Source organism: Camelus dromedarius, chromosome 14 (assembly GCF_036321535.1).
Source record: "Camelus dromedarius isolate mCamDro1 chromosome 14, mCamDro1.pat, whole genome shotgun sequence".
Classification (NCBI taxonomy): Eukaryota; Metazoa; Chordata; class Mammalia; order Artiodactyla; family Camelidae; genus Camelus; species Camelus dromedarius.
In genome coordinates this window covers 48,491,560-48,552,507 of record NC_087449.1, presented here as the reverse complement: position 1 = coordinate 48,552,507, position 60,948 = coordinate 48,491,560, and the positions used below count along the sequence as shown (strand labels likewise).

Genomic DNA, 60,948 nt, shown 5'->3' with positions numbered 1-60,948 from the left:
CGGTGTGGGGGCGTGGCCCGGGGGCTCTTGCCAGGGAGACCGGGCAGCAGTCACCCCCAGAGGCACGACGGGCGGGGAGGAGGCGGCCGCCTGGGGTCAGACGCAGAGGGGCGAGGCCCGGGATCACTCTTGGCCGACTTAGAGGGACGGGGAGAGGAATTGGAGGCCTCTGTTGGGGCCCTCCCAAGAATCTGGGCTTCTCCTCCCCTCTGAGCTGCTAGACCTGGGCTCTTCATCCCGCCGGCGCCCTCCCCCAGGTCCCCTCACCAGGACAGTAGAAAATTCACCACGAAGTGGACAGTTTCAGTGAATAGCATGGTGTCCAGTAGGCCTGGCCCGGCTTCGACCTCTTTAATAACTGCCCGGGCGTGGAGGGGGAGGCCTGAAAGCCCATAGTCCCCTCGGGCCCCGCTTTTTTTAGCAGGAGGAGTCAGCTGGCAGAGGGGTGGGGGTGGGGCAGCGCCAGACCCTTGGGCGAGGTCTAGTTCGTGGTCGGTCTTCACCAGCCGCTTCAGTGGGAAGGCGCTGGTCACCAGTGTTTTGAGGATCCCGAGACCTTACCGTACTTCCCCCAGGATCAAGAACAGAAGGCAGAACACAAGCAGAGGCAGCAAGTGGGGGCCCCAGGCAGGAAGGTCAGCTGAGGGTAGAATAAACCCTTCCTTATTCCACCCAGGGGCCTCCAGTCTCTGCTCACAACCCTAATGGTGTGCTCGCCAAGAGCCCACACTTCCAAAGGCCTTGCTGCTCCTGGGCTTAGGACCCCTACTCCCCTGCCTACCACATCCCTTACAAGCGCCTTTCCCTTGCTCCAGGGCACGCTTAAATATCAGAGGCAGAAGGGCTCCTCAGCCAACTCTAGTTCAGTGTTCCTATCCAGAGACCAGGGGTAAGTTTATTGGGGCTCCTGGACACCCTAAACTGTCTACACAGTTCCAAACACACATACACTTCTGAAAATGTTGCAGAAAAATGTGTTACAGTTCAGTTATGACAGCCAACTGTAACTGGGTGACAGATCAAGAAGCACTCGTAGTTGGAGAACTCTGGTTTTTTATGCTGACGAGCTTAGGAAAGTTAACGCTCCAAGCTCTGGACCCTGTCTGTAGGTTTACACAGGCCTTTATAGGCTGCCAGTTTTACACTTTGCAACATCATATGCAAATAAACTATAACAGAGGTTGACCAACTAGGAATAAGCTTTGTAGAAATAGACCAATCAGGAGTGAGAGAAGTAACCAATCAGGAGTGAGCTCCATGCAAATGAAGTACTACAAATGGACCAATCAAAAGTTAGGAAAGTGGACCAATCAGAAGTGAGAGTAATAACCAATTGGGAGTGAAGGAAATAACCAATCAGAAGTGAGCTCAGGGAACCAATAGCATTTTAGGGGGTAAGTAAGGCGTTTCAGAGGCAAAAAGTGAGATAGAGCTTCTGGGTCAGGGAACCGGATGGTGCTGGCAGGAGAGTAGCGGCCCTGCTTGGGGGTCCTGCCGGTCTTTTTATGGGGCTTCCTGCCTCAGAAACAATCTAAAAGGGGTCCCAGACATGTATGACATTCTCCCCACCCCCACCAAAAAAAAAAAAAAAAAGCCACACCTTGCAGAAAGGGAAAATGAGGTTCCAAGATACGCAAAGAAGAGCCAAAAGTAAACCCCAGGCTTCCTATTACTCTGCCTGCCCCTACGAAGAGTGAGACAACCTCTCTGTGCCCTTGTCTTGCTCAGAGCATGGGGTTCAGGGCTCAGAGCCCAGGCTGGGCCCTGCTCCCCCACCCCCCTGGGGATCCTGAGGAATATGCTGGCCTCACTCCCTTTCCCACACAGCCAGTGTGGGCTATTCCCCCCACCCCAATGACTCACACTGGCTGCTAGGGAGAGTGGGCAGCTGTTCTGAGCCCCCAGAGCCTGGTACAGGCTCTGACTTGCCCCGCCACCAAAGTGTGTGGCCATATTTGGGGATTTAACCTCCTCTTTTCCCTCCTTGGGGAATCTTCCTCCTTTCACCCTTCCTCCTTTCCCTATCTCCAACCTCTCCATCCCTGATGGCTCCTTCCCAGCAGCAAACAGCCTCTAGTCTTTCCTATCTTTGAAAAAGAAGAAAGCCTTCCTTCGACTCCAGCTCCTTCTCCAGCTCCCCCTTCACAGCCAACATTCTTGAAAGAGTTGTGTACACACGCTGTTTCCACTTCCTCCCTCAACCCCTGCAGATGGCTTCCTCCCCCACCACCATTCCACAGGATCAGCTTGTCAGGGTCACCACTGACCTCCTTGTTGCTAAATCTAGGGATGCTTGAGTTTTTATCTGACTTGACCCCTTAGCAGTGGCTGACTTTGACACAAATGCTCCTTCCTATTTGAAATATTCTTGTGCCCTTGTTTTTCTGGACACTGCACTCTTGACTTTTTTTTTTGTTACTGTTGTTTTGCTATCTTACTGGTTGCTGCCACGTGGAAAGTTTCTCATCCTTTGTTCACTGCCTAATCATGGGTGTTCTTGGGCAGGCTACAGTTTTTCCCAGGAAATCTCACTGGTTCCCACACCTTCGATGTCCACCTGTGTTAGACTCACTTCTCCGTTTCAGCCCAGACCTCTTTTCCCTGTCGACACTTGTTTCCTGGACCCCTCCCCCTGGATGCCTCACCTCACAGCAAACGTGCCTCACACCTGCCCTTCCTCCCATGTTCTGCAGCTTGGCCATATTCTCGGTTGCCTGAACTGGAAATCTGGGCTTGGTTCTAGACTCTTCCCTGTCTCTCCTTTTTTATATTCAAGCAGCTACAAAACCTCACCCTCTCTAGCATGTGTCTGAAATCCAATTGCCTCTCCATCTCCACTGCTAACACCTGGTCCAAGGCCCCATAATCTTTCACCTGGGAGGCTGCAGCAGCCTCCTGAATGATCTTCCTGCTGTTACCCTTGATCTCTTATGTGATCTGTTCTCACAGAGCAACTAGGGTGGTCTTTCCAAGACATGAACATGGCCCTCTTCACAGTGTCTTCAGCATCACCTTCACCTGTGGCACATAGCCCAGGGCTAGGGCTATATCCTGCCTCCATGTCCTTGTCTGGGTAACTGCTTCTGGTTTCAGTTCCAGTGTTGGTTCCTTAGGGATGCCATTCCAACCCCCACCCCACCCCCACCCCAGCCCCCCACTGGGTCTGCTGTTCCTTCTCCTCACAGCACTCAGCCTCTCCTTTGTGGACTGATCGAGCAGTCATTCACCAGCTAGTCTAATCTGCAGACATTCTACAAATTCCTAAGCCCTTCCATTCTAGGCCCCAGGGATGTCATGATGAATATGACACAACCTCTGCCCTCAATGAGTCCACAGTTTAATGAGGTAGATGGGCATTCAGCAGGGATCAAGGAAGAGATAAGTACACAGTGGGACAAGCAGGTGCTATGGGAGGGGAAGGACAGGTGGGTAGGGGAGACTTTTTTGAGGAGTGACAATTGGTGGAGATCTGAGGGGTAAGTGGGATGGGAGGGGGCTATTCCAGGCAGAAGGAACAGTATGCTGAAAGGTGGGGAGAACTCAGTGGTGTCTACATGGTTGGACAAATGATGTAAAGAAGCCGTTGATGAGATTTAAATAGGAGAATGACATGGCTAGCTTTGTGGTCTTTATAAAATAATTCTGGGCTGGAGGAATCAAGCAGGGAAGGAAGCACAAGACTGGTTAGAGGGCTGCTGGAGTCACTCAAATTAGTAGTGATAGGGGCCTGATTCAGGGTGGTGGCAGTGGAACTGGAGCAGAATAGATTGTGGTGACGTGGACTGAGGGTTGGGGAAGAGAGAGCGGATGAGAACGATTCCAGTGTTCTTACTCCAAGGGCAAGTGGGGAGAGGCCAGTGGGAGCTGGGACCCCCATATCCCCTTGGGGTCCAACCTACTGATCTACCTGGTGTCAGGTTGCCTGATGTCTTTCCCATGGCCCTCATCCATCCTTTTTCCTGGAGAAGCAGATGGAGTCCCAAGAGGCAGAAGCGCTACTAAAGAAGGCCTAGGAGGAGGCAGGGGGGGAGAAAGAGAAAGTTGGGTCAGAGTCCGGATGTGATGGCATCTGGGGTTTCCTTGGACTCTGGAAATTCCACTCTATGGCTTTCATCTTCAGACCCCCAAATTCTGAGATGCTCAAACTCAGGGCCCAGTTCTTTGGAGTCCTGGGGGCCTTCTATGGGCTGTGAGTCTATATCTGAAAAGCCACAATGCCCTGACAGGTCCCCAGGATTCTAGAGAGTCACTAACATAGGTGTGCACTTCCCGTGAGCTGGCTCAATGCCTGTTACATGCATGATTCCCTGCAATCTTCACATTAACCCTCAGAGGCATGTAGCTCACTATCCCCATTGTACATACTAGATTTCCAGGGTTAAGGGACTTGCTCAAATTCAAACATCTAAGATGATGTAGAAAGAGGATTTGAACCAAGGTTTGACTGACATCAGAGTCTGTGCTTTTAACTCCTGTGCTATATTAAGCCTGTCGACCCCTTGGTTGATTGGCTCAGTAAAGGGAGGAGGCTTTGTGGAGGATTTGCTTATGGTTGGGGTGGCTGCCCCCTCTCATATCAAGCGATGGGAAAGGGTAGTGCTGACGTCAGTTGTTGTCATGGTGATATAGCAATCCTTTCCCTACCATCTCCATGGTAACCTGGGGGGGTCCATCTGTACCTCGCCCCCTCCTTCTAAAAGAGGGTCTTTAAGGGAGGCTGGCTAATAAGGTGTCTGAGAGAGAAGTCAGGAAAGGCAGTGAATTGAGTATGCTCCCTTCCCTGGGTCTCTCCCCATTCCTCAGGCCCAGGGAATGAGGCTGGGATGTGGGGGTCCTGCTTTGGGGTCTGGGGACAGCTTTACCCTCTAGGGTGAGGGAGGCAACTCTGCCTTTCCCATTTGGGATTCCCCTGAAAATGTCCACCCCCCACCAAGTTCCTCATCTCCTGAGCAGAATTGCTAGGAAGTTGGCAGAGGGAAGCAAGAGAGATTCCCCAACCCTCTCCAAGGCTGGGCATCACCCAGCCCCTGGGGACATCGCTGGCTAGCTCTCTGCTGCCCCTTGAAGCCAACCAAAGGTAGGAGCAGCAGCAATCTCTGTGCCCAAGATTCCCGCCAGTGCTATACCTGCATGACTTTACTGAAAGCTTCCATTAGGTGTCATTAGCCCCATTTTACAGATTTGGAAATAGAGACTCAGAGAGGCTAAGTAACTAGCCCAAAGTTGCACAGCTAGTAAATGGCAGTCAGGACTCAAATCCTGGACTGGAGTTTAGGCCAGTGACTTTTCCAAGGGGAAAGAGGAAGAAGCAACAGAGAACAGGATAAATAGAGTGAAGTGACCCAGGTTAGTTCCTGTCATGCTCCCGTTCACCTACAGAACAAAGTTCAAATTCAAGGCCTCCATGATCCAACTTCTTTTCTATTAACTCATCCCTGGCTCCCTTGAATTCTGAGCTCTGTCAGATAACGCATCCAGCAAGGCCCAGGGAGGTGTTGGTGAATGTTGATTGAACTGAATTAATTGAATTTGTTCACTTTTCTGCCTCTAGTCCTTTGCTCACAGTGTTCCCTCCACCTGGAATGACCTTTCCCCTTGCGCATGATATTTTAGAGCTATCTAGCCCCAGGGTCTGGCCCACTGGCAGGGTGTTTGTCTGGAATCTTTGTATCCCTCGTTAACCTAGCATCTGGGAGATGGCGTTAAATCTTTTTGTTAAAGGAAAGGAGGGTTTGAAAGACTGGAGAAAGGAAGTGAGGGAGATGAGAAGAGAGAAAGGAAGAACAGGAAGGCTTTAGACTTTGGGGCCTGGCAAGGTCCATGGAGATCAGCTGGTGCTTTTTTTTTTTTTTTTTTTTTTTCCCGAACTAGTGAGGAAATGGGCCCAGAGGGAAGGGATCTGCCTAAGTGAAGCCTCATTGCTAGGCCATGTGAGATCCATGAGGGTCAAGGCCCTTGTCTGTCAGGTTCACTGCTGAATCCCCAGTGTCCTGCACAAGACTGGCCAGCAGATCTTATTGACTGAGACAGGGACAAAGCCTGAACTAGAACTCAGTGGCCTGACTCTTGGTCAGACTGTCCAAGGCTCCTCATTGCTGTGAAATAGAGTTGTCACACTGGCCCCTTCCACTCTCTACCCCTCCCTTTTTTTTTTCAAGCTTCTTTTCCTCCCAGGCATACGCAATCTTTGCCTAAGCTGCCCCTGCTCCTAGAATGTTTTTTTCTCCATTTTTACCCATTATTTTCTTGTGATGCTGTCAATCACTTGGCTGTGCTGGCACCTCAAGGGTAGGCTTACGGCTCAGCCTGATCAATTAGTCTCCCATCTCCCCGATAGTGGTAATTGGCCCAAGGAATGTGGATGTGGTCTAAAAAGGGTCAATCACTGCTCTTCCCAGAGATAGGTACACTGAGACTGGGAGAAAGCAACTCTCCCTTCCTGGGATTTCTAAGCAGCTGCAGCCATGTTCCCTGCCCAGAGGAGCTAATAGGGAATGAGAGAGGAACAGAGCAACAGTCTCAGTGAGGTTGAATCCTTAATTCCACCCCAGTGGCTGCCCTGGTTCCTATAGTTCTTTCTTTAATCACTAGCTTATATCCTTTCCAGCCACTTGAAACAGTCAATTCCTTTTTTGCTTGAACTAACATCAATCACTTGCAATAGAGAGACTTTATCAATACAGAGGCCAAAAGTTTTTTCTTGCTAAAATAACAAGGGCCTCCGAAGGAGGGTAAGGAGTATTTACAGAGAGGGAGGCCCTTTTTCGGCAGAGTGGCAGAATGGGCTGTTAGGCAGAGTAGGGCCTGCATGGAGTTTGATGGGGAAGGAAACAGCAGGAACACTTCACTTAATGGAGAGAAGAACAGAGTCCTGGGGTAGAGGTGGGATGGGGTGGGTCTCCAGGAGGTAAGGGTGAAGGGGGAGAGGAGTGAAGGAGAGAGAAGCCAGCACTATGACCTGAAGCCAAGGATTATTCCGGTGAAGGGGAAAGATAGGCATGGAGGGGCTTTCAAGAGCTAGAATGTTAAAAGAGCAGCGCACTGAAAGGTCAAGTCTAAAGTCCAAGTAGACCCTTTCAAATAAGTATCTCCTCTTTCAATAAGCCTCCCATATTTGGGGCTGCCTGGGAGAGAGTTTTGTGTGGAAGTTGAGAAGGGTGTCCCTTTCAGGTGACCATGAGATCTGAAGCGCTCTGGGGGGCTGGGGCTTCTACTCCATGTGTATTAGGGGAGGGGTGTTGAGTCAACCATACTTAAATCTCAGGGGACACGAGACTAAACCTGACCTTTGGGTTACATTTTTTCCCAATATTAAAATAAAATTTTAATAAATTAAAATAAAATTTATTAAAGCAAAATTGCAAAATAGGAAATACTCATTCAGCTTAAATACTACACTTTCAGGCAGCCTTCCTGTAGTGGGCCCCTCCCACAGTCGGATTTTGTGACATCAAGTCTGAGGATGCTGAGGAGTTTGCTAGCGTCGCCTGTCATCTGGGGACGCCTGGCAAGTTGCTTAAGACTCAGTTCCCTCACCTGTAAAATAGAAATATGAAATCAAAGTTTTTCAAACTCCTTCTTCCCCAGTCTTTTTCTGGCCCCAACAGTCAAGAGAAACCAAGGCTCAAGATGTACAGGGCAGCCGGTAACCCCTCCAACAAAGCCAGAGGTGCCCAGGGTCACAAAACAGCAAGCAGCAAAACCAAACTCCATCTTGGGAGAATTAAATGGGCCTGGGCCCGGTGTGGGTGGCCATTCTCTTTATTCTAAGTTGTCTATCCACTCCCTCCAGTCACATGATTCTCTGAACCCTGGGTCCCGCATAGTAATGCGAATTTTACTGGATAACCAAGGAGAGCGATGGGGAGAAGGATGAGGGGAGGGCCCTAGCAGAGGGACCCTGGGGAGGGGTCACGACTAGCAAGAAATGGGGGGACAGGCTGGTGCCCTACAAGAAGAAAGCAGACTGGAAAGGGCGGGCCCCTAGGGCTGGGTCCAAGGGAGGAGGCAGCAGAAGGGAAGGTGTTGGAGGCGGAGCAGCTGGCGGCCCAATCCGACGGGACAGACATACACGGCCAGCCCAGAGTAGAAAGAACAGTTTATGCTGTGCTTTATTAAAATGTGCATCATTCTTTTATTTTAAAATGTGCATCATTGTCTCGTGCTCGGCGCGCGCGACCTCAGCGTGGTGGCCCGCGGCGGGCCTCGTCCCCTCCCGGCTCCAGCGGTGCCGCCGTGCGCAGGCGCACTCAGGTGGCGCGGGCCCGGGGGCTCCCGCCCATGGCCAGGTAGACGTCGATGGGCACGTGCAGCAGCGTCAGGCAGTGGCAGCCCGGGCAGCGTCGAAGCGGCCTGGGGAAAGCGGGGCGCGACAGTGGGCGCTGAAGGCGGGGGCGGCCCATTCTGTTGGGGACGTATCAAGGAGTGCACTTGGGGTCCTCCAAGTTCGGGCGCGCATGTGGGACCTTACGTGGGGCGGGGGCGGGGGGGCTCTGGGGAGGAAAAGTGGGCCGGGCCGGGGCGGGGCGGCGGGGAGGGGCGCCGGCCTCACCTGACCGGGTTGTGCTCCGTAGCTACCGGCTCCGGGCTGTCCTGGGACTCGGGGGCGGCGGCAAGGCCAGGGGAGTCTCCGGCCTCAATTGGGAATCTCCGACCCTGCGGGGGCTCCTGAGCACTCATGTCCAGGCCCCTGGGCGCTCTGCGCAGGGAGTGGCGGTCAGGCCGCTCCAGGGCAGCCTGGCGCCGCCTCCCCGCGCCCACCCCCTGGGCTGTTGCTCACCTGCCGGAGGCCGAGGCCGGTCCCAGGCTGGAAGCAGCTGCCCGAGCCCTGGCCGCGGGAGGACGCTCCGGTCCAGGCGGAGCCGGGCAGGTGTCTGCGGCGCGTCCGGGCCCGGGTGCCGAGGGGGAGGGCTGCATTGTGACCCGGGCCGCGACGCGCTGACCTCACAGAACCCGTTCCTCCCGCCAGGGAACCTCGCGCCGCCCAGACACTTAGCGCGGCGGCGAGCGGGGAGTTGGAGGGCTCGCGCTATGGGTCGCGCAGACCCCCAGCTGCCCGATGGGGGCGCAGGAGGCGGCTCCCATGAAAAGGAGTCTGGCATCCTGGGCTCCGCGCAGAAACCCGGAGCGCCCCCGACAGGCGGGGCTGCGACTCACCGCCAGGTGCAGGCCAGGCGCGGGGTGCAGCGATGACTTAACCCGTGCTGGGTTTGGTGGTGGCTGCGCGGGCAAGTAGGGGCATTGCCCATTTCGGCCAAGGGTCACACAGCATTTACATCACAATTGGGCCAGAGTTTTAAAATGTCTGGCCCTCTCCCTCCCCACTACCCGCGGCTGCTGTGTCCAGACGGAGAATGTTCTAGCGCTGGGGGCGGCTGTGGATGAAGTCCTTGGGGGGAAAAGGAGCGGGCCAAGGGCGATGGTGGAGTAGAGCTGCCTCGCAGAGGCAGCATGAGCTGAGAGGGTGATAGGAAGGAGGTGCTAGACAGCATGGAGGACTTTCTGCTCTCCAATGGGTACCAGCTGGGCAAGACCATTGGGGAAGGGACCTACTCAAAAGTAAAAGAAGCAGTTTCCAAAAAACACCAAAGAAAAGTGGCAATTAAAATTATAGACAAGATGGGAGGGCCAGAAGGTGAGCTGGGGCCCCTTTGGAGAAAGGGAGGGCTGGCTGAGGTGGGTGGGTGCTTCCTCCAGTCAGAAGGATCATTCCCTCCTCCCCTTTAGTCTGGAACCAAGGAGAGCAGGAGACTGTGGCTCTGGAGCAGGTCAGTGGGGAACAGAGGGATGCTGGGAGTGAGGAAAATCACATCCTCCAAAGTCCAAATTAAAGTGGCAGGAGGTGAAGGATCCCCAGAAGCAGACCCCAAGCTCACCAGGCCTTTCCTATTCCAGGAGGGGAAGAGAGATGGGCTAGGCCATGGCCAGAGCTAGCAGAGGGCAGGACCTGGTGCTAAGGCAGGTAGAGATGGGAAAAAGATAGGGCTCTTGGAAAGAACTGTGGGTCAGAGGCAGAGGTGAGAGGAGCTGGCTCACTGTGTTGTGGGCAAATCAGGCCTCATAACTGGAATTCAATAGCTTTGTCTAAAACTCCCCAAAGCACTTTGATATCCATGGTCTCACAGGCTGCTCACAACACTCCCTGAAGCTGACAGAAAGTAGTTCCTTTGAATAATATATTAACTACAATAACAATAGAAGTGAACTTTCTTTGCTGTGTCCAAGCAGCTAGACATTTAAGACTGGTTGAAGGGAACCAAGGCACAAGATCCAGATGTAGTGGGCAGACAGGCAGACAGAAGGCTGGACTTGATACTCCATCTCTTTCCCCTTGTTTCCTTAGAGTTTATCCAGAGATTCCTGCCCCGGGAGCTCCAGATTGTCCGTACCCTGGACCACAAGAACATCATCCGGGTGTATGAGATGCTGGAGTCTGCCGATGGGAAGATCTACCTGGTGATGGAGCTGGCTGAAGGAGGGGATGTCTTTGACTGTGTGCTGAATGGGGGGCCACTGCCCGAGAGCCGGGCCAAGGCTCTCTTCCGTCAGATGGTCGAGGCCATCCACTACTGCCATGGCTGTGGTGTGGCCCACCGGGACCTCAAATGCGAGAACGCCTTGTTGCAGGGCTTCAACCTGAAGCTGACAGACTTTGGCTTCGCCAAGGTGCTGCCCAAATCACGCAGGGAGCTGAGCCAGACCTTCTGCGGCAGCACAGCCTATGCCGCCCCCGAGGTGCTGCAGGGCATTCCCCATGATAGCAAGAAGGGTGACGTCTGGAGCATGGGCGTGGTCCTGTACGTCATGCTCTGTGCCAGCCTACCTTTTGACGACACAGACATCCCCAAGATGCTGTGGCAGCAGCAGAAGGGGGTGTCCTTCCCCACTCATCTGGGCATCTCAGCCGAATGCCAGGACTTGCTCAAGCGGCTCCTGGAACCAGACATGATTCTCCGGCCTTCAATTGAAGAAGTTAGTTGGCATCCATGGCTAGCAAGCACTTGATAAAAGCAATGGCAAGTCCTCCCCAATAAAGCAGGGGGAGAAAGCAAACTCAAAAACCCGCTTCTAAAATGGTGATATATATTTTACACTTTAAGTTTAGTTATCCTAAAACTTACCTACACCCTCCCCAGCCCTACTTCTCTTTCCCTTTAAAGATCTTCATGGAACCAGAAGGCCTCATTCAGACTTCCCTTTTATTACAGCTGACAAGTGATTTTTCATACAGGTGTTTAACTAAAGTTAATTAAAAATAGACCCCAGAATCATACACATACAGGAGGAGGAGAGGAGAAAAATGACCAAGAGCAATTAGAACTACCACTGTTGCAACTTCCTTTCCAAATAAAAGCAGAAGCGTTGGGAATGCAGAAATGGCCCTTGACTCCTTGTCTTGGTGAGAGGCCTGTTGGGGGCCCTGTCCCTTCCTCATCGCAAAGGCCAAACAGTCTGGGATGAGGACAAGGGACTTCCTCAGGACTCCTCCCCAACTCCACCCCTCCCCCAGGCTATAGCAGGAAGCCACCCTGCACACTGGCTCTGGGGCAGCTGCTGTGGGGACAAGAACAGACCCCCAGACATCTTCCAGCTTCTGGCTGAATCTCTTTAATGCTGTTAACGGCAAGTCTGGAAAAGGTTCAGGACAAAGTTCTTTTTTCTTTCTTTTTTAATTACAAAACTAACAGCTGTTAGAATCTTTTTTTTTTTCCTTTTTTCTTTTCCCAGCTACAAAATACTCTGGGGAGATGCATTATAATTTAAAATATATAATATTGCACAAACAACCAAAAGGTTAATTAAACTAAAATAATTACAAAGAGAAAAAACCCCACCCCGTCAAAAAAAGATTCAGCATTCTCTCCATCCCACCCCCATTGAAGGTTTGAAGTGGAAGTGACCACCACTCTCTTGGCGTCCCTGACCACAATCCCTTTAAATCATTGGTGAACACACCAGATTATGTACAAGAATCACCAGAGCAGCATTGTGAAGCACCAGGGTCTCCAGGAATTCCTGCAGCCCCTCAGTCCCCCAAGAGAGGTGCAGCTTTACCAGGGTGGGGGTGAGAGCCGCAAAGACTGGGCCTGCCTTCAGGAAGAAGAGCTTCTGCAGAAGCCTGATGAGTCTCAAGAAGTTCACCCCCAGCATGTCCCTTCAAGAAGCAGAAGGGTTGAGGCGGAGAAGCTGGGCTTACCAGCGTTGTAAGTACTCAGCTCTGATCACTGCTCTGTACCGCTGGTAGCTGGCTTGTGTCCTAAGCTACAGGGGAGTCGAGGTGGGTTGCTGGTTGGACAGGGTATCTCGTCAGGCAACGCACGGAAGGGCCTGAAGTGGCCCCCTCCCTTCCTGGGGAGAGGAAGAAAAGCAAGAGCAGACTCTTGCAGGTGGCACAGCTGGGCTAAGGACTCGGGTGCATCTGACACGAAGAAGCCTTGGGAAAGGCGGTGGGGAAGTACCAGCCTAGACTGGATGAAAGGAGGGAGGTGGGATCTCAGAGTTTGGTCTCTAGATTCTGAACCAAAGGAATCTTTCTAGGAATGGAAAATGCCTGGGTAGGGGAGATTCCCAAGAGAGGCAAATTTCCCAGAAATGAATGCCTCTTACCCCCTGAGACAGGAACCAAAATGTATTCACCATCCCTGTCTAGCCAAGGGCAGATGGCATGGCCTTCCTTGTCTGCTTATGGATGACAGAGTATATTGTCTTGGCGTCCTCCAAGAGATTGGTGGTTTAGCCTCTGTCTACACAGGTAGATGGGCTAGGGCTCTCCCTTGGGAGTTCCCAGCAAGAGTCCCCAGGAACAGTGGGTGTTCAGCAGAGAAATGTAGGCTCTTCTGGTGAGAGGGTAAGGTTTCTTCCCCCTCGGGTCATCCTATGGTTGGCACAAGTCAGAGTTCCAGGTTTGGATTTAACGAGCCCCTTCCCAGAGTAGAGGCCTAAAGGGCCAACAAGGAACAACCCAGAATCTACCCAGAGCTCTGGTTGACAGAGGCCATTTGGGGGACATTCTTAGTGTCTTCCAGGGCCGGGCTGAGACGAGCGAGGGAGTTGGGAGGTGCTGTGGGTGGGGGAGCTGCTTGCTCTGGCTCCCCTCATTCCCAGTCCTCCCACTCTACATCTTCCAGCTGCAAAGGGAAGAAGTAATGGAGAGCACAAACACATATTTACTCCTCTGAGTCAAGCCCAGACCCAAGCTCCCCAGCTGCCTCCATTTCAGGATAGCTCTCCCCCCCACCCCCACTGACCCAGGTCATACCCTGCCTCCTATGAGAGCCTTAAGGAGTATCTGGGGAGCAGAGCTGTCTTCTGCCTAAGGGGTGGATCTGCTGCTCTGACTGTTCCAGACCCAGAGGAAATACTACTACCAACCAACACTGGACACTACAAGGGGACGCCCTGCCTGTGAGAACCAAATAGTCAATCCCTTAAGGAGAACTTGTCTCTGGCTGAGCAGATAAGATCATGGCTCTGACAGGCAGGGAACCTGAGAGTGGCACTGTGATCAGAAGCAAGTGAGGTACCAGGCTGCAAGTGCTCACAGGTTCTTCACTAGGGGCTCCAGGACCCTAAATCCCCAGCTGAAGTCTCCCCAGGCAACTCTCTCCTGGCCTGCTGTCAGTGGATCCCTGGTATGACAAGTTGTGGAATGACTCTGTCCAGGTATACTGTATGCCAGGTTTTAAAGAGGGCTGCAAAGACACAAAAGCCATGAAGGTGCTGTGGCATGAGAGGGCACCATGGGCCTTCTCTACCCTGGGTATAGTAAGGTCACAGGTGCAAAATACTCTAGTGCAGGTCACTACCTCCCTGCAGGCTTCAGTCTCCCAACATGAAAAACAAGGTCCTTCCCTTGTCTCTAATCTGTTCACTTCTTTCCAGTGGGTTCTTGAACTACATGATGGAAGAAATCATGTGGTACTTGTGTGACGGTGGATGTAACACTGACTTGAATCAGATTTGTTGGCTGAAGCCTCAGCCCTGTCCTTTACTAGCTGTGAGAGCTTCTTCTCCCAGGTTCTCATTCAAAATGACCCTTCTTGATTCTGACAGGTGGTGAAGAATAAGCCTCTGAGCTTATAACTGGACTGGGTTTTGTGGTGGTTTCAGTAATATCTATTAGTGCTCCCATGTCCAAGCACTATGCCTCACGTGTGTACATGCATCATCTATCACAACATGTAAGATTAGGGTGATCAAGTCCATGTTTTAGATGGGGAAACAAGCTCAGGTTAAGTGACTTGCCCTAGATCACACTGTCTTTTGTCTCTAAGGCCAGGGGTCTGCTCCAGTCACACATCTGGAGACCATGAGTTAAAAGATCTGGGGCAGGGTTTGGCATCTGTATTTTTTAGCAGTTCCTCAGGTGATTTTGATATGAGCTAAGGTCAAGAACTCTCCCATCCATGCACCCTGGAACTGAGGGGAAGCAGAGGCTGCTGATGACAAAAATTCAGGCAGGGCCTGCGTGGGAGGCCAGAGCTCCCTTCCTGCAGCCTGATACCTCAGACAGGACTGGGATCCACTCTGAGGGGACTGTTGGGCTTGGGAAGGGGAGTCCTCAGACCTGGGATCACTGGGCTTGTCTCCCCGTGGCCAACAGGCCCACTCACCTCACCGGAGGCATCCACTTTGGAAAGCGCCATCTGCACTTCTTCTTCAGTCATGTCCAAGTCAAAGTCCTTCTCCCAGTCCTCACTGATGTCTGTGCTTGAGCCTGGAACCATGATCCACAGTGTGAAAGACAGGAAGGGGCATGTGAAGAGGTGGGAGTTGGGGTGACAGCACTTCATAAAAGGGCCTGACAAATACACATCAAAGGTTTTTACATTCTGCTTTCTCCAGCTCAGTGATCCCACTTTTAGGAATCTATTCTAAGGAAAAATCCTGGATTCAGTAAAAAATTTAACCAAAAGGATGTTTACTGTAGTGTTGTTATAGTGATAAAAACTTAAAAAAACCACCTGAAAGTCCACTGATAGGGAATTACAAAAATAAATGGTGTCATCATATGATAGAACATTATGTTTTTATATTAAATTAAAACATTATGCTTTTAAAGGTTAGGCCATAGAACATTTATATACATGATGAAATAGTCTTAAGTTATTAAGTGAGAAAAAGCAAGTTACTGAACAGTGGAGAAGCATCTTGGTCCAGAGGCTCCCTGGGGCTATGGAAATCTTTCGGAAGAAATAAACAATGAACTTCTTTCTCCTCTCACTCCATCCTTACCCTGATCCTGCTACTCCTGAAACACACCAGGTGCAATCCCACCTAGGGCCTTTGCTAGGGCTGTTCCCTGTACCTGGGACTCTTCCTCAGATATTCACAGGCCAACTTGCTCACTTCCTTCACGTCTTTGCTCAAATCTCACCCACCCCAAATGTGGCCTACTCTCACCGTCCTATTTTCCATTGCAGCCCCAATCCCCTCACTCTGCTCTGGTTGTTCTATTCCATTCTATTTGTCACTTTCTAGTGTATTACACAACCAGATTTACTATGCTTATTGTCTAATAATAGAGGAGCTAGAATGTGGGCTCCCCAAGGACAGGGAGCTTCTGTTATGTATTACAATTGACTAGAACAAATAGTTTATACTCAATAAATATTCAAAGACCCTTCCTCTAAATCAGGGGCTGGCAAATTATGATCTGTGGACCGAATCCAGCCTACAGCCTGTTTTTGGAAAAAAAATTTTGGAACACAGCCAGGGCCATTCGTTTACACATCATCTATGTATGACTGTTTTCAAGCTTTAATGACAGAGTTGAGAAGTTGGACAGAGACTGTATGCCCCCAAAAGCCTAAAGTATTTGTGACCTGGCTCTGTATGGAAAATATTTACTCCTCCCTGATCTAGGTGATTCTGATGCCTACTAAGACTTGAAAACCATTGCTCCAAACATTCATATTCAGGTATGACTTCTTACAGGCAATATAAAAAAAATGTATATGGGAAATAATATTACTAAGAAGAAAACTACAAAAATAGTTCCTGTAAAAAAATGTATATGCAGTATGATTCCATTTAAAAAAATACACGCACAGATGCATGCACACATACAGAAAGGATGAGCAAAATATCCACAAGAATACTAACAGTAGTTATCTCTAGGTGATGAGGCCATGGGGTAATTTTTCTTGGTTTTTTTTTTTTGGTTTCTAAAATGAACACATATTACTTTGTAACCATTTTTTTAAAAAAGCACTTTTTAAAAAGAGTAAGCTCTGAGCCCTCAATGGCACCACCTGTAAAATCTTGTTTCTTCTTGTCAAGCTTGCTCCTCACCAGGTGCCCAGACTTGGAGATCGCCCCCAGCCCATCCCCATATTCCTTGTAAGGGGTCTTGCACTGTTCTCTCTAGCCACCTAGCTAGCCATAAGCAGTGTGGTAAGAGCAGGGTCTCTGGAGCCAAGCAGACCTGGGTGGAATCCCGACTCTTCTATCTACTATGGGCAAGTTATTCTGGGCTTCAGTTTATTTATAAAGTAAGGGTAAAACCACCCTCTTTGAAAGAACCACCAGAGGAGGTTATCAGAATGCAGATTCCTGCCTTCCCATCCCCCTCATTTAGATTCAGCAGTTCTAGGCGACAGCCCAGAATTCTGCATTATAAACAGGTACTGGGATGACTCTCTGTAGACCTAGGCCTGTAGTTTGAGATACAACAGTGTTAAAATTAGCAGTATCATGTAAAGTGCCTGTAACATATCTACATAGTGGATATTTAACAAATGGAGCCGTTAAAGGCCTGGTCTCAGAGTTAAGTAATTTTGCACATGGTCCCACAGCCAGTCAGGGGCAGACCTGCAACCATACCCACTTCTTCTGACTCCACATCTAAGGCTCCCTGTGCTTTCAGGACACTGGTGGCTCGTGCCTGGCTCTGTCAGTGCAGGTTTCCTGTGGATTAGAAGTCAGGACTCCTGGCTGATTCCTCCTTCAGAGCTGTGGCTCTGACAGCTTTCTCTAACCTCAGGAGACCCTCTAGGGATTTGAAACTCTCTTCTTCAGGCTTAAATGCTAGGGCAGACGCTTTGGTGTAGAAAAGTGTAACAGCTAACATTTTTGGAGCACTTCACATCTATCCTCTGGGGTGGGTATTAACAGTTCCATTTTACAGATGAGAAAACAAAGGTGTTGAATGGCAGAGATGTGAATCTGGACTTTCTCTACCACCTGCCTCCTCCCACCATCCTGTCCTGTCACACAATGAGACCACTAAGATCTCCAGTACACTGTGCACGCGGCAGAGAACTGATCTATGCAACAACAATTTAAGAATTCATGATGGAGTTTTACTGTCGGGCTCCTTCCAGTCCACAGGCCACAGGATCTGCCCCAGTCTCCTCTCCCTGCTTCCTGCTGAGGGACCTGAGCGGAGTAAGTCTAGTCTCCTGGATAAATGGGTCTCGGCACAAAATGCAGGTGGGAAGCAGCCCTGCAATGACAGGGAGCACCCTGGGCCCTTAGCAGGCCCTGTGGCTGGGCCACCCCCAGAGACTGCTGTACTCATAAACCAAGCCTCCCTCATGTCATCTTAGGACGTGGACACAAGAGAGAAAAGGAGTCACCAAGCTTCCATTCTTTTAAAACTTACTCCCTCTATTTACCCACTGTCCCACTCTAGTGCAAGTCCCCAGCTTCCCCCTACTAAGTGACTACTTCTGGTAGGTCTTCTTCACTGAATCCCCAGGCCCTCCTTCCGTGAATTCCCGAGTGCATTAGACACCTCGTAGCAGAGTGATTAAGAGCTTATACTGCATCTCCCTCATAATCTCATTTTTTCCAGTCTCCACCCACCACTCATTTTTTCTGATCATACTCTCCAGTAGCCCAATTCCAAATGGAACCTGTAATTCTTTAACCTTTCAACTGTTTCACTGTTATTCCCTCTCTTACCCAGTTCAGATTCCATGAAGCATCAATCTGATCACTTCTTGCATACACTTGGACTCTAGTCTTTTTGAATTCACCTGGCTAAACTTGAAACCTGGTTAAATCCAATTCCCCATCTTATCTGTGCCCGCACCTGAGCAACTGAATGTGGCTGGACAAAAGTACAACAATGCTGACTGGGCTCTCCAAAAATTCACGACCATTACCTCAAATGGACCCTTTGTACCACCCACCCACCACCCATACCACCTGTCAGGTCCATCACCTACTCTTCACTCTCCTAAAGGCTATTTCACACTTTTCTAAATGCTTATTGGGTGGGTGATTGATCTCAGTTTCCTACCAGTAAGAAAAAGTGGGGAAAATCTCACAGATCTCACAGGGCTCTGGTGAGGACTGAGTAATATGCGTATCAAGGGCTTAGCATAGAGCTATATAGACATAAAGAAGGTGCTCAGAGAATGGCGCCTCTTATTATCTTCATCATTTCCCCAAAGCAGGGCTCTACCCCCATTTCTTCCCTGAGGACCTATCATGAAACAATTACTCCCAACATACAGAAAAGAAACGGAGGCTTAGAGAAGGTCAGTAACTTCTCTGAAGTCACATAGCTTATGAACAAAGCTGGGATTTGAACCCAGAACTGCCTGAACTTCGGAGCCTGAGCCCAAGCCTCTACACGTAAACCTCCTAGTACAGGCTGGGCATATAACATAAGCAACATACCCTGCTGCTTTGCGGCACGAAGTCCAACTTCCTGAATTCAGCTTAAAAATTTAAGTTCTTAAGTTCTATTTCTGAGCCAAACCCACCTCCCTTCTTACTCCCTTCCTCTCATAGGAGACAATACAGAAAAATGGACTTTGGTCACCCCCTTCAATGTGCCTCATGCCCTCTGCTATCTGGACTTTCTAGGCCCCCTCAGCCTGGGCTACTACTCGCCCGCACCTACCCCAAACTCTCCGACTCTCCTATACAGTGCCTGTCTCCTTGGTGAAAAACCTGCTGATGCTCGGAGGTTCCTTCTTTCTCTGAACTCCTCCGGTACCAAGCCTGTCCCATACTGCTTCGCGCTTCATCATAAAGACTGTAGCTTTTGCCCCTCCCTCCTCAGTGTCTCATAAAGAGCAGGAGCTCAATGGATGACCTCACTGAATCAGAGTCAGAAGGAAAGCACTCTGTTGGAAACTGGAAATCCCACAGTTTCCATCAGGGAGTGGGTAGGGTGTGAGGGGGCCCGTTTCCCCATACACAGCAGCAAGCCAGTCCCTTGCTGCCAGCAGGCCAGCGCTCACCTCCTGGGCAAGCTTTGTGGCCAACTGGTGCTGAGTGTTGGCAAAGACGGGATATGTGTGTGTGAGAAGCCTAGGCGAGCTCTCGCTGACAATCCAGCTATCTCTGGAGAAGTATTTTGGATGTGGCAAAAAGCTGGCACCAGAGCTAAAGCTGATACCACTTCCTTTAATTGCAGGAGTTAAAGAGAGGTTCCCCCCTTACATAAAGTCAGTCTCCAGTCTAAAATTTCATTATGCAGATAAGAAACTAAGCTCTGTTATTTAAGCTGGGTCACTGCAAGTTCATGAGTGTTCATTTTATTCTTCTTTAAACTGTACATGTAAGTTTTGTTTATATAGTTAATAATAGTGAAGATCTAGGGAAGCTAAATGACTTTCCTGAGGTCATACAGGGGAGAAGAACCTTGACAGCAATCAATGTCACAGGAATTCCCACCCTAGGATAAAGTTAAATTGTCCAAAAGGATAGAAATTGGCACAGTGTGATAGTTAAGGCTATGGGTTTCAGATCAGACAGATCTGGGTCTGAATTTGGGTTTGCTACTTCCTGGCCATGTGAATTTCAGCAAGTTACTTAACATGTCTGAGGCTCACTTTCTTCATTTTTTTTTTTTAATTTTTGGTGAGGGGAGATAACTAGGTTTATTTATTTATTCATTTTTAATGGAGATACGAGATTGAACCCAGGGCCTTGTGCATGCTAAGCATGGCTCTACCACTGAGCTATACCCTCCCCACTTCATCTATTAAATGAGAACAGTAATACTGACATCATGGGGTTGTGACATGTCTAGAAATTAACAAGCTCCCCTGGTAACTGAGAAATTAAATGCAATACTACATTCTTAGCAAAGGGTCTGACATAAACCTTATTTTGTTGAATCTAAGACCCTAATAATTACAACGTGCATCCTAATTTCAGAGAATAAATATATCTTAGAATTGCTGGAACATGGTAATAAATATTCAACCTATAGCAGCTGCCATCATCATCATCAGTATCACAAATAAAGGCCATCTGCTCCTAGGATCCTCACAAGGGACAAGGAGACAAGTCTGTCTTGCGAGGTGGCAATTCTCACCTGCCCTGCCCTGACACATTCCCTGGGCCTTGGTCTTGACTTACCTTTCTTTCCATTGTTGGAGGGTGTAGACTTCCCGCTGTCCGAGTTCAGCTCAAACACCCGTAAGTCTGTGAGCACCTCCTCCCTGAGAGTCTCTACTCTGGCTGGAGGCCTGGACTCTGGGCCACTGGGGCGGCCAGCAGGGATGTGGGGCTTGGACTGAGCTAGGGGTGGGGGTCCAATCTCGCCCATGTCCACGGCCGGGCCCTGTTCCTCCAAAGATGCCTCTAGAAGCTTCTGGGACAAGTCCTTGGGCAGCACTGGTGCCTCAGGTGCAGGGGTAGGTTTGGCAATCTGTGTCACCAGGGAGATGCTCTCACTGCTCGCTGATGGAGTCACTTCTGTTGGAGGCTCAACTGGGGTCACCAGAGTCTCTTCACAGGGGCTCCGGGGGCCAGGTCCTCCTTTAAGGGATGTGGAAGTTTTGGCCACAGGAACCTTTGCCTCTTTTGGAGATGTGGGTGAAATGCCCACAAGCTCCTCTGTTAAGAGAGAAAGGCAGAGAAAGAGAGTGATGTGCCCTGGTCAGCACCAAGATAACCTTGGAGCTCTCTGAAGACAGACCTCAGATTCCCACCAAAGTGCTCTCATCAAGACTAACAAGTGCTTCACTAAAGATAGGTCCAGATCATTGTATTTGCTTATTTGTAACAATATCTAATGCATCAAAACTCAATGTATCTCCAAGTGAAATCTAAATAAATAAGTAACCCCTCACCCTCGAAAAAAAGACTAACAGGTGCCAGTTTCCTCACACCTTCTCTGTCATGGTTCTTCTGCAGATACTTCCTGTTGGTCAAAGTCTCTCCTACCAGGGAGGCCTAGCGCATGCTTGGTGGGCACTCAGCTTCCGGCAGCACAACCCAAAATTGTATGTTAGCTTAAAAAGCCAAGACTTGAAAGTAAGCCAGTCTGAGGTTCAGGTGGGGCTCTGCTACATCCTAGGTGCATGATCTTGAGCAAGCCACTTAACTTTTCTTTAACCTACCTGCCTCATTTGCAAAAGAGGGATAATGAAGTTATGGTAGGGACTATACATGTAAAGCTTCTAGTATAATTTGGACATATAATATAACACATGCAATTTTCTGTACCTAAACCTGGGATCCACCAGCCTTGGTAAACATCCCCTTGCTAGCTCAGCCTATTTTCCACATGTGCAAACACTGTACTCCTTCCCTCCTCTTCCCTGGGGGTGCCACATACCTCTAGGCTTCAGAGAGAATGGCCCAGAGAGTACCTCACAGGCAGGACTTTGTACCTGCCTACCACCTCTCAATCTCTTACCTTCTTCCTCCTCCCAGCCAGGCTCTTCAGAGATGCTCTGTTCTGCCCGCTGCTTCAAGGCATCCCTCCGGGCCTGTTCCTGAATATGGGGGAGCAGTCAGGGAACCCTCTTCCCAGACCCTGGTCCTGACCCCAGAACTCTTGGCACCCTCTATCCCCTTCTTCCCTCAACAAAATCCAGCCCACTTCCCCCACAGCTGAGTGGAGTATCTCCCCAGGCCAGGCCAGCATACCTGCTCTAGTTGATGGACTTTATAGAAATAGCGATGCCAGAATTCTGAATGGGAAACAGCTGCTGGCACCTAGAGGGAAAGGGCAGCAGAAATGAGACTTTGGGAGTGGTTGTGTGGGATGTGTCCCCAGCCTTATCAGCCAGCTCCCAGCTGCTCTGGATTTCACATGGTCTAAGTGGCTGAGCAGTGATTCTTAGAGCACTTGTTCCCACCAGGCCCACCTTCCTGGCCCAGCTTGGCCAAGGAGGGAGAAAAGAACTCCCATCAGGCTTTGCTGGCCCTCTCATTTCTCCCCGTGAATGCCAGAAGCCTGGCAAATTGTTTCCCACATGTGGTTTCTTGGCTCAGGACCTGGCTGGCTCGGCTCCACAGGGCCTCTCACTGCGCTCTAGGCCAGAAGCCTCCACAATGGCTCTCTCTGGTCATGTCCCTCCCACCTCCCCACACCTCAAGCCGGGAGCTGGCTGAGGTCCTGCTGGCTGGGCCCTCACCATCTTGGTGTAGAGGGCCCGGATGGAGGGGCTGCCTACAAGGAGCTCTGAGATCTCCCCCTTCTTCTCCTCCAAGCAGAACTGGGAAAGCCAGGCGTCAAACAATTCCGGGGGCCCTGCAGAGGGACAGACACTGATGGTCAGTTCCATGGGTCTGAGAAAAGAACACTGGGCCTATTAAAATCACACCTAAGCCTGGACATGGACAATGAGGAAAGCTTATCATTTTTTTCAGAGCCATATGGCCCAAAGTGGAGGGAGGGGTCAGGCAGGATGAAGGAGTGATCTCCAGGAGGAGCTGTGGTCTCCACTCTCCCATGCCTGCTTATTAGCCCACTGCACTAGGCTACTGAACCCTTTCCTCTCTGAAACAGCTGTTCTCAGGTCACCAGTGACCCTGTGCTGCCAGATCCAACGATGGCTTCTCTGTCCTCTCTCGTGTTTCTGACCATCCTAGTTTCTGACCCTGGGAACCACTACCTTCCTCTTAGAGCCCTTTTCTCTCCTGGCTTCTTACTCTTTTGTGTATTTCCTCCCACTTGTCTAGTTGTTCCATCTGAGTCTTCAGTGGGCTCCTCTTTTTCCTTTCCTTATCTCTTCTCATTCTCCATTTTCTCCCACAATAACCTCCACTAAACCATGAGTTTCAACCTCCTCCTCCCCCTGACAATTCCTCAGTCTGTCTTTGCAGCCCAGACTACCATTCTAGGCTCCAGATCCAGAGGTCCAGGTGCCTGGACATGTCCATCTGTACAGATGCCACAAACCCAATGTGCACTCATCTTCTGCTCTCCCTCACCTGTCCCACCCAGTTATTCACCAGAGACCTGGGGGCCCTCCCAGACGCCTCCTTTCTCTGTCACTCTGGACTGCACCTCCTCAGTGTCTCTTATATGCACACCTTCCTCTTCATTCTACCTGCCACCTCCCTGGTTCTGGGTCTATCTCTGACATGAGGATTCCTACCAAGCCTCCTAACTGGTCTTCCCATCTCTGTCTCTCCCTATTTCATCCTACACAACACTGCCCAGAGACTCTTTTAGAAAATGCAAAATCTGATCACCTCAGGCCTCAAAATCCTTCAACAGTTCTCTACAGAAGGTCTTTTTAGGCGATATCCAAAGATGGGCTTCAAAGAGTTAAAGAATTCCCATATTGCATACAAAAATCTGTTGAAAGAGGGCTTGTCATTTTCAACAGATTTTTTAAAGGTCTTTGTGACTTAAAAAAAGGTTAAGAACCACTACCTTGAAACTTTTAGGACACTATTCCAACTGCTTAGTCTGGCACCCAAAGCCCTTCCAGTCTGGTGCCCCCAGCAGCTCTCACTGTTCTCATTCCCTCACCCTTTATCCAGCCTTCCCAAATGCCTAGATTTTTCTGGACCTTCAAGTGTCCTGTTCCTATACTTGAACACCCTTTTCCCACTTCTAAAAATAAAATTAGTTTACTTCTAATTCATCGTTAAAGTCTCAATTCAAGTGTCATATCCTAGGTTTCCTAGGCTGGATTGAGTGCCATCCTCCGGGTTCACAATGCCTCCATCTTTCGCAGGAGCAGTCACTCCATCTCTACTATCTTTCCTTTATTCCCTGTTTTCCTCTCCTAACGGCAGGTTCCTGGAGGTCTGGATAGAATGGAAGGTTTGACAATTTCTGGTTTCCAGTTCCCAGCCTAGAGCTTACTGTACAGCAGAGGCTTAGCAAACAGGACAAAGGGAAGGCAGGCAGGGCACAGGGCGGGGAGGGAGCCTGAGCTGACGATGAGGGACAAGAGGAGCAAAGCTTCTGCAGAAGGGGATGAAGACAGTCTGGGTTCAGGGAGGAAGAGGGACCATCAACCCATCCCACCAAATGTAAGGTTCAAGCAAGCCCCACTCTGGTCCCTCTACACAGTGGGTGCCTGGCCACTGCTACCAGAGATAAACATGGCACACAGTCCAGACCTCCTTGGTCTCCCTGCCCAGCAAGCCTGCCCCCTCACTGCTACCTCCTTACCATCTGGTTCATTGCAGTAGGTTGCTGGGTCTGACTGCAGGCTATAGAGGCGAGCCTATAAGAATCAGAGAAAAGAACAGAAATTCTGGGGTGCTTCAGATAGAAAGTAGCCCCTCTCAGCCAGTCAGCCACCACAAGCTTCTCCCCGTGGGCTACCATACCCACAGGACACTTGGCAATTAATACTGTGGGCTACAGAGTGGAGCACAGGCATAGGAATCCAAAGCTGGAGTTCCTAGAAAAATGGTCTTTCAACCCATATCCCACCTCGGGAACTAAGAAAATGAAGTATAAGCAAGCTACAAAACTATATGTATAAAATGGTTTTGAATTATGTGAAATATGAAAAATGGTAATGCAAATATATTAATAAAGTCCAAATTCATTGGCACATTTTGAAATAAAGTAATTCCTTCAAATTAAAACAATTCATCAAGAATTTCTTAATTTCATAGCCAGTCTGCCAAATAAACTGCAAGCTGTGTTCCCATTAGGGCCACAGGAGTAGCAAACTTTAGTTAGTAAACAGAAAGTCCCTCCTTCCTTCCTCATCATTACATGAAGCATGGGATGGCTGCATCAGAGCTTCAGCAAGTGATTCTGGTGATTTACTGTTACAATTTAAAATCCTATATTTGAAAAAGTTTCACAATCTACTCAAATGTGCACTAAGTAGTAGTGCAAAGACCAGCACTGAAAAACATGCACGAAAAACTGTGTTTGGAATGGAAATTCAACGTGGTAAAATGCTATGAAGGCCAAAGTGCTGTGACACCACCCTGTGAATTTAGGAGAAAATACCCCTCAAAATATGAGAAGTAACCATGAGAATATAAAATGCTGTAGAAATATCCTACCATTGTTGTTGACTTAATTGCTTTGAAGACATCCTCCCCTGAACATTTATTCCTATTGGAAATTAGTCTTAAATAACACAAATGTTATTTAAGATGCTTTCACAGCATTCCTTATTGTGGTTGAAAGCTGAAAGGAATCCAAATGTGCAACACTAGGGGAATGGCTGAAAAATTATGCTGTATGTACTTGCAAGAATTTAAAGACATTAAAAGTAATGGTGATTAGGAAAGATGCTAACAGTTAATTGTAAATTTTTTAAAAGTGGGTTACAAAACTGCATATGTAAAGTGCTTCTTTTGTTAGAAAGGAAAAACCAAAACTATATCAGTGTTTGCGAGCAAAAAGAATTGGAAGGCTATACACCAGTGAGGAATCAGTAGTTCTTTTTGTGTGATGGGATTATAAGTTTAGAAATGATTATCTTCTTCAATATCAATATTCTCTAATTTAGTTATATACATTTTTTTTTAATGAATATGTATTGTTTTTGAGCTCAGGTTGGAAGCTACAGCCCAGTGCCGTTAGGCATTTGCAGGGGAGACAGTGAGTGAATACCTTGGTGCCATCATAGGGCTCAGCTGTGCCAGAGGGCGTGCCCATCAGGGTGATGACATCACAGTCGATGGTTTTGTCTGGTGAGGGAGCAAAGGTGTCGGAGATCACCCCTAGGAAGTCAGACAGCCCTTTCTTCATTTTCTCCGTCGCTCCCGATGAGCCTTCAGTCTGCAGAGAGAAGCCAGGAGAAGAAGCAAGTGGCCCAGGAGCAGGCTGCAACCTGGGGTATGAGGTATGGAGGGTTGAAGCATGAGGGGCCAAAGTGTACTCTCTGTGTGGGACCAGAGAAATGCTCACAACCTTTCAGCTCATACCTCTGGCTGGAGAAGGAGAGAAAGGCAGCCAGGGACCTCATCCCCCAGATGAAGGTACAAAACAGGGCCACAGTAGGCCTGTGTAGGTCAGAGCAGAGCTCCTTGACTGGCTGGTTCACCAAAATTTCAAGGCCAGTCAGGCTGATCAGATATTGATGGGAGAGTATGGAGGGTATATAGCTGAGTGGAGTGTGTGCTTAGCATGCACGAGGTCCTGGGTTCAATCCTCCGTGCCTCCATTAAAATCAATCAATCAATAAACCAACCACCCACTCACCCTAATTATCTCCCCCCCCACAAAAAAACAAGGATAAAATAGTAGGCTTTAAAGAGAAAAAAATATATAGAAAAAAAGAATAAGAAAAATGAAGGGGGGAGGTATAGCTCAAGTGGTAGAGCACATGCTTAGCATGCATGAGGTCCTGGGTTCAATCCCTGGTACTGCCATTAAAAAACACATAAATAAATAAACCTAATTACCTCCCTCCCCTCTAGGGGGGGAAAAAAAGAGAGAAAAATGAAATTTAAAAAAAAATTTTGTCTTTAAAAAAAAAAAAAAGAGACAAGAGAGGATCCAAGCCATAGACTTATGGGTAGAGTGATGGGAAAGGTACTAGCTTTGGGGTCAGTCTTGGATTTGAATCCCAGTTCTACTGCTTGTTGGCTACAATACCTAAACCCTCTTGGAGTCTGTTTCCTTATCAATAAAATGCAAGTAAATAAATTTCCTTCAGGGGGTTACTGTGGAGATTAAAAGAGATAAGGCATGCACAATGCACACCGCAAATAATTAATAAACAGCAGTACTGTAATATTACAATATCATCATAATTATTCAGGAAATAGAGTATTTTGCTTTTCTTTTTCTCTTTTTAAAATGGAAGTACTGGGGATTGAACCTCATGCATGCTAAGCATGCGCTCTACCAGAGCTTATACCCACCCCCAAGGAAGTATTTTGTATGAAAGGTTGAGGAAACATGGGCGGGATGAGAACAGGCAGCCTTGCCTAGAAGCAACCCTGGGACCAGCTGAGGGCCAGTGTATGGACTTTGTAGAAGGGGCAAGTCGGGCACCAATCTTGAGCCAATTTGGACAGAATGCCCTTGAGCAAGCAGGGATGGGATGTTGAGAGACAAGGCCAGGCTCTGCAAACCTTGTAGAAAATATTTACTCCTGATAGGCTGCCCAGGCATTTTAAACCTAGAGCCTATCAACAGTGCCCGGGACGTGTTGGCACAGGTATACAATCATATTTGTGAAATGAAAAAAGGAATAAATAAATGAAAGGAACGAGTGGTGTCTGTGCTACTGGCTGGACTTAGAGCAGTTTAGCAGGATTACTACTTGTCATTCATATTCATCAGTAGCAGTGGTTAGCAGGCAGACAGTATTTTACAAAATTTAACAGAAGAATTTGGCTAAAAAAATTCCACAACATGTTTTTCATAACATGGCCTCTAATCACAAGGCAACTGATTCAGCTGGTGAGTAAACGAAGAAACTGAAATCTGTTCCAACACTAATGGAGAAACTATAATACAAAACCAGTGTACTGTCCTTCATTGGAAACTTGCGGTTTGCAGGGTTATCTTTGACCTTGAAGTACAATTTTCACTTTTTACATTGACTTCAGAATCTAACTTCTATCTTACAAGAGAATTCCATTATACATCTCTGATTGATTAAAAACAAAACAAAACAAAAACGGAGCCAGTAAGAATATAAGTTGGCAAAATCTTTCTGGAGGGTAGTTTTGCCGTAGATAGTAAAAGGTCTAAGACTGTACTCACCCTATATCCCCTCCAGTGCTTCATTATAAAGAAAATATCAGGGGCAAAGATTTAGCAGTCAGAATGTTCACTGTAGTTGTTTACAATACTGTAGAGAACTGAAATAGGAAACTAGGAACTGGTTAAATCCACATAACAGATTACCATGCCATTTATGATGCTGTAGAATAAGGTCTGCAATGATTAAGTAAAAAAGTAAGTTATAGGAGGAGTGTATAGTTCAAGTGGTAGAGCACATGCTTAGCATGCATGAGGTCCTGGGTTCAATCCCCAGTACCTCCATTATAAAAGTAATGAAATAAATAAACCTAATTACCTCCCCCTGCCAGAGGGGGAAAAAAAGTAGATTATAAACCATGGTATTCAGTTGATTCTAGTTTTGAAAAAGAACTTGTACATAAGGGATATGCTCCTCAAATACAAACAGCAGTTATCTCTGGGAGACTGAATTACAGGTGTGTCTAGGTCTTTTTATTTTATTTATCTCCATTTTCTAAATTGTTTATAATGCTGACTTTGCTCATAGGAAAACATTTGCTAGAACAGTACAGAAGTGGGAAAACTTATTATTACTTAATATATGTAGCTTATTTACTTGACAGACACAATTCTTTCAAAATGGGAGTCTATGGGGAAAAACAGTCACCTAATGGTAGAAAGGCTGGGAACCCTCACCAGGGTCCCAGAGCAGGTCAGGCTGTGAGGGACAGATATTTAGAGGGTGCAGGTGGTACTCACAGCCAGCTTCTCCTTGACCACGCTGGCGGTGGCTGCAATGGTGCAGGCCGTGTCGTGTTGCACCACCTGTGTGAACTCTGTCAGGTCCCGCTTCATGAACTCCAAGGCTTCGGAGGACTAAGGGAAGACAGAGAGGGATGACAGAGCCAGCTGGCTCCACCACCTTTTGTTCCTGTTCCCTGTACTTCAGTTCCAGACAGACAAATGGAAAACTCAAGAAATATGGCACCTGGGCTCAAAAACAATGCTTTCTTGTCCCAATTCCACGACCCGGGATTACCCAACAGCAGAATAGCAAGGAGGAACTTCCTGCTGCTCTGAGAACAGGGACTGAGCTCAGCTCAGACACTTATAAGATATGTGGTCAGAAGGAACTCTCACCTAGTCCTCGTTTTCCTCTTAGGAAATGAGGGAGGTGGACTAGATCAGTGGCTCTGGTGAGCAGACTGGGGAAGGGGACATGTGGAGTCTGAAAATAAAACAGACTGATGCACACTTTGCTATGCTGTAGAAGTCATGACCTTTGCTTCTAATTTCAAACAACACGAAGAGAAGGTGTATGATTTTTTTATCAAAGAAAAGTGTTTCTATTTTTACTTTTTTGTTATGGGGAAATTCAGCAGAAATCTGAGGCAGTATATGAAATTATTTGCTTGAAAGTTTTCATAAACATGTTGCATTGGTGACAGCAACAGTTTAGAAAGCTTTTATGAGCAATTTTTAACACCAGGAAAAAGGTGTGTGAATTTTTACATTCAACAAAGCAGATGTTAAGAGAAATATTGGACTGGATTCTCTCTGAGGCTTTCTTGGTTCCACCATTCCAAGGTTCCATTCATCCATAAAGCTCCTTTGGACAGAACTGATATTTGCTTCTGTCGGACCAACCTGCCTCTCACCCTGCACTCAGACCCACTGTGAGACAGCAGGCCTGCAGCCCTTGTCTGAGTCTTTCCTTGTCTTGCTTCATCCTCACCCACTCTAGGACACCTTCCTGGACTATTTGTGCTCACCCCTGTAAGCCCTTCCATTTTACACAGGGTTAAGTACCTGCATTTTTTAAACATGTTTTTGAGAGTTCTGGTGATTTTTTTTTTTCTTTGCTGAAGGGCCTGCCTGGGAAGGCTCTGAATGAGACAGGCTCATCTGTCAGCCAGGGGCTTCTCTGGGGGTGAGGATGCCTCCATTTCAGACTGGGACTCCTTAACTGGAGTGGAAGAGTCATTTATTAATTCTCTCTCCATCCACACTGCCACCACCTTAGTCCAGACCAACATGCTCTTTCACCTGGACTCCTTTCCCAGGTTGATCAGATACCTCTGCTACCTTCTCCTTGTGACACCAGTGGGAGCTTTGAAAGTTGGAACAGCATGTTGCCCTTGCCTTACATTCTTCAGTGGTTACATGATATCCTACGGCAAATATAAAATCTTTACCTTTACTTACAAGACCCATATAATCTCACCTCTGGCAGACTCTCATCCCCTCCCACTGTGCCCCTCACTGAGCACCAGTTGGCCTTCAAGTTTCCCAAATGCTCTAGCATCTTCCCTACCTCAGGACATCTGAACACATCATTCCCTCTCCTTGACACACAGCTCAGCTTTTCAAAACAAGAGAACAAACAAAATGAATGAACCCTCTCACTTGGCTAACCCCTGTTCCCCCTTCAGATCTATGTTTACATGTCGCTTCCCTGGGGAACCCCCCCTGATGCCACCTCAGACTAGGATGGCTCTCCTGCTTTATGGGCACCTCTTTAACATTTGCCTTGCTTTAGACGTGTGATTATCTGTTCAACACCTATCTTCCTGCATAAACTGCTGAGTTCCATGAATATAGAGCCTTTGTTTTCTGTTCATTGGTGCTTTCCCAGTATCTGACGTGGAGTGTGGCATAGAGTAGGCCCTCAAAAAATGTGTGCTTGTTAAATTGACATGTACTAGGACAGTTTTAATTATATAACATTCACATGACTATGTGATGAATGGTTGTCTCCCTTACTAGACTGTGAGCTCTGAGGGAACATAAATGAACAGACATGGTGCCAGCCCTCAAGAAAGTCAGTCTACCAGGGAAAATGCTCACACAACAGTGCTGGTGTGCGAGGGCAGAGCAGTGACCAGCATGTTGTGGGGAGGCTGTAAAGACCTGGAGAACGGAATCCTGGACTGAGCTCTAAAGAATGGGCAGGAGTCAGCTAAGGAAGTCTAGGCATAGTGGGGCCTGGGGTTTACTGAGACCTACAAGCAATGTAGTCCTAGTGAACATAAAACGCAAAACAGAGGTGGTAAAGGATAAAGCTGGAGAGGGCAACTGTGGAGGGCCTGGTCAGGCCTGTGGGTGATGGGGAGCCACCAAAAGTTTGAAGGAGGTTGGACATAATGAAATTGCATTTTTGATAGGTCACTCCAGAGACTGGCATGGATGATAGGTCCAGGAGCAACAACATTAGAAATGGAGGAAGACCAGTCAGGAGGCTGCTGCAATAGTCCAGGAAAGAAAATAGAAGAATATGAATAAGTACAGTGCTGGTAAGGATGAGAGGATGGGGGACTGGTTCAAGAAATATTAGGCAAAAAGGGTGGATCTGGTGATTAAACAGATGTGTTGACTCAGGGAAAGAAAGTCAGGGAGAGCTACTCGCTACTAAGCTAGGTGACTGGGTGGTTGTAGTGCTGCCAGCTGAGGGAGAAAATGCTGAAGGGAGAGCAGGTTTAGAAAATAGATGGTAACAATGACTTTGGTACATAGAATCTGTGGTGATTGTGGGCTACCTGGGACAGCTGTCCAGCAGGAGCTATTCTCAAACACGAAAGCTCAGAGAAAAGGACCAGGAGTCACCCCAAAATGAAAATGGAGGAGGTCACCCAGGAAGAGTTTGTTGAGTAAACAGAGCAATGGGCTAAGAACAAGGCCCTTCAAACGCCACCTTTAAGGGGAAAGTAGAGGGGAGGGTATAGCTCATTAGTAGAGTGCATACTTAGCGTGCACGAGGTCCTGGGTTCAATCCCCAGTACTTCCATTAAAAAAAAAAAATTAAGGGGAAAGTAGAGGAAGAGGAACTCACAAAACAGGAAAGGAAAGTATGGGGAGGGCATAGCTCAAGTGGTAGAGTGCATGCTTAGCATGCATGAGGTCCTGGCTTCAAACCCCAGCACCAACTCCAAAAATAAATAAACCTAATTACCTCCTCCTGCCAAAATAAAATAATTAAATAATAAATAAATAAAACATTAAAAAAGAAAAAAAAGAAAGGAAAGTCTGGAGTAGTATGTGGAGAATTGAGAATCATGCCACAAAAGCCAGGAAAGTAGTTTCAGGAAAGAGGGAGTGATCACTAGTGTCTAATGCAGCAGAAAGGTCCAGGAAGATAAGGGCTGAAAAACATCCACTGGATTTGGCAAATGGTAGGTGAAAACGAGTGTTTATACAGATAAGTTATGGTGTAGTGGCTTCAGGGGTGCTGAGGGAGTTAAGAAGAAATCATGCTGTTGACTTCAAATTTTAAAAAGGAGGAGGTGAGGTTGTCTCTGGGAAGTAAAAGAGGAAGTGGTCGAACAGGGGACTTGAGGGAAGAGTTAGGTTTGGGGAAAGTTTCTGAAGGCAAGGGGAGAAGCACATATGAGACTGAAAAAACTTGCTGGGGTAGGTGTTGGGAGATCTGAAGGGCTCAGGCCCAGATGAGTTTGGGGAATCTGTGGTGGGGCCAAAGAGCAACGAGACTTTCCCTACCAGTGTCTGTGGCAAGCGCACGCGCGCGCGCGCACGCACACACACACACACACACACACACACACACACACACACTCTACAAGAGGAAGTAAGGAGCAGAGGAAGGCAGATTACAGTAGCGTCTCCGAGCTGTATTTTCCAGGGCAATATATGCTATGGGGTGCAAGAGAATCAGGGGTGCTGGGAATTGAGTGATCCAGATGGAGCCAGGATAGGAAGGGAAGGAAGGCAGGCCAGGAAAGCCCTGAAAGACCGAGAACAGAATTGAAGGAAAAATGGATTGGTGGTATTTAAGAAGTTTCCCCATCACTCTCAGTACTTAATAAAAATAGTTAACACTTATATAGTAATTACTGTGTGCTAGGTATTGTTCTTAGTGCTTTACCTACATTATCATTTAATTCTCACAATCCTATCAGGTAAGTATTATTAGTATTCCCATTTTAGAGATGAGGAACTGAGGCTTTGAGAGGTGAAATAACTTGCCTAGGTTCACATAAGAGTATGAAATTAAGCCTTCTCTTCCCAAATGGGGAACTGTCAAAAGTGAAACACCCACCCCGCCCTTGCTTCAAATGAGAGAACAAAGATGGAAGGCTAATCAACTATCTATTTTTGTGTGTGTTATGATGAGATCAACCTTGAGAGTAAATCACAGGAGGTCCTCACACATTTGCTAAATGAATGTCGGACTCTCCTTCCGGCAGACTGCAACAAGAAGCAAGTTACTTTGGGGTCTCTTCTATTAAACCTCAGTGTGAAATTCTCTCTGAGGCCTCATCAACAACATAAACAGCTTGAACTATTCTCAGATTTGCTGGGCTGTAGCTGAGAGGCTATCTAAGAGTATGCAGGCTAGAGGAGGATAAAAATACTCCCAGAGTAGAGGACTGATTTAACTGAAGCCGGAAGCCTCTTGGGAGTCTGCCCTGAAGCAAGACTCACCCCAATTGCTTGAGGTAAATAGTAATTAACTTTTTCTAGAATTCAGTTGGGTTGGTTTTGACAAACTAGCATGGAATGAAACAGGAACACAATGGCATTGTCCACTGGCAAAGTCAACCCTCACTCATCTCCCAGGAATTGCTGTTACCCCACTAGACTGTGAGTTTTGGGAGGCCCAGGATTGCATCTGTTTGACTGAAGTCGGTATTCTCAGGACCTGTTAGAAAGTGCTGGCTGTGGCATACACTCCAGTACCTGAATGACTATAGAAGGAAGATTCTATTGCTAGAATCCTTTCTCTTGAAGGCCTAATCAAATGTTCTCTCTTCTACGAAGTTGTAGATTTCCCGAAAGGGAATAAATCACTCTTTCCCATGGATTCCTACGACAGGGTAGCTCCAGCCTTTAAGACCAATTTTATTTCACTGCGGCTAGACTCATACCGGTCTGAGTCGGGGCCAGAGAGTAGGGCCCAAGTCGGCCTCATCCCCGAAGCCCGGCGCCCCTATAGGTCTGGCGGTGCGGCTCGGACCAGGTTACCGTGAGGCAGCGCGGGGCCCTACCGGAGCAACGGCGCCAGCCCGGCTTACCTTCTCCTTGACTGCCTGGTAGCTCTGCTGCAGCCAGCTCCGCCACCATCCCACGTCCTCCCTGTGGAAGACAGACACATCTGGCGGCCCCGCGGTGCGACTCCTGGCCGCGCAAAGATCGGCTCTCAGTTTCCCCCTCAGATGTGGCCCGCGGGCCGAGGCTTCGCAGGCCGCTTCCCCACCCCCTCACACTGTGACTCCACCCCGCCTTTTCGGCTCCGTCCACGCCCGCACTGGCTTCCTGTTCCCCGCGGTGACCCTGGCCCAGCACCCCAACCCTGGGAAAATTCACGGCCCAACGCCGGAGAACTGGATGACGGGCTCACCCTTCCGCCATCTTGCCCGCCTGACATCACCACTATTTACTGACCTTTGACTTCCGACACGGCACCGCCCCCTCAAGCACCGCCCCGGAGCGCGCGGCCCAGTCCCGCGCCCACACCACCCTCAGCCCAATCTCCGCCCCACTCTATTATTAGGCTCCACCTCCTTGAGCTCAGTCCAGTCTCTGTCCAGAGTTCAGATTTCAACTCCTCCCCTTAACGCTCTGTCCAATCCCCACCCAGTTTCGTATTCAGGCCCCACCTCCAGTATTAGCCCTATCCCAACAACCTAGGTCCAGTATCACATCCGATACGGTGGCTGTTTTGGGCCAAGATCGGCCCTCTGGCTGAGAGGCCGGGAGGTGGGAGTAGAGGGGAGAAAGGGAGAGTGTGGAGCTGGAGCTCGAAAGTCCGTATCCCAGAGCTCAGGGCTAGGACCGCCCCCCTTTATGAAACCAGCCGCGTAGCAGCTGCCTGGGGTCTCTTCGGGTTAATTCAGCAAGCGCAGTATGCGGGGCTCTGGGCCAGGGTTTGGAGGTGTGCGGCGGAAAATTCTGAGGTGTCTTCGTTGCAGCCTCTGGAGGGGTTCTTAGGATGTTGGGGAGACACACACATTTATTTATCTTAACTCTTCGCGACCCAGCTTAGCGCAACATGAGCTGAGTGTGGTCTGGAGAAATCGGGAGACAGCCTGGAGGAGGAGGATTGAGTGTGTGTGTGAGACAGAGACAGAGTGACAGAGAGACAGAGACAGGGGCTTTCCGGAGGAGACTTCCACTGCTCTTACTGCTTCATCTGCTACCTGCATCCGCACCCTCATACTTTTTACTAGATCCCATTACTTCTTGTCTAAAGACCTAGCTTTAGTAATTCTTTACCAACCCCGTTCTGTTTTCCCTCTTTACAGGGTTATTTCTGTCATCATGCATACTGTTAGTTCTCTCGTCTTAATAGCAAGCAAAGAAAAACTAACCCTCTCTTGACCCTACACCATTTCACTACTCCTCTTTACAGCAAAACTCCTGAAAGTGTTCCCTATACTCACCATTCTCTCTTGAGCTCACGTCAGTCAGGTTTTTCCTTCCCAAAGTCCTTTAAATCACTTTTGTTAGGGTGCAAAGAGCAATGGCTAATTTGCAATTCTCATCTTACTTGGACTATCAGCACCTTATTTAATAGAATTGGATCACTTTCCTTCTCCTTCAAACACGTTCTTCACTTGGCTCCCAGTACATCATGCCCTCCTGACTTTCTTCTACCTCACTGGCTTCTCGTCAGTTCTTTGCTGGTTTTTTTTTTTTTTTCTCATCCACTTCTTGTTGCTAGATTGTCCTAGGGCTCAGTCCTTGACCCTCTCCTTTTCGAAGTCTGAAATCATTCCCCAGATGATCTCCTCAAGTCTTATGGTTTTTAAATCTATACACTGGCTCTCAAATTTTCTCTCCAACCCACACATCTTCTCTGAACACCAGGATCATTATCTATTTTTGGATGTATAATAGAGATATAAACTTAATACATCCCCAAACTCCTGATGTATCCACCTCAACTTCCTGCAAACTTTCCCAAAACTGTAAATGGCAACCTTACTCCTCCAGTTTCTCAAATCAAAAACCTGGGAGACAGCTTTGATTCCTCACTTTCTTTCATACTCCAAAGCTAATCCCTTGGCAAATCTAGTTGGCTCTACTTCTAAAACAAAACCAGAATCCAGTCACATCTTACCACCTCCACTGCTACTGAGTAGGTACAAGCCAATATCATCTCTCATCTGGATAACTGGTATCTCTGCATCAACTCTTGCCTTCCTGTAGTCTAGATTTTTTTGCTAATTAAAAATTTTTTATTAATTGAAGTATAGTCAGTTTACAATGTATCAATTGTCAATTTCTGGTGTATAGCATAATGTTTCAGTCATACATATATTCATTTTCATATTGTTTTTCATTCATTGTAGGTTACTACAAGATACTGAATATATTCCCTGTGCTATACAAAATACACTTCTTGCTTATCTATTTTATATAGTAGTATCTGCAAATCTCAAACTTGGAATTTATCCCTTCCCCCCCTTTCCTTTTGGTAACCATAAGTTTGTTTTCTATGTCTGAATCTACATAGTTGATTTGACTTTGAGCTACTAGGCCTCTTAGTCCTTCTGCTTCAACCACATTGGCCACTTTGATGCTCCTTGAAAATTCCCAGCACTCTCCTGACTCAAGTCCTTTAAACTTGCTGTTTCCTCTGCTTAGGATGCTGTTACCCAGATTTCCGTGTGCTTCAAACCTTCACCTCCTTCAGATCTTGGCTCAACAATCATCTTCTTACTCACTCTGACCACATTATTTAAAATTACATCTTGCACTCCGAGCATTTTCATTCCTCTCCCCTGCTTAATTTTTCTCTCCACACTATTTATCACCATCTTACATACTACACTTTTTACTTTAAAAACAATTATCTGTCCTTCTTTGACTAGAAATATGACCTCCATGAAGGCAGGGATTTTTGTTTGTCTTGTTTACCTGTCTACCCCTAGCATCTGGTACAGTGTCTGGAACGTAATAGACAATATTTATGGAGCAAGTGAAAGAACAAATGCAAGGAGAATAAGGATAAAACAAGACTAATTTGGAGCACGCTGGAGTGGCTCAAATAAAAGGGAAAAGAGAAGATGGTGGTGAGGCTGTAAAGGTCATTAACATCTAGATTCCTGAGAATACAGGATACAGGACTGAAAATTCAAACCTAATCTATGGACACAGGAGAGTCACCAGAGGTTTTTGACTAAGGAAATGACTTACGCTGTGAAGGTGATTGATCTAGTGACCACACCACTTAATATGTTTTACACAGAGTATCTTGTGTGATCTTCCCAATAGTCCTATGAGGTAAAAACTATTTCTAATCTCCATTTCATAGTTGAAGAAGCTGAGATTCGGAGAGATGGAGTGATTTTCCCAAGGCCATCCAGCTAGGAAATAGCAGAACTCTGATTTGAACCCATGGCCATCTGATAAAATCAGGTTTCTGCACATCGCATGTGCTTTAACCTGGTCCAGCCTCATGTCCTGCTTCCCCACTCAGCCCACAAGCTGCAGACAGGCAAGTACTGCATCCTCTCTTTGTCTACTCACCTTCTCTCATCCCCTCACCCCCAGGCCTGGCACAGTGCATGACCATGAGGTCTTCAGTGTGTGTAGACTGAGTGGGACCCTCCTGTTGGATCTCTTTAGTCTTCCCCATCTGTTCATCCCCACACCTTGACCCTTGGCTCCCTTCAGTGGCATCAGCCAGATCTGGATTCAAATCCCAGCTCAGCCACTTTCCAGCAGTGTGGCCTTGGGCAAGTTAACTCCCCCTGGCTCTAGTGTCTTCATCATTAAAATGAGGATAATACTCCTTGTCGTTGTGAGAATTAAGTAAATAAAACACCTAGCATATCATATGGCATAAAGTCCTTAATGTAGTCATTATTATTGCCGTAGCCCCTTACCCTCTCCTAGGCACTGGTAGAGGATTCATAAGCATTTGTTGAATTCAATGGTATGTTGAAAGAACACTGGATTGGGAGTTAGCAAATGTGGATTTTAATCCTGGGTTATGGGCATTGGTCATTTTTTGCCTCTAGGATTGTTTTTTTCCCCCATCCTCAGGACCTCCAAGTTCTCCTCTAGCGCTTAGGTGAAATATGAATGTATAATCTCACCCTGTCCCTGACCTTCAGACCCTCCTTTCACTCACATCCCCTCTTCTATGTTGCTGGATCCCTCTTGGCAAACAATTCTTGTCCTAGGAGCCTCTGGGTTTTGGTTCCCAGGAATCCCTGACACTGAGGTGCCACCAGATGGTGCTCTGACTCATTCAAATGAAGCTGGTTTCTAGTCTGCAGTAGGGCTGACAGGAGTGGTCCTAGGATGGCCTTCTGGCTCCTCTGGAGAGGCTGGGCTTCCTCAGTGGAAGACAGTCAGGCTCGGGATGCTCCTGGGAAGTGAAATTTCCAAAGCCTACCCTATTTCCACTCTGGAAATCCCAGTGTAGAGTTGGCAGCGGGACCTGCTACATAAATTGTGGGATCCAGTGCAAAATGAAAATGCCTAAATTGCTGGTGGAGGCAGCACAGGACATGCCTAAAAGCCAGCAGAATGGTTCTAGTTCAGCCTTCTAGAGCTGACTGTTAAAATTTCAGAAATTTTATGATCTTGTTGTTGAATATAGCTATTATAAAAACTTAAATCATATAAACTTACATTTAAATAAATTATATAAAAACAAAGGTAATAAACAGCCAAACATATTTTTTATACATTTCACTATCTGTGCTTTTAAAGTGACTTACGATTTATTGTATCTATGTGGAGGAAATACTATATAATGGTGTTCTCTTCCCAGCTCTGCATTCAGTGTTGTCACGCTGTAGTCTAAAATTGATGAAGGTGGGAGTGTTTACATCATTAAATCTATAAACATTACAAATCATGCTCCCTACCCTCCACAGGCGGTTGTTATACTGTTCCCAGTACACCCCTCTCTTGGTTGTACTCCTAACATTCTGTGTTGTGTGATCTTGAGCAGAGCCCTGTTCCAGCCTCCAAGAATTTTATGCATCACTTTATAATTTACAAAAGGGAGACATCCTTTGTGTACTGGGCAGATTATTGTGGTCAAAAGAGGCAGGTAGATTATAGTGGTCCAAATAGCCAAAGAATGTTGCTGCAGAAGAGCTGATGATTTCACCAAGGCTCCCAGAAGGTGGCGCTGTGGACTGATTTCAGGGAAGCAAGTCACATTACCGTTCTGTGCTTTTTTCTTACGTTGGATAAATGATAATATTTTTCCAGCTGCCTCCAGCATTGTTCTTGGGACTTCTTTATCATAAGCTTGCTCCATGGCTGTATCTAAGAGTGGGTAGAGGAAAGAGCTAGCTCGCTTTGCTTCTGTAGAAAGACACAGCAGTGGGAGGTGAGATCTGGCATTTCCTTCTTCCTGTGACAACAGTGAGGGTTTTTCCAAAAAGGGAGACTGGGATTGGATGCTGAAGGAGTTCAGGAAATGTCAGCCCAAAATATGTTGCCTTGGTGTAGTGATTATTTTGCGCTGAAGTCTCTTGAAAAACAGAAAATTCCGGGAGAGGTTTTCTCTGAACTTCCCTCATCTGCTTAAGGACAGGTCTTCCAAAAGGAACTCAGTTATCATAAATCCCTTCTCCTGGAGTTTCATCAACCAGGGAAGATAAACTTTTATCACAGAGGGGAGACTAGAAGTTGACCCAACACCCAGACAAACTTTGTCACAAACTGTCGTATCTCCTATATGTTCTTCTGAGGACCCATTCATCTTTCCTAAAAAAATCATTTACTCTCTCCTCTAAGTGGCCTACCTCTCCCCTCCCCCTTTCCTATTAAGACAGTATATAAGCTTCCAAATCCCACCACTTTTTTTGGTATTTACTTTTTTTTCCCCTATATTACGCCCGTGCGCACAATATTAAAAATGAATAAATTTGTGTACCTTTTCTCCTGTTAATTTGCCTGTTAGCAGTTTATTTCACAGATCCAGCTATGGAACCTAGGAGGGTAGAGGGTAGAGTCTTTCCTGTTCTTGAGTTCATGCATAATCTTCTCCCCTGTCATCATGGTCTTTTGTCCATGAACCCATTGAACAAGAGCTGGACTGGGTGGGGTAAAACCATTGAGTTAACACCCACAGAACATTTTCTTGGCTGATTATTAAAAGCTTCCCCACCATGGGGGCCCATGGTGACCATTCATTTGGCATACCTGCTGTCTCATGATCTACGATCATTCTAGAAATCCATCTTTTGCAAACTTCTTTCTCATAAACTTCCAATCTTTATGATACTGAGCTGCTCATGTCATTAGTCACTGTCCATGACCTGGTGCAGATCTTGACCTCAGGCCATCTCTCCTTCCAGGCAATGTGGACAATGAGTTATACAGCGTACAGTTCTGCCTGCTGAAGGATTTCTTTCTCCACTAGTCACATAACCATTTCTATAAAGCCATTTCTTACTCTTTCAGAATCTGCCATCTGGAAACCAAGCTCTAATATTTTTTCCTTTACAGGGAGCCTTGTCCCAGTCACTCCCATAGTGAACATTCTAATAGTCTGGGCCTATTCCAGCAGGTCTGTCCTTGTTCCTCTGTCCCCAACCTTTTGTTCCCAAGCCTCTCATCTTGTTTCCTTCAGTAGCCACTGCCTGTGATTTAATGTCAATCTTGATTTCAGGCCATCTTGCAAAGTGGAAAACCACATGCCCCATTCCATGTTCTGCCACTAGCACAATTTCCTTCCTGAAGGACAGGGTTGTCTTGGATGGGGTGCTCAAGCCACAGCAGTCCATTTTTGTCTGATACCAGCACATCTGGCTGTTTGGGCCAGGTTCTAGATGAACCATTTCACCTTGAGAACTGCAGGCCTAGGGATCAGAAAACATTCAGTTCACAATGGGCAGCTCAGGTTACAAGGTCACCTGGTGCCCCTTGATCAGGTGTGCAATCTATCATAGCCTATTAAGACTCCAGGAGCTATTAAAAAAAAAACTCACTTAAGAATAAAGCATGACTTTGCCCATAAACCCTAAGGGCCTGTCTGTAGTGATCCCTCTACCAGTGTTTGCAATAAGTTCCATAGAGCATCCTGATTTACCTCGGGCACTTTGAGCCAAGGATCTGTTCGGTCTTCAGCACCAAAAGACTGAGCTACTTGCACTGCAGCCTGGACCAGCTAGAGGGGTCTCACTTGCCCTCTTTTGCTCTGTGCTTTACTCAAAGCTGGAAACTGGCTGATGGATAGGAGTAGTGCACCAATCAGGCTGTACGTTGCCTCCCGAATCCAAAGAGACCCACCAAGCCCTGGGCTCCTTCTGTGAGGAAGGAAGTCCAAAGTGCAGCAACCTGTCCTTTGCTTTGGAGGGAATGTCCTGATGTGTCTCAGGCCATGTGACTCCAGAATTTTCATGAAGTGTCAGTCTGCTATATTTTCACTGGATTTATTTGGCACCTGGTATTTCCTACTTTTTGTGTTCTATCAGTATGGGGCCACCAGTGTGACTGCCTGTAGGATGAAGCGACAGGTACTTGGATTGACCCTTGACCTCTATTCCACCCTCCTTCTATTTGAGGAATCGTAAAGCTAAAAAAAAAAAAAAAATTCTCAGACTCCCTTGCAGCTAAGTTTCTGGATGTGGGTTAGGTTCCTTTGAGTAGATGCAGCCACATGAGACTTCAGAAAGCAGAATTGAGGCAGAAGACATCTTTCTGCAGCAGTGGCTGCTGGCAAGCAAGATCTACAAATACCTGGAGTGGTTTCTACTTCCTGCACTGAACTGACTGAGCCAGATGGTGGCAGAGTCCAGATTCCTGCAAGCTACCTTAGGGCTTAGAGCAGAAGGACTGGCTTTTCTCTGAGGAAAGATTATAAAGCTAATAGTTTCTTACATTTTCTGTCACAATGCAGAAAAATGCATTTGACTGATGAGGTTTTGGGGGTTGTGCTGATATACTCCCTCTAAAAAGCCCACATATGGAGCAGCATTTGCAGCTGAAGTCACCATTTGATTAAGTTTACATCTTCTTCAAGACCATCTGTCTTTCCCACTGTCCGAGTGAAGAATAGACACTGATGTGACAGAAATCACCACATCTGCATATTTAAAGTTTTTAATGGTGGCATTAATCTGTGTAATGCTGTCTGGAGTTTTCACCTTAATTTACATATTAGTGGGAGTGATAAGCTTCAATAATGTCTACTACATTTTTCTTATAATAGAAGCTTTTACCCTGTGGTCTGGGAGCCAATGTAGGATTCTGTCAGTAGTTGAAGATATTTATTCCAGTTACGCAAATGAGGATAAAAACTAGCACATAGATTTGGGACCTAGATCTATCCTTAAGCAGACTTTGGTCAGAACTCCATTTATTGCCTGATTTCCTATACCTCATATTGTTTCTTAGTCTCTCATCTGTCCCTTTGTGATCTCCCCTGTACTGCCAGGGCTAGAAGCCTGCAGACTACATTTCCCAGATTCCACTGATAGTTGGGTCCCAGTTAGGTTCTAACAATGGGAGGCACTTGGTTATATTTGAAGGTGGAAGGAAGGGGAAAATGCTCCTGCTTGAGGAGGTGACTTATCTTTGGCAAAAGTGTGTCCTCTGTCACTGTCAGTAGTGAGTGTAGGATTGTAGGCATCAGTCCAATGGTACGAGCAGCTTCCTGGGCTCTGGAGAATGCCACCTTTTACCCCTAGCTCCTCAACATTTCTAATGTCATTGTGACCAAGTTGCTACATTAAATTCGTCTCTGCTTGGAATACAAAGGGTGGTCTCTGTTTTCCTAACTGGACGCCAATTCACAAATTTCCATAAGCCCACACTCTTGTGCAGCACAGAGGCATTCTGGATGTCCAGAAATAAGTGTGGCCAGTGTCCGAGCACAAGTTCTTTGGACAAGGCAGTAGAAAGACTCACAGTATGGTCTCACGGTATTTTTGTTGGATCTTTCCTTAAGGGTCCTCAACTTTCTTTTTTTTCTCAGTGATCTGTACACTTGTGAATTGATTTGGGTATGAGGATTGGATGAAAGATCAAAATTGTCTATTATGTCATTATAAGCCTTTGTTTACTGGCCATAGAAATATTTTCCCCCTGTTATTGTTATAAAAATTAAATGGGAACTTAGTAGGCTATCCACGATTAGTTAGTTGTTTTCAAAGATCTCTGTGTATCAAACCACTCTGATTTCATAACAACTTTACTGCTTATTGGTAACCTTTTCCACCTTGTATTAGATAGGTAACTGCCACCACTTGGGCTCTATCACCCCAGAATCTGCCCATCCTCCCTGAAATGAGAGTTTATTTCGATTGTAGATCCATTCACCACCACTCCTGGCATGGAGAAGATAGTCAGGAAAGTGCTTTTTAATGATTTTGGCACTTCCCTCATCAATTGTCCTTTACCTTTGGTAGAGGAGGTGAATTCTGGGCCTTTTCAAAGAATATAATATTGGCTTGGTCAGCAAGATGCATATATAGATTCAATAAATCATCCTGCCTCCTGAGATCTTTGAATTTCTTCCTCTGGTTTATGCCAAGAGATTTCCACTGTTATACAAATTAATGATGGGTCAGTATTGTATCCACATTTGCATAAACCAACACTTCAAGTTGCTAGGATAACAGCTGCCAGCTGTCAGTGAGCACATTGAATGCAGACTCTCCAGTAAGTACACTCACATCAATGTATTCATTTTTATCTGAAACTATATTCAGTCTTTCCTTAAGTACTCTCCAGATCCACCTCCATCAATAGTCTCCTGCTTTTTCATTATATAAAGTAGCAAATTCTTGTACTTTTTTTTCTTTTGGCAGACCTCTTCTTTCCTATTTTTTGTCTGCTTTTCATCCTACAGGACATGTTAGGTTTGGACTTTGGTTCTGTCCAGAGGGACAAGAAGGGACTTTCTCCAGCAATGAGGGTTCATTCTTATCAATTAAGGAAGGATCAAATTCTTCAGGCAAGGGAGGAGAGAATACTTCATATGGCTCTGTAGACAGTTCTCTACACTTGCTAAGAAATTTAGTCAAGTCTCACAACTTGGATTAAATGTATTAGAAGAACTTCTCTTAATTGACCTACACTTAACTGACTTGCCCTTGATTAACTGATACTCTCCATGACCACTATTTTCTCCACACTTTTTAAAAATTTCTTTTTTCTTTCTTTCTTTTTTTGGAGCGGCGGTAGTTAATATTCATTTTTCAGTGGCAGTACTGGGGATGGAACCCAGGACCTCATGCACGCTAAGCAAACACTCTACCACTGAGCTATACACTCCCCATCATTCCATGCTTTTAAACAAAATAGAGGTAAGATTCACATAACATATAATTAGCCATTTAAAAGTGTACAATTCAGTGTTATTTAGTGCCTTCACAATGTTGTACAACTACTATCTCTCTCTAGTTTCAATTTTTTCATCACCCTAGAAAAACACCTCATATCCTTATTTTCCCCTCCTCCCATCCCCTAGTAACTACTAATCTGCTTTCTGTCTCTATGGGTTTGCCTGTTCTGGATATATCATATAAAAGGAACCAAACAAACTATGACCTTTTGTGTCTGGCTTCTTTCACTTGGCATGTTTTTGAAATTCATCCAACTTGTAGCATATATCAAAACTTTGTTCTTTCTTATGCTTGAATAATATTCCATTGTATGTATATACCATATTTTGCTTATTCATTTATCTGTTGGTGGACATTTGTGTTGTTTCTACCTTTTGGCTATTATGAATAATGCTGCTAAAAATATTTGTGTACAAGTTTCCCTGTGGACATATATTCTCATTTCTTTTGGGTGTTACATAAGAGTGGAATTTCTGGGTCATGTAGTAATCCTATCTAACTTTTTGAGGAACTCATCAAATAGTTTTCCACAATAGCTTATGCCATTTTGCATTCCTGCCAGCAATGTACAAGAGTTTCTATTTCTCCATATCCTTGTTATCCTCTTTATTATAGTATCTGTCTTTTCGGTCAAAGCCATATTAGTAGATGTGAAGTGGTATCTCATTGTGGTTTTGATTGCATTTTCTTAATGACCAATGATGTTGAGTATCTTTTCATGTGTGTACTGGACATTTATATACCTTCTTTGAAGAAATATCTATTCAAGTCCTTTGCCCATTTAAAAATTGGCTGTCTGTCTTTTTGTTGTTGAGTTGCAAGTGTTATTTATATATTCTGAAACCTTATCAGAGATTGATTTGCAAATATTCTCTCCAATTCTATAGGTTGCTTTCACATTCTTGATAAAACAAAAATTTTTAATCCTTTGAAGTCCAAATTATCTATTTTTTCTTCTGTTGCTTGGATTTTTTGTTGTCAAATCTAATAAACCATTACCAAATTTGAGGTCATGAAGATTGACCCCTATGTTTTTTTCTGAGGGTTTTATAGTTTTAGATCTTATATTTAAGTCATTGATCCATTTTAGTTAATGTTTGCATGTGGAGTGAGGTGGGGATCCAGCTTCATTCTTCTGCGCATAGTTATCCAGTTGTTCCAGTACCATTTGTTGAAAAGACTACTCTTTCCCTATTGGCCTTGGCTCTCTTGCTGAAAGTCAATTGGTCACAGATGTTTGAATTCATTTCTGGACTCTCAGTTTTATTCCATTGGTATGTGTGTCTACCCTTATACCAGGACCACACTGTTTTGATTACTGTAGCTTCATAGTGAGTTTTGAAATCAGAAAGTCAGAGTTCTCCAACTTTATTTTTCTTTTTCAATATTGTTTTGGCTATTCATGCAATTCTACATGAATTTGAGCATTAGCTTTTCTATTTCTACACAAAGGCCATGGAGGTTTTTTTTTGTAGCATTTTTTTATCGAGTTATAGTCATTTTACAATGCTGTCTCAAATTTCAGTGTAGAGCACAATTTTTCAGTTATACATGAACATACATATATTCATTGTCACATTTTTTTTTTGCTGTGAGCTACCACAAGATCTTGTATATATTTCCCTGTGCTATACCGTATAATCTTGTTTATCTATTCTACATATGCCTGTCAGAATCTACAAATTTTGAACTCCCAGTCTATCCCTTCCCACCCCCCTCCCTGGAGTTTTAATAGAGATTGTGTTGAATCTATAGTTTTTGGGGGTTTTTTTTGGGTGGGGAGAATTGTTATCCTAATGATATTAAGTCTTCTAATCTGTAAACATGGAATGTCTTTCCATTTATTTAGGTCTTCTTTAATTTCAGCAATGTTTGATAGTTTTCAGTATACAAGTTTTTCCCCTCCCTGATTACATTTATTCTTAGGTATTTTATTCTTTTGGATGCTATTATAAATAGAATTGTTTTCTTAGTTTTCTCTTCAGATTGTTCATTGCTGGTATATAGAATCAAAACTGATTTTTGCTTGTCATCCATGCTTTCTTTAAACATACTAACTGATGCCCACAGCGTGTGGGACGCTCATGGCTAGTGGGCTACGCTCTAGTATCCTCTGTCAATGCTGATCCCACCAGCTGAGATATGCTTACCAATATTCATTTCCCACTTTCTTTCTTACTAACACAACCCTGAGACAGCAGTACTCCCAGCTAAGAAATTACATTCTCTAGTCTCCCTTGCAGATAGGAGTGGCCACATGACTACATTCTGGCTAACAAAACTTAAGTAGGAATTACTGGGTAAGGCTTCCAGGAAAACTTTACAAGGTGAGCTAACTCAGTTAGTATATGTCTCTTGATCCTTTACATTCCCCTTCTTCCTTCCTGGAGCTTGGCTTTAATGACTGGAGTTCCAGCAGTTATCCTATGACCCAAGGGAATCTTGAATATGAAAGCTGTGTGCTAGATGACACACAGGATAACAAAAAGAACCTGAGTCCCTGATGATTTCCTGAACTACACAGGCCTGGCTGCCTACCTCTGGACTTCTCATTTTACTAGAAAAATTAAATCCAGAATTTAAGTTATAGGTTTTTCAGGTCTCTATTACATACAATTCCTACTTTAATCAGAATTTCATATCTGTTGCTGCAGGAAATGGAACCTAACGGAGATGGATTCAGGGAGAAGGTAAGTTCTTCTGGGGGCAATGAGGAAACAGATTTTTGGAGGCTGGAAAACAGGTGACTTTTAAAATATAGAAGTATAATATTTATTCCCAATATTGCCTGTCTTATCTTGGAAAGCAGATCATAAGCTGGCTGAGGCAGTAGCTTTAGGGGCAGTGGTATGAAAATGCAGATTGTTGGGGTGTGCTGGCTCCTTCTTGCTACATTTAGCAAAGTCCTTTGATAGAAAGAGGAACTCACAGTAGAGCCAGCCAGTTTGCAAGAAGAGATGATTGGAGCATAGCTTTACTAAGGAAGGAACTCTGCCTAAAGCCTGCAATCTAAATTGACTAGAACCCCATAATTTTGTCCCTCGTGCAGCTGAAAAAGCCATCTGCTTCTGTATCCCAAATTGGACAAGTTAATAGTGATGGCAGCAAAGTGCTTACTTTGGAAGGAGATAAGACTGTGGCTCCCAGACTTTTTAAAAGCACTTTTCACCTGCCAGCCCTCAGGAATGAGCTCATATATTGTTTCTATGGCAGTGGCCATTAAGTTAAGAGAGAGGTTGATAGGCAGAGATCAGAAGTCAGCAATAAAGAGCCAACAATTCTAGAGGAGCATTTTGGCTATAGTTGTTTACATATGGAAACAAGTTTACAGGAAGCAAAGAGACTAAAGCCCTACTACATTTTTGAGGGATTGTATTTGAGGCCATTCCAGGGTCCCAAAATCCACACCGCCAGGAAGTGGGCTCTGCTGGTTTATCAATCAGGATCCAATCAGGAGGCAGAAAATATATCAATTCTTTTAAGAGAGAGAGTTTAATATAAATAATTGTTAAGCAGATGATAGAGAACCACAAAGGCAAAAAAGACAAACTAAAGTATCACAAAGAGAGTAACTGCAAGAAATAACTACCACCCCTACCTACCGCTGGGGCATCGTAGGGGAGGGGGTGGAATCACTTCAATTTAGAAGTTCAATTTAGGAACTAGGTTGGCAAGATTTCACAAAGAAAAACACTGGATGCCAGTTAAATCTGAATTTCAAATAAACGATGAATTATTTTATATGTAAATATGTCCCAAATATCGCAGGGGACATACGTGTACTAAAAAATTATTCGTAGTTCATCTGAAATTCAGATTTAACTCGTGTCCAGTGTTTTTCTTTGTGAAATCTGGCAACCCTAGCTGGAACCCAGATCTCTGAGAAGAGGCTGCTTGCAGTGACTGGTGTTTCTGAGGGAGGCACAATGAAATAGATTCTATGATTGTCAGAAAAGTACAAACCAAAATCAATCACTGCTACTGGAACAAACTGTAGCTGCCAGAGTGAAAAATCATTGCCGAGGTGATGATGGGGGAACAGGAAGTAGACAGGAAGAAGGATATCCCTTCAACCTCTTCCAGAATTGCTATCTCCCTCGGGTATTCCATATTGGCGGGTGGCAAAAAAGAACTGTGGTTTTCTGAGTCTCAGCCCCAGCATCACAAAGCGGAGCCTAGAGGGTGGATTTGGAGCTGAGAGACAATAGATTAATAACCAGAACAGCTGGGTAGCTGCCAAGAAGGACATTTTCTCCAATGTCCACCTCAGATGTGGACACAGAAAACAACAGACTAAGAAGATTCTTCCAGAGAAGAGATCCAGGGGCTGGCTGGCTGGTGGACTCAAGAATTTACAATACTGACTGGGCAGGGAATCCTCACAGTTTCTGCTCCAGAGGTTTTAACAATTGCCATGGACAATTTCCATGACTTCTGCAGGTTTCCTGTATTTTTCTTTACCATTGTAGATTGGGAGTAGATGATAGGCAGATAATGTTTTCCACATCTGGACTTGATAGAGAAGACTGCACATCACACAGAGACTTTGAGTAAGATGCAGTAACTGGATAGAACTTTAGATGGTCTGTTAGGGAGGACATGAACATGTTTGATGTTTGGGAAGAAGAATGAGTGTGGATGTGGGTATCCAAAGAAGTGGACTGTGCAGAGATGGAGTAATTACCATCCTACACAAGTTCCTCTGGAGAAGGAATAGAGTGGGAACATTCTCCAAAGAGTTTTGTGTTCTCACTAAGACAGGTGTTGACAGGGGCTGGCCACAGTAAATGCAGAGATTATGCTGGAAAGAATATGATTGTCACTGTTTTTAACCTCAGCACTGTGGCAGATTCTACGATCACCGTCTCATCAGTGGCCCCTGTAATAGGCAACACACATCCCAAATCCTGGGGCACCAGCATTGTTGCTGCCCATTAAGAGACTGAGCATCAGAAGCTTTTGCTCATTTCCAGGGCTGCCTGAACGCTGACTTGGAGAGGTTTTGTTGGTGGTCTTTTCCTGACCTCAGAGCATGCTCAGACTTGCCAGGGTAGCTACAGGTACATTATATTTGCAATTATTCCAGTCCCTCCTGCTCTGTGGAGAAATATAGATGGTCTTAGTGAAGGGTTATAGCCTTTCCCCATCTTTCCAAAACAGAAATCAAATCTAGTTAATGTATACAATTTGGTAGTTGGGTATGTCCATATAGGTTCCATGGCCTTGAACATGCAGCTGTGGTTGTCACTGAGATCACACAGGTTGCATGCCCATTAAGCTGGTCTGCCTGTCATCCACCACCTCACCCCAGGGGCCATCTTCTTGTTTCTGTTTTAGAGCCTTTGTACTAGCTCTTCCTCTCCCTGAAATGCTCCCCTGTTTAAGCTTAGCATGGTTCATTCCTCCTAATTAGGGTATCAGCTGAAATGTCACCAAAGAAGAGAGGCCATTCCTGACCCTCAACCTAGCCTAGCCACCGAATCATTCTTTGTTGCTTCAGCACCCTGTTTTCTTTGCCATGCACTTCATCTGTTTCCTTTTTTAAGTTGTCTATTGGCCATCTCTCCCTGTTACAGGTTGAATTGTGTCCAGCCACTCCCCACCCCCACCACCGTCCCAATTCCTGTGTTGAAGTCCGAACCCTCAGTACCTCAGAAGGTGACCTTATTTGGAAATAGGATTGCTGCAGATGTAATTAGTTAAGATGAGGTTGTACTGGAGTAGAGTGAACCTCTAATCCAATATGACTAGTGTCCTTATAAAAAAGGGGAAATCTGGGCACAGGGATGTATTCAGGGAGAACACTATGTGAGCATGAAGAAGACCATCTACAAGTCAAGGAGAGAGGCCTGAAATGGATTCTTCCTTCATGGCCCTCAAAAGAACCAAACTCGCCTTCACCTTGATTTCGGACTTCTAGTCTCCAGAATTGTGAGACAATAAATTTCTGTTGTTTAAACCAGTTTGTGGTGCTTTGTTACAGCAGCCCCAACAAACGCACCCCCCGCCCCCATTAGAACTAAACTCTCTGAGAGCGGTAATCTGGTTTGTCTATTTTACAGCTGCCCCAAAACGTGCCTATACGGTTACTTAGCAACATGTACATAGTGCTGTTTAACAGTTTCACTTGTGTATATAAACTTGAAAGCCTTTCAGTGGAAGAGTCTGTTGCGGGTGCTCAAGAAAAACCTGTTGAGTAGATTAAATCTTTTCTCTCATTTCCAGAATTTTTTGCGGAGAGTGCCCGCGGACTGACAGGTCGGAGCTCTTATTCTCCAGGCTGTATTCATATGCACAACGTGCTTTTAGCTCTCCGGACAAAGAGACCGACACTTCGCAGGTCCCTCAAGTGGGACTCCCAAGACCGAACCAAGCTCCAGCCTTTTGCAAGCTCTGGTCCTTGCTCCTTTTGGCATCTTGGTACTTGTAGTTTTGTCCACTATATTTTTGCCCGAAAAATGAACAGTGAGACCACAACTCCCATCACCACGCGAGCATTAGAGCCTTCAGAGCGCATCATCCTAAGGGGGCGCCGGCGCCATTGACCAACCTGCTGGCCAAAGGGCCCGCCTTCCTGAACCCAGACACACCTATGATTGGTCAGCCACCCAGCTTCTCACCGGAGGGGGCGACAGGTGAATGAAAGGGGGGCGTGTCGGTGAGCATAGCTCGGCGGCGGAGCGGCTGGAACCCGCTGGAAGGTGAGAGCCGAGAAGCGGGCTCAAGCTACCGCTTTCATTGACGTGGGGAGGATTTGGGGCGCCCGGAGAGTGGGGCAGCGGGCAGGGATGCCCGTCTCGGTCGGCTTCCCTCGGACCTCCCAGCCCTGGCGACTCCCTAGATCCCAGGGGGAACCCGCGCTGGATGACTGACCACCTCCCTCCCCTCCGACGTGGGGAGGGGCGGCGCGGCGGCAGGTCTGCCTCCTTCTCTGGCACTGGGCTGCCCCCACCCCCGGCGTCGTCCAGCTCGTGGTTTGGGCGCGCTCTTTCTGATGGTACCAGTGCGCGAGGATTCGGCCGGGCTGGGGCAGTGGACATCGCAGCGATGGTCACTTTTTCCGCGGGAGGCCACGGGAGGGGCAAGGCCTTGATTCCCACCCTCGGGGGCCAAAAAACGTGTCTAGCAACGGGTTCTGGTGATCTCTGCAGGGTGGTCTGGCTCCCGACGGGGGAGATTCCCTTGCTTTTCGAGCAGTTTGGCAAGTGAATCAAAGATGCATTTGACCCTGAAATACTTTCTACAGAAGCAGAAATTCTTCAGAGTCGTTCCCCTCCACTCTGTGCACTGGGGAAAGGAGTGACATCCCCAACCCTTCTCACAGTGTCCTGGAGGTTTCAGGGAGTCAGATTGGCATAGTGGTTAGGGATGTCAGATTTGGACTCAAACCGGTGTCAGTTCCAATCCCAGCTTGAGCATGTTACCTGTAGATTTGAACCTTAATTTCCTCCTCTGAAAAAGAAGATGTAATGATTTTGTCTACCACACTGGATTATTGTGAAGTTAAAAGTAATTGATGCTTCTAAAGTACTTTTTACAGTGCTTGCTGAGGAGCAGTGCTCAGAAAAGTCTAACAATTGATGAGCAGATTTTCATTATTCTCCTGTTGGTGAGACTAGAGGAATATTGTTGGAAAGAGTTTGTGGGTGGAATTCAGAGCTTATTTTGGTGCTGCAACGAAGACAGTCCTGTGATCCCCTCAGGGGAACATGGGAATTTGTTGCAGGTGGTAGTGTTGGCATCTGCCCTCTCCTGGAGGACATGCACTGTACTTCGTTCATTTTTCTACTCCTGGCATCTTCCTTGTGTCAGGCATTGCATATAGCCAGTAACTGTTGAATTGAATTGGAACTGTTGGGAAGGTTGGGAAGGTCTCTGCCAGAGAGTGGATAAATGTACTTCTGGGAGCAGTATACCCCGAGAGCTTCTTTCAGAGAGAAGTGGTGATCCTTAGCATCTCTCGGGATGCAGAGCACTGAACACATGTGGGATTGATGTGAATAAATATTTCCACGTGTGCCAAATGCAGGATTGGAGAAAGGTTTGAAAAATGTATGTGGATAGGCTTTTGTAAAACCAGGAAATGTTTATATGACCCAGTAGAATCTAGAATGTTTGTAGAGAGAAAACCCCAGGAAATGGGTTTTGGGTAGTATTGGTGGAAAGGTGCACTTCCAGTGAAAAATGCCAGTGCCCTGGGAGGAGGCCCTGTAGATAAGAGCATTCTACAAGTTAAGAAGTATTGTACCTACTTAGTATTTATCTCCCTGATTTTCCAACTCCTTATCCCTCTGTCCCATCTTCCTTTTTCTTCTTTGCTGCAAAGGAAAGAAAAAAAAAGCCAATATGTGTGCACAGTAAAAGATCCTAACAGTACAGAAAAGTTATAAGTGAAAAGTGAAGGTCTTTCCACACACCCTTTCCCCTTGTCCCTCTCCTCAAAGATATCTGTTGTTAACTCTTGCTTATATAACCTTCAAAAAGAATTCTTACATATACCAGTAGAAGTGTATACACAGATGGGATCATACTGTACAGTTTGTTTTGCATCTTGCCTTTTTTCCGTAATATATCTTGGTGACCTTTTCACACAAAGACACATAACTCTAGCTCATTAAAAGTATGATTGCATAGTATTCCACTGTGTGAATGTAGCTCATTGATTTAACTTATTTCCTACTGGTGGACATTCAGATTATTTCCTACTTTTGTGCTAGTACAAAAACCTGGTGTGATGAACATCTCTGAACTTATGATTTGATATACTTTTGGGAATACATCCAAAAGAGTAAGTTTTTAGCAATGAAATTTGGGGGCAAAAGATGTGTACATTTGAAATTTTGATAAATATTGCCAAATTCCCCTTTAAAATGGTGTTCCAAATTACCTTTCCACCAACAGTGATTATTATTACGTTGAAAAATGTGATTTTACCAGTCTGATAGATTTTCTTTCAGTTCTGAGGAAGAATAGGATGTAGTATTTAAATGTAGTATCCTCCTTTATCTTGTTTTTCCTTAATATTTTGATTGTCAAATGCAGTGGCAGGAATGCTTTGCTGGAGCAGTTGGAAGCAGTGAGAGTGACAGTGAAACCTTACCTTAGTCTTATGAGAATGCTTAGTGTTGATTTATTTGGGAAGCATAGAAATTTTCAGATATCTGACAGTTCTCTTCCTTTCTGAACCAAAATGTTAATTTTAACTACTTTGGATGAAAAAAGTCCCAAAATTATAACTTCCATGAGTTTAAATTGAATATAAGAATCATCTTCATGATTTAGGCCCATCAATTATATCCCTGGGCTATAATTTAGTGATGTCCTTAGGCCATTTTGAATATGTAAGAGCATTTAATATCCTTAGCTAAGTGGCCTCAGGCTAATATTTTGAAAAAATTTCTAGGTCTAATTTTTATAACTTTTTTTTTTTACCTTTTCCTGGCTGTCAGTTCTCATTTTTAAGTTTGTCACTTTGCTTGCTTATAGAAGCTCCTCTACTTTTTTCCTAATTGGTTCTCTAGTTCCTAAACTTAATGCATCACTTGTTATAAATATGTATAAAGTAGATGTAAATTGCCATTTAATAAGGTTATTGTTGGTCTTTTATAAGTAAAGTCTATTCAGTTAGCTCTTAGGCCTTGAGGGATCTATTTTGCCAGTGAAAAGACTCTTTCTGCGGGGAGGAGGTGCTTCATTTCTGGTTGGATGAGGTAGTTGTGTTCCATTTGTAGAAAGGAAGGGTGCTGAAGAGTTGTTAGATGTGCTTGGCAGCTTTAACCAGGCCTTTTGGGATTCCAGTAGGTGGAGATGATGTAGGAACTTCTCTGAGCTCAGTAGGTCAATAAGTAAAAGGGTAAGTTGATGGATGGCTATACGGTTTGTGTGATGGGACAAGATGGAGGAGAGAGCTCAGGGAAGAAGGTCAGCATCTGTCTTCCTCACTAGTAGAAGGATTTTAAACTTTATTTATACTTGTTCTACTCAGCAGCTTGTAAGAAAGGAGTATTCCTTTGTATTTAGCAAACCTGCTTTGTCCAAAACACTCTGCCTGGTGCTGTGGGGGAAGTTAAATCAAATAAGGCATGGCATATGCCTTCAAAAGGCTTTTAATTCCCTGACAGAGAAGGGCCAGAACATAAAAATACAGAGGAGAGAACCAAGGGTTGTGGAGTCAATGAGTTAGAAGTCTCTCAGTTACAAGATATAGAAAATCCAACTCAGACCAGCTAAAGCAAAAAGGGACTTAATTGGCATTTGGCACAGCATGAGCTGGGGCTCAGATGGTGTCCCTGGGTTCCATCTGTTGCTCCTGCCTGAGCTGGACTGTCATCCTTGTTAGACTGGTTCCCATTGTGATGTGGCAGCAGCATCCTCACATCCCACATGCCCACAGAGCAGAGAGTGCGCTTTTTTGGAACCCCCAGCAAATGTTTCATTGCTTTTCATTGGCTCTGACCATGTACATGGCCATTTCTGAGCCAATCACTGTGGTCAGAGGGTGAGCTATGTTGATGGTTTTCTCCTGTGTGACATCTTACACATCTGGAGCCTGGAGATGGTGCCAGCTTTATGCAAAGCACATTGGGCACAGATGGGACAAGGATGATTCCACCAAAGCCAAACAGAGCACTAAAACCATAAGAATGGAGAATGCATGCTGGCTAGCCCAGGCATCCACCAAATGTTTCCACAAACTTATGGTAATAGGTGTGAGCTGAGACCGTACGGGTCAGTCTCTAAGTTCTGTACTGGGACATTGGAGACTGAACTGTAATTCTTAGATTCAGGTATTATCTCTGTTTTGAGCCTTGAAGAAAGTAGAATGTAATTCCTAAGAGCATGAACTCTGGAGGTTAACCAACCTAGTTTTGAGTCTTGTTTCTGTTATGGCTGGATCATTTCCTATACTCTCTAAGTCTCATGAGTACAGTATTAGTAAGTACAACATTTTAAGTATAATATTAGTACTTACAATACAAAAAAAGGAGACTAGCTAAAGGAAAAGAAGGAACTATTCTTCTTAGGAACTATTTCTTCTCTGTCAGTGTATTAGTAATTTTTCATAATTGGCATCTTTCTCTAAACAGAAGGATATTTACACAATATTTTACAATGCCTCCTTTAACATTACAATCCATGGAGAGTACAAGTAAGTACTAATATTTTTATAAAAATATTTATAATATTTTTATAAAAATTCATTGAAGGAACCCATGTAAAACACTAAGTACTGTGCTTATATACGGTTACCTATAGTTGTTTTTGAACAGTTAACCCAGTTAGACAACTTTTGATTTTTGTTAGATCCCAAACAGCTCATATTATAGACATTATTGAACCAGGGTTTTTAGAAGAATTAAAAGGAAAAAAAAATGAACATTTTATTTGTAAGGTGGGGATAAGTGAATTAACCGAAAAAAAAAAAATCTTGGCAGAGATCCACAGTACTCCCGCGCGGCAGCAGCTGGTGGAGAAATGGAGATGCAATCCTATTATGCCAAGCTCTTGGGGGAGTTGAATGAACAGCGACAGAGGGATTTTTTCTGTGACTGCAGCATCATTGTGGAAGGGCGGATCTTCAAGGCCCACAGAAACATCTTGTTTGCCAACAGTGGCTACTTCCGAGCCCTGCTCATTCACTATATCCAGGACAGCGGGCGGCACAGCACCGCCTCCTTGGACATTGTCACCTCCGACGCCTTCTCCACCATCTTAGACTTCCTCTATTCTGGGAAACTGGATTTGTGTGGGGAGAACGTGATTGAAGTTATGTCGGCTGCCAGCTACCTGCAGATGAACGACGTGGTGAACTTCTGCAAGACGTACATCAGATCATCCCTTGACATCTGCCGAAAGATGGAGAAGGAGGCTGCTGTGGCCGCAGCAGTGGCGGCGGCAGCGGCGGCGGCGGCGGCAGCGGCTGCAGCAGCGGCTCATCAGGTGGACAGTGGAAGCCCCAATTCAGGCAGGGAAGGGACTTCCTGTGATATCAAGAGCTTGGTCTCTCCAGCTGAGGGGGAAGAGAGTATGGACAGTCCAACAGAGTCCTCCTGTGGTGACTGCAGAGGCTGCCACCCTCTGGAACTGGTGGCGAAAGACAGCCAGGGCAGTGGCTCAGGGGACAGTGACCTCCTGATCCTGCCCAAACAGATAGAGCCCAAGGTGGAGTTCAATGCCGACGAAGTGGAGGTGGAGGCTGGGGGACAGCTGCAGAAGTATGCTGCCCCACTGAGCCTGGCCCACGTGGAGGAGGCTTTGCCCAGTGGCCCGGCTGTTGACTTGGCTTATAGTAACCACCACGTGAAGCAATTCCTGGAGGCACTCCTGCGCAACAGTGCCATCCAGAGCAAAGAGGATGCGGACAATCACTTTCCTCGCAGTTTGGAGGGAAGGCCAGATGGTGTGGGCGTAGCCATGAGTTCCATGATGGATGCGCAGACTGACTGGTATGGAGAGGACTCAGGTGAGCTCCATGAGCATCCATCATCTTTGCCTGTCATTTAGCTTGTGTGCCTTATGGTCTCCCGCCATCATCCTCATCATCGTCATAGTCACTACCATCATCACTTCTGCCACCATTATCACCACATTATCGCTGCCACCACTGCCAATAGGTATTAATTGAGTACCTGCTGTGTGCAGGGCATTGCCTCTTCCTCTATGTTTGTCTTTTACCTCTACAACTAGAGTATAAGCATGCTGAGTGCAGTTTGGGGACATGGAAAGAACCTGTTCTCTTCTACTAACTAGCAGGGGGACCTTGGTTAAGGTCCCCTTCTTTGAACCCATTTTGTTCAGAAGATTATCACCCTCACTTTGCCTTTCTCACAGGGTTGAGGACCAAATGAAAAGGTCCTCACCTATGATAACATGTTCTATACTCCTTTGTGTCAACCATGGTTACTGACACATGTAGACACTCAGGTAACATGTCATACTTGATGGTGTCATCTACTTGAGAATATTTTAGAGTTGGATTTGGTGTCCTGAGAGCAGATTTCTTATGTTATTTGGTAGGTTTTTGTGTTTTAAGAGAAGTTAGTTGTTTGCCTGAACATTTCTGAGAGATGAGTTAAAGTGGTTAACTCTTCTTAACAAATGAGATGATTGTGTTGTAAATTGTTTTGTAGGCGATAGAAATAGACTTGGCTGTCACCTTACTGGTGACAGTACCCTATGGCTTCTAGAATCTCAAGCCAAGAAATTAATGAGTCACATTTCTAATTCACCGTTCAGTATTGAGCAGCGAAACTCGATCACGTTAAGGGAAGATCAGCTGCTTTTATTCACTACTAAATAGCTGTCTTGAGACTTTTTTTTTAAACAGGAGAAAATCAAACAAAAGTTTAATAACATATACATATAGGAGAGACCCAGGAAAACTGAAACTGTCTTGAGACTTTTTTTGTTGTTGTTTTGTTTTTTGAGGGGAAGTAATTAGGTTTATTTATTTATTTATTTAATGGATGTAATGAACCCAGGACCTCGTGCATGCTAAGCACGCACTCTACCTGAGCTATTCCCTCCCCCGAGACTTTTTAATTTCACTTAAAAAAAAAAACAAAACAAGAATGCTCTGATTGTCTGATTAAAACCTGAAAAACTTGAAAATACTGTTTCTGGTCCTCAGAGACAATGGCTTAACCAGCATTTACAAGGTAGTGGCTGTTTTCAGTGAACACAGTATGGGAACTTGTTCGAATCTAATTCCCATGTGTATAGAAGCACTTCACTGACTGTGTCTGCCATTTTCCATCCATTAGATCCTCATAATGCCCCGTGAACTTGGCAGAGGATGTGTGGAGAAACTGAGACCCAGAGGGTTTAGTGCATTTCTTAAGAATGCAGAGGGTGGGGTAGCTCAGTGGTAGAGTGCATGCTTGACATGTACAAGGTCCTGGGTTCAATCCCCAGTGCCTCCATTGAAAATTTAAAAAAAAAAGTTAAAAAAAAAAAAAAGAATGCCGAACTGGTGAGTGACACAGCTAAAGCCAGAAACTCGGGCTGGCTTCACTTCACTCATAAAGCAAAGTGCGAAGGCAGCACAAGCTGGTAGAGGATTTCAGTACATTGGTTTCATCTCTCAACCCCCTGCCTATAAGCCCAAGTATCAACAAATAGTAATTGAGCTCTACACCACTTTCACCCAAGTCCATCTGTCAGTCTATAAAGCCAGTTTTCCAACTACAGGGGCCTGTGATAGCAGGGCAGCCACCCTGGCCACTGGTCATGCTGTTGTCTGCCAGGTTTTGGTTCCATTCACATGGCTCTAGGGTAAATTTATTACAAGTGCCAAGGCACAGAGTAGGACTGATTTGTTTGGTCATTCATTTATTTGCTCAAGTATTTGAGCACCTTGCTTGTGAAGATACAGAGATAAATCAGGCATAGATCCAGCTCTCAAAGAACTGAGGGTGTTCTTAGAGGAGCGAAGACGTGAAAATAGCACCACATGGTAAAAAGGTATTAGGGCTGGAAGACAGATGGAGGTGTGAGTTTCACAGCAGTCCAAAAGCAGAACTGGCTTCCTACTGGTAGATTAGAGAGGCTTCATGAAAGTGGCATCTGAGTACTCACTACTATATATAAAATAAACAACAGGCACTTACTATATAATACAGGGAACTAGACCCAATATTTTGTAATAACTATAATGGAAAAGAATCTGAAAGAGAATGTATATGTGTGTATGTATATATATCTGAATCACTTCGTTGCATACCTGAAACTAACACAATGTGGTAAATCAATTATTATATTTAAATTTAAAAAAATGTGGCATCTGAGGTTAAGAAGAGAAGACAGAGGGAGAAACTGGAATCAGATCATGGAAAACTTTAAATGCTAAGAGGTGAGGTGCTATCTGTAGGCACAGAGGAATTTTTGGTAGATTCTGAGTTTGGGAGTGGACGAGAGAGATTAATTTGGCTTTAGCACAAGATGGTGCAGAGATGGGCGGCCAGGGCAGGGAGATGGTCGGGAGGCTGTCATCATAGTTCTGGATTCACGTTGCTCATCCCTGACATTAGTAGCCACTATCAGAGCATATGGACCTCTTATAATCTCTGTTCCCCTGGACCTCCCAACCCCAGCTCTTCCCATCACTTCTTGAAAAGTTTTTTATGTTGGCCACCTCCACTATTTTACTCCCCATTCTTTTCTCAGCCCACTGTGGTCTGGCTCCCACCCCCACCTCCCACCCACTCCTGAAACCACTGTTATGAGGTCAGCTCTACATTTCCAGAGCTGATCCAATGAATGATTTTTAGGTATTACCTTAATTGACCTCTCTTGGTAGTTAACTCTGATCTTTCTTTCTTGAAATACTTTCTTCCCCTGGCTTCTGACACCAGAAGTACCCACTGCTCTTACCTCTGCCCGTTCCTTCCCAGCCTTATCATGGGGTCGTTAAGTATCAGTGTGTCAGCATTCCACCATTGCCTTGCTTCTTTAACATCTTATCATTTCTGTTCATTCATTTCTTTGACAGAAATTTGTTGAGCACTTACTATATGTCAGGTACTGTTCATCACAGTGAACAAAAGATAGTCCTTGTCCACACAGAGCTGACACTCTAGTGTAGGGAGCCGGACAATAAACAAACAAATACATGTATAGTATGAAGAAGAGCTGGAGCAGGGGAATGGTTGGTAGAGAGAGGAGGGCTGCTGTTTTATTTAATGTTGACCAGGAAGGTCTTTCTAACAAGTTGTCTTTAAGCAGAAACCTTGAGTAAGACCACAAACTGTACAGTTATCAGGGAGAACATTCCAGGCAGAGGGAAGAGCAAGATGCAAAGGCCCAGGTGTGGGATCACACTTGGCGAGTGAACAAAAGGAACAGAAGGATGCTGGTGTGGCTGCAATGGAGTCAGATGGTGATGGTTGGATGGATTCAAAGTGCAACCAGAACACAGCTGTGTATTTTTTTCCCAATGATGTTAGCTTGCCTTGTTTCACCTACACAATAGGCAGAGAGTTATATTTAACTAGATGAATGCGGATAGAGGGAGATAGTGGACCAAGGCAGTTGAAGGTGTATGCGAAGGAGTGATTTCATTGATGGACTATAGGCACTAAATTGGGGAAAGAGGGGAATGAGGATCGAGGAGGGGAAGGGCAGTAAAATGATGATATAGTCTATGGCTGGGGCATCCCAGTGGAGAAGGAACACTATGGGGGTAAGCTGGAAGGATGCAAGATGGTGATTGGAAAGTGGGGTGTTTGAAATGTGGGTTATGGAGTGAATACAGTTATTGGCAATATCTAGGTATGGGGCCATGATTCTCATCCCTCTCTCTACATTAGACAGGGAAGGGTGCTTTAAAAATATGATGCCTGGGCCCCACCTTATCCATTTGCTTGGGACGGGGATTGGACATCAGTATTGTTTTTAATTTTAAGCTTCCCAGGTTATTCTAATACGCAGGCAGAACTGAGAGCTCTTTGTGTAGGATTGGATGGCTGAGGTGGAGTAGAGGACAAGGTCTGTGGAAGAAAGGAAGTCAAGGAACAGAGAGGTCAGGGTGTTGGAAGGGTCATTTTCAATTCATATCAAGAATTATGCCAGGTGTCGTGCCTGGAGGCAAGGTGATCAAACCTCCAAGGAATGAGCAGACGACTGGGGGCTCCTGGATGACTAACCGGGGTGAGTAGCAGTATCATCTGGTGGTATGAGCTTCAAAAGATCTTTGGGTTTTTAAGGAAGGAGGAAGGGACAGTGGTCTGGAGATGACAGTGAAGTACCCTTCTCTGTCCAGGGTGTCAAGGCAATGAGATAAGGGAAGCAGGGTGCTTGCGGGACAGCCAGGCCTCAGTTAAAACAACCACTCCAGTCTGC

The 60,948-nt window shown here is 45.9% G+C and overlaps 4 protein-coding genes across 8 annotated transcripts in view; 2 read left to right on the top strand and 2 right to left on the bottom strand.

Annotated features, from left to right (window-relative positions):
- Positions 1-8,089: 8,089 nt before the first annotated feature.
- Positions 8,090-9,299, bottom strand: FAM229A (family with sequence similarity 229 member A). The gene is made up of 3 exons (XM_031464631.2): positions 8,780-9,299; positions 8,552-8,698; positions 8,090-8,352 (listed from the first exon to the last, which is right to left on the bottom strand). The coding sequence occupies exons 1-3, from the start codon at positions 8,914-8,916 to the stop codon at positions 8,250-8,252; spliced, it is 387 nt and encodes a 128-aa protein (XP_031320491.1). The 5' UTR covers positions 8,917-9,299; the 3' UTR covers positions 8,090-8,249.
- A 153-nt stretch (positions 9,300-9,452) lies between these two features.
- On the top strand, positions 9,453-11,004 carry TSSK3 (testis specific serine kinase 3). The gene is made up of 2 exons (XM_010976072.3): positions 9,453-9,634; positions 10,343-11,004. The coding sequence occupies exons 1-2, from the start codon at positions 9,490-9,492 to the stop codon at positions 11,002-11,004; spliced, it is 807 nt and encodes a 268-aa protein (XP_010974374.1). The 5' UTR covers positions 9,453-9,489.
- Positions 10,192-34,363, bottom strand: BSDC1 (BSD domain containing 1). 5 transcript variants are annotated; one of them, XM_010976068.3, is made up of 11 exons: positions 34,185-34,235; positions 33,859-33,919; positions 28,589-28,705; positions 25,745-25,912; positions 24,332-24,386; positions 22,335-22,450; positions 21,844-21,912; positions 21,611-21,689; positions 20,326-20,805; positions 14,613-14,716; positions 10,192-10,957 (listed from the first exon to the last, which is right to left on the bottom strand). In XM_010976068.3, exons 1-11 carry the CDS (start codon positions 34,193-34,195, stop codon positions 10,922-10,924), a joined length of 1,296 nt encoding a protein of 431 aa, XP_010974370.2. In that variant the 5' UTR covers positions 34,196-34,235; the 3' UTR covers positions 10,192-10,921. The 5 variants fall into 5 exon arrangements, with proteins under 5 accessions (XP_010974370.2, XP_010974372.1, XP_010974371.1 ...); XM_010976070.3 differs by lacking the exon at positions 10,192-10,957 and adding an exon at positions 11,181-13,127 and having other exon boundaries at positions 34,229-34,363; XM_010976069.3 differs by lacking the exon at positions 10,192-10,957 and adding an exon at positions 11,181-13,127.
- A 21,221-nt stretch (positions 34,364-55,584) lies between these two features.
- Positions 55,585-60,948, top strand: part of ZBTB8B (zinc finger and BTB domain containing 8B) — a 12,875-nt gene continuing 7,511 nt past the window's right edge. Inside the window, exon 1 of the mRNA XM_010976067.3 lies at positions 55,585-56,572. Within this exon, the coding sequence (XP_010974369.2) occupies positions 55,585-56,572 (988 nt within the window). The remainder of the gene's footprint in view (positions 56,573-60,948) is intronic.

Coding starts and splice junctions, on each gene's coding strand:
- FAM229A (XM_031464631.2), bottom strand. CDS start 8,916: ATGCAGCCCTCCCCCTCGGCACCCGGGCCCGGACGCGCCGCAGACACC. Junction 8,699..8,779: donor CCGGCCTCGGCCTCCGGCAG/GTGAGCAACAGC, acceptor CTCCCTGCGCAG/AGCGCCCAGGGGCCTGGACA. Junction 8,353..8,551: donor ACGGAGCACAACCCGGTCAG/GTGAGGCCGGCG, acceptor CGCTTTCCCCAG/GCCGCTTCGACGCTGCCCGG.
- TSSK3 (XM_010976072.3), top strand. CDS start 9,490: ATGGAGGACTTTCTGCTCTCCAATGGGTACCAGCTGGGCAAGACCATT. Junction 9,635..10,342: donor CAAGATGGGAGGGCCAGAAG/GTGAGCTGGGGC, acceptor TTGTTTCCTTAG/AGTTTATCCAGAGATTCCTG.
- BSDC1 (XM_064493816.1), bottom strand. Junction 28,706..33,858: donor ACCAGGCAGTCAAGGAGAAG/GTAAGCCGGGCT, acceptor GTCTTCCCTTAG/TCCTCCGAAGCCTTGGAGTT. Junction 20,806..21,610: donor TGGCTGGGAGGAGGAAGAAG/GTAAGAGATTGA, acceptor CTCTCTTAACAG/AGGAGCTTGTGGGCATTTCA.